General features: G+C 42.1%; 1 protein-coding gene across 4 annotated transcripts; it reads left to right on the top strand.

The window, feature by feature from the left end:
- Positions 1–21,629: 21,629 nt before the first annotated feature.
- On the top strand, positions 21,630–46,825 carry LOC147896995 (uncharacterized). Of its 4 annotated transcripts, none has more exons than XM_087381624.1 (10): positions 21,630–22,655; positions 23,578–23,723; positions 25,424–26,288; positions 39,281–40,230; positions 40,360–40,437; positions 40,629–40,809; positions 40,973–41,068; positions 41,190–41,256; positions 41,396–41,555; positions 45,392–46,825. In XM_087381624.1, exons 1-10 carry the CDS (start codon positions 22,608–22,610, stop codon positions 46,233–46,235), a joined length of 3,435 nt encoding a protein of 1,144 aa, XP_087237750.1. In that variant the 5' UTR covers positions 21,630–22,607; the 3' UTR covers positions 46,236–46,825. The 4 variants fall into 4 exon arrangements, with proteins under 4 accessions (XP_087237750.1, XP_087237749.1, XP_087237748.1 ...); XM_087381623.1 differs by having other exon boundaries at positions 40,357–40,437; XM_087381622.1 differs by having other exon boundaries at positions 25,424–26,300.
- The last annotated feature ends 25,264 nt before the right edge of the window (positions 46,826–72,089 follow it).

Genomic DNA, 72,089 nt, shown 5'->3' with positions numbered 1-72,089 from the left:
TTCATTGGTGTTGAAAGAATTTTTTATCAATTGATTTACACATAGGTAACAACATTGCCCTCGGAGTCATGGATAAGTTTTGTACCAATATACATTTCTAGAATACTTTTTGTAAATAGCATAAATTGAAAGTTGGTAAAATTGATGTTACTTTAATATCTAATTTCATTTGATGAAACAATTTTACATTGGGCTATGGCATTGTCTAAAAAAAGTAATTTTCTTTTTATACAAATTAGTTTATCAAATGGTTGAATTTCAACATATTTTGATATTAAGATGGGAAGGCATATATGGAGTCCATGACCATAAAAGAGGTCTATTCAAAGCAAACATGTCTCTAGATTTAGATAGAAACCCAACGATTAAAAAGATCAAACCGTAAACAATCATGATTACTACAATCTCACTACAATTTATCATTTTACTCTATTTCGTCATGTTGGTTTGATTGAGAGCTCCAGCCTTTTTGAAAATATAGATTTTAGTTTAAAAAGGCTAGATTTGGAAGCATGAATATGACAATAGTTGTCTTTTTGAAAAATTGATGAAAATTTGGATTTTGAAACACACTTTATTGACAAACATGAATAGAATAAAATTTTTGTTTAAAAAATGAAAAACTTTTATCAGCAAAATAAAATTTTCATCCAAAAAAAGATGAATTTTGATATGTTTAATGTTTAATGTTTACAATTAATGTTTAATGTTTACAATTACTTCACATGGCATTCTTTTTTAAATACCTTATGTATTAAACAAACTATAAACTGAGATAAACTGAGATAAACAAAGTGTGAAGAACATCATGAAAGTATGAAAATGCTCATACATCATAAAAGTGGGAACAATATCATGAAAGTACCAAAATGAATCTGTACATCATCATCATCATGCTGCAAAAGTGCATCCCTATACAAGAAACGTGTGAAGCCTAAACAATCAATCTGAATCCGAATCTGATAACTCTACATATGATCCTCTAGTGGAACACTGACGTGGCTCCTGTATGACCCGCTGCCCAACCATCCGCTATGTGTCCTCAGGCAAAGCCGACTCAGATGGGCCAGCCTCATCACCTGCATGAGATGGGCCAGCCTCATCCTGATGAAGAGGAGGGCATGCTGCACGTGCCACTGCTGCCATCTCTGCCTCCCTCGCCTCCTCTATGTACGCGCGTCTCAACTCCCATAGCCATGCATCTGCGAATACTCGTGCCTCAAATCCAGCGCGAGTAATCATCTCTACATGTGAAAGACGCTGGTCTCAGCCCCGCCCTAACTGCTGCTCTACCCACTGCTGCAATGATGTCTGCAGCTCTGCCTCTCGCTCAATCCGGCGTGCCTCCTCCGCTCGTGCCTCGTCACCTGGCATGAAATCACCGTACGAAAAGCATCGTGGAACACATGATGCAACCACCGGTGTATCTGCACCCTCCTGCATCAGCAACGCTCTCTGTGCCTCCTCCCTGTAGTGCTCTGTCAAGACTACACGGGCGAATGGATCAACAGCCTGACGATGACCAGGATATAGATCATCCATGCCCAGTCCTCTGTATGTCGCCACATCAATGTCAGCAAAGCATACAGGGCACACTGAACGTGCCACCATGTGGCGGGTCATGCAATGGAGATGTGCGATGTGGCCGCACCCTAGTCCAAACCACCCTACGGTGTCAAACTCCTCGTGGCAGAGGACACAAGTGGCAGTAGGAAGCCTCGCTATGACTGCTGCGTCTATGGGTGTCCTAGTCGGCACATCTACAGGAGGAGCAGGGTATAGGGCCACGCTGGGGTCGATCCTATGGCGCGATGGATCATGACTAATATGCCTCAACTGCAAAATATAGTGCTCTGCGCGATGGTATGCTATGCATGTCCAAATCCTCTGCTCCTCCAAATCTGTCTGCAACAGTCGGCAACAGTCGTACGTGAGACTCCATCTCCTGACGCAATAGATGTGCCTGCAATGCAAACATGTCGCGTACATGGTGAGAATTAACCAAAAAACTTCAGTTCAAAACACGCTACAAAAAAATAAACTAACATAATCAAAATAACTAACCTCGTCCCTAGACTCGGCCGACAATGCCTCCAACTCTGCAATCCGTGTGTCTCGAGCCTCCAACTCGTGTTGAGGTGCCGTAGATGTGGGAGGTGGTGTAGATGTGGGATGCTCCATCGATGATCGAGGTGGGGGAGGTGGAATCGCAATAGATCTCGATAGGGCAGAGACCATGTGCTGCAAGGATGATGCCACTGAATGAACATCCCCCCTAATCTGTCCTCCCACCGCTCGCAATGCCGGTGCAGGGATGGTGTGCAACTCTGGTGCCTCGTGTCGATGCCGAACACCTACAATCTGACGCTCCTGACACCCCATCCTACCACGTCTCGCTCCTGGACGGGTACTAAGGTAGTCCACCCGATGACCAAGGACAAACTCAGCGTAAAGCTGCATGGCAAACGACCTGGCTATCTGGCGGTTGTGAGGCAATTGACCACCATTCGCAGTGAGATATCTCGGATAAATGTGTGCTGCTATGATGGGGTGCCTACACCGTAAAATATGCAAGGGGAGCCCTGATCGTGGTCGCATCGCCTCGGTGTGACCATCCCAAAACATATCCTCCAAGGCCTCCCTGTGATGTGACTCACGCTCAAACAACTGTCGAATGGCTCTCCAATCCAAGCCACCACCAATGATCTCCGCCTCAGCCTGTGCCTGAAAGCTATCCACAATGTCCTCAACTGTGTCCAATCGACTCAGAGCCTCAATAACTGAATCCAGGCTCGCAACCAAGTGAGGGGGTGCCCTAGCATCCTGCAGTGCCCTCATCTCAGCTCTCAGCATCTCTATCTGCATACGAATAGTGGTGCTAGAACCTGTGCGCTGGCTGGCGCATGCACAAAAAAAACACATGGAAATTAATATTCTATTTGGGTAATGAAAATAATATTCTATTCAATATGACTTATAATCTATTTACGTAATGAAAACTATTTGTACGTACTCCTTGATGAGGTAGATCCTATGCACCTACCGGTAGATGGGCCAAATGTGTGGCTCAATATTAATCAATATTATTAATAATTCTTAATTTTGATTAGAATTTTTTCACTCTAGTTGTTGCATTTTTAAACTTAGATGTCTCAAATATTTTTTCCTTATATGTTTCCCTTTTTTTACTTTTTATCCAATATGAAACTTTTCCACATGTGGTGTAAGGACCACATTGTCCACTTATGGCCCCTATACTAAGGACAGATAGTGGAGAGGTTTGGTTAATAAGACCTTCTTTGAATGCTTTACTGCCTTGGGTTTGCAATAGATATGGAGGAGATAGAAGGATACCTAATACATTACTTTGAACGATAGACAAGCAAGGCGCATCTAGTATTTCTCGGACTACACATTAAAAAAGAGAGCGGGTTTACACTACAGACCTTTTAAAGCGAGAACTTTGAGAAAATAATTAAGCCTTTTCAATATTATCTATTTTGGTTGGGCAATCCACCTCAACTAGTGGCCATTCCTATAGATCATCACTTGGTTCCCATGCTTGGGGAGAGAGGAGACCTTTGGACAATCATAAATTACATATGTGTTTTCGATGCGCTGGTGCATTTACAAGATCCAATTAGCCATATGCTTATGCATCTAACCACTCTAGTGTTGGGGTCTTTGCCCATGTGGTGTGGTGTTTTAGGGATAATGCCCATGTGGTGTTTTATACAGCCTACTTACTCTACCTAAATTATGAAACAACTCTTAACCAACTATACAATCTATAATATTCCACATAAACGATGATTTTTTAAAAGATGGTTTTGAAGACTAAAAATAATTCCAAAAATAATTTAAAAAACTTTAAAATGCATTTCAGATTTAAAAATATTTTATAATTATTCCTATAAACTAAAATTTAAACGTTTCTTTATATTAATAAAAATAGCACTAATTTCATTTTCACATTTTAAATAAAAAATGTCGTAATTTATAAATTTCAAAAAAATATTAAAATGCATTATAAATTTAGAAATTTTTTATAATTTTCCTTATAAACTAAAATTTAATTAAATTCTACCAAAAAGAAAATGCTACATAAAAAAAACAGAAATATAGAACATTTTCACATTTTGAATAAAAAATGCCTCATTAAACGTTTTTTAAATTTAAAATTTTCACATTTTAAATTATAAATGTCGTAATTCAAAAATTTAAAAATAATTTACAAATGCATTTCAAATTTATAAATATTTTATAATTATTAATATGAACGTTTTTTTATTTACTAAAAATAGCTCTATTTTGAAAAAAAAATTTCATTTTCACATTTTAAATAAAAAATGTCGTAATTCATAAATTTCAAAAAAACATTATATTGCATTTGAAATTTAGAAATTTTTTATTATTTTTCTTTTAACCTAAAATTTAATTAAATTCTACCAAAAAGAAAATGCTACATAAAAAAAACACAAATATTGAACATTTTCACATTTTGAATAAAAAATGCCTCATTAAACGTTTTTTAAATTTAAAATTTTCACATTTTAAATTATAAATGTCGTAATTTAAAAATTAAAAAAAATTTACAAATGCATTTCAAATTTATAAATATTTTATAATTATTAATATGAACGTTTTTTTATTTACTAAAAAAAGCTCTATTTTTAAAAAAAATTAATTTTCACATTTTAAATAAAAAATCTCGTAATTCATAAATTTCAAAAAAACATTAAAATGCATTTTATAATTTTTCTTATAAACTAAAATTTAATCAAATTCTACCAAAAAGAAAATGCTACATAAAAAAAACAGAAATATTGAACATTTTCACATTTTGAATAAAAAATGCCTCATTAAACGTTTTTTAAATTTAAAATTTTCACATTTTAAATTATAAATGTCGTAATTTAAAAATTAAAAAAAAAATTTTACAAATGCATTTCAAATTTATAAATATTTTATAATTATTTATATGAACATTTTTTTATTTACTAAAAAAAGCATAATTTTCACATTTTAAATAAAAAATCTCGTAATTCATAAATTTCAAAAAAACATTAAAATGCATTTTATAATTTTTCTTATAAACTAAAATTTAATCAAATTCTACCAAAAAGAAAATGCTACATAAAAAAAAACCCTACCTGGACTCTCCCGCTCCGGCTCCGTCCATCTCTGTCGATGTCCGTTGGTGGCTCTCCGTCGCTCGCGCAATTCCGTCGAAGTCCGGCAAATCCGATATCGGTGGATGAGGAGGAGCTCGATCGAGGTATGCGGAATGAGGGCGGTCGCTCTCCTTTTATAAGAAAAATTAGGGTTTAGCTACCTCGATCGAGGTATTCTTGACATGCCCATACATCTCGGCACATCTACCTTGATCGAGGTATTGGCATGCCACAATACCTCGATCGAGGTATTCTTGACATGCCCATACATCTCGGTACATCTACCTCGATCGAGGTATTGCCATGCCACAATACCTTGATCGAGGTATTGTGACATGCCCATACATCTCGGTACATCCACGTCGATGGAGGTTTTGACATGCCACGATACCTCGATCGTGGTATGTTGGCAGAAGCGGGATGCCAAGTCATGTGTCCAGCATACCTCGATCAGCATACCTCGATCGAGGTATGTCATCCGCCCTGTTGGCTGCCCTGTCGGATGGCACATACCTCGATCGAGGTATGCTGGACATGCCACGTGACCTCGATCGAGGTTGAGCTGGATTGCCACGATACCTCGAACGAGGTAGATGTGGCATGTATAGCTGGCTTGCCAGCAAGCCTCGATCGAGGTAGAGGCTCGGTCCGGTGAAAAAGCGCAGTACCTCGATCGAGGTATTGGCTTGGCTCGGTTGTGCTCGTGTGTGATTTTCATTGGAGCTTATACCTCGATCGAGGTATTGGAGACCGAAGCAAAACCTTTGTATTTTCACTCGAGCGGGTGTCACACTCACCCGAAAGTGGTCCGGAAGTGGACACCCTTAGCTTGCTACCTCCCTTCAATGCTGAGATGAAGAAACAAAAGTTTCTGTGGGCAATGCAGTGATCATTGCATAGTCAAATAATAGAAAACGGCAATGAGCAAACAATCAAATCCATACAAAAGGTTAGTAAGAAGATCGCAGTGGAGCCCATGACTCATTTCCAAGACTTTAAGCATAAGTTAGATGATGCAATCACAAAGAATGTGCTCTGGCCATGGGCCATGCGGCTGCATGCATTTTACAATCTCCCCTGGTGGACCTAGGCTATGAACATGGGGGTGGAAGCCCAATTTTAGATTTTGAAGGATACAAAAGGCTACTTAATGCCTCAACTGCTAGTCACCATGGAACCGGTTTCTAGAGTATTTCAGTTACCCTTGGATTTCAAATTGAATACCCTCAAAGCATTATGCAAATACTCATTTGAGGTTATCGTGGAAGAATTTTTTCCTAGTGCTCATTCAAATGGATATTTTTTGTGAAGAAAGCTCTACCAAATCAAAGAAAGAAATAGTGTTATTGGTTCCTCAAAAGAGTTCTGCTTCTAACAAAGTATGACTATGTTTCTCAAGATAATTATGCATTAATGCATTGTGTAGAAACCAGGAATCCAATCAATTGGGCACAGTTTTTTGACAAAATTATAGAAGAGGTGACCAATAAGAATAAATGCAAGATATTGCTCCGTAGCAAGCTCAAAGTGATTCTATTTGCAATCTTTGTGCATATTATGAATGCATTAAGGCCTTGATAGTGTATTCAAAAGTCATTTGAGGAAGAGGCCATAGAGCAGAAGCAAAAGCACTCCAATGAGGTCCTGGGAAAGAAACAAAAAAGTCCTATAAGCAACTAGATACATAGTACAGGAGATTGCAAAGGATTTAGTAGATTAGAAAAAGTATTTAAACAAGCCATTAAGCTTACTGGACACACACACAAGAGAGATAAGGGAAAGAGTGCCAAGAAGAAAATGGGAATAACAATTACAGTGAAAACCAAAGCATATAGACAACATGTGGCTGAACTTTGCAAGGGAGCCATGCAACCTACATCTTGGTCAACATAGCCCATAGTTTTGGTGAATTCCAATATCCCACCATGGCTAACAATAAAGAAGGGACACCTCATGCTTGCCCTACTTGTGCCAGGGAAGTACAAGGCTAAGAATTGGATGTGTACATGGCAACTTTGATAAAGAAACTCCAGACCCTATGGAGAGGCATATGTGTCTTTGATATTTTTAGAGCTCCAAGGCATATCCATGACATTCTTATCAAGGAAATTTTGATGTGGACCATGCATGACTTTCCAGGATATGGGGAGTGCTATGCCTTATAACGACCTTTTTATGCATGCATGTAGGACTTGCTATAAGTGGGTACCATGCTTGTCCTATTTGTGGTGGCGGTCTTGATGAGCTTGCATGATGCTCCAAAATATGAGGAAAATGGTTTATGAAGGTCATGCTCGATACCTTCCACTTAACCATCCTGCGCATGGTCAACTTGACCATCCTGCGCATGAAGGTCAAATTGACCCACCACCACCCTCTTTGAAGGCAAGTGACTGGATTACCTCTTGGAGGGAGAATGGAGAGGAGCCTCCTTGTGGTATGAAGATGCTATCCATATTTCACGTGCTTCAATATTGGGGTCAGAATCATGTCTTAGATCCCATGCATATCTTCAAAGAATGTGGGGGCTTCGATTTGGGCACACTTGGTTGTTGGTGATAAAGACACAAGAGGAGTGCAAGAAGACTTGCAAGCCATGGATAGATGCCTGACTTGTGGCTCCGAATGCATGGTCTAAAAGTGGTTCTCATGAAAGCACCATGGATCCTCTCCAAGAGAGAGGAGGCAACGACCAAGGAAGACATTGCCTTCTTTTGAACACTGACGGGACACATGCATTGCTTGAAAGGAGCGTTTTTAAAGGACAATAAGCTTAGTGATCTCAAGTTCCATGATTGGCACAAGTTCTTACAGTTATTTTACATGCTTGAATGCTTACTAGAACTACGATTGTCCTCATGCTTAGTGTAGCTATGATTGTGATACATTGTTATCATTCCTTTGTTGCTTGGATAGTTTATCCTCCAAGTTACATTCAAAGGACGCTTGCCGGAAGATGTTAGAATAGCTATCTACAAGATCAATAGCATTGTGAGGTATGCTTACTATTATATTACCTTAACTATATTTCATTCAATTTTGAATGATTGGTAGAAAATTGTGAATCTTACATGGGCACATAGAATAGGTGGAGCTCTCTAAAAGAGATCTCTATGCCAAGCATTGAGAAGGCTAGGGTGAACTCCATCAAAGCTATGTGCTTGCTTGAGAATCACTTTCCCTCAATCATTATGACAACTCAGGTCCACATGCTTGTATGCATAGTTGATGAGGTCACCATTGTAGGAACCGTTCATAGTCATTGGATGTTTTTCCTTGAACGGTTTATGAAAACTTCGAAGGGATTTGTAAGACAAAGAGCAAAACCCAAAGCAAGCATGGCTATCAGGAAGTTTCTTGCATCCATGGATCCCGATATACCACACACCTGGCATAACCAAGACCATCATCTGTGGATCTTGATCTGCCACACACTTGGCATAACCAGGATGATCATCGTATCATTGTTGAGGTTCCCCAAGGAAAAGGGGTTGAATGAAAGATGATTGAAGAACAAAGGGAGAAATTCAACAAGTTTTTAATCCTTAGTAGCATGGAGATGCAAAAGTGGATTGAGAGATATGAAGAGGCCAAAGCATAAAGAGAAGATGTGAGGGCAAGATGTAGAGTCATGCACAGGCGAGTGCTACCATATCCATGGGATCTTCCTCTTCTCCCCAAAGACATGTCAATGGATTGGCCTCTCTGTAAAACCAAAAGATGATGGGGAGATAGTAATTGAGTGAGAGCAAGAGTTTGCACAAGGATATATGGTACATGTAATCTTATTACCTTTTGACTCAATTAATTTATTCATGGTCACTTGTATCACTTCAAAATGCATCCTCATTGTTTTAATGATGTTATTTTGTAATACAAAAATTACAATACATTGTGGTCATATGGATGGCATTTTCATGTGGAATGCATTGATTCAAATAGAGTCACATATGACTATGGAGTCATGGCCAACTTCATACAAGATAGCTGAGCATGTGCTTCCGATACAATACAACCATTGGCTCCATTTTCGATGCTTTATTCGATGCAAAGTACATTTATTTATTTTTTTCAAAAACTCCTAAGCATTGATATTAGCCTTCATATAAACATCGATATGAAAGTGTCGATATTATAGTCAAAACAAGTGTTGCTATAAATGTCAACAAATCAATTTTCGATTTTAATATGGATGGGAACATCGACTTTTTGTCGCTTATATGGACAGAGATTTCGATGCTGTCAAGGAAACCCGAAGCTATATCGACGACAGAAATATCACCGAAAATATTGATGCTGTAGGTTTGGGGCAAAAAAATTTTAGGGCTTATTTAGCCCTAATCTGGTCTTCTATAAAAGGTATGTATTACAATGTACTGGCCATTTTATATGTTTACATTCAGTTTGAGTATAAACATTTCTATATTCTCTTCCAAAATTGAGTACAAAATCTCATGTTTCTGTGAGTACAAAATTATATTCTCTTGCACTTTTTATATCTGAGTACTCTAGCCTAGTCATTGCTACTATGCTCATCATTGCTCCCACCCTCCTTGTCATCGTCCCCTCCTCCTCTTGCCTCTCTAGCTTTGGCATCCTCTTGGCAAGCTTGTTGCAAGAACTCATCTCCATCATCATGTTCAAGAAGCACATGTGTCAAAGGTTAGTATATCCAATAGTTGTTCAATTCCAGCATTTGAAGAAACATGGGTATGATAAGTGCTGACATTCAACAAGGGAACGAATTAGCAACTTGCCTCAATAAGTCGACCAAAGTTTGCGTACCGTTGTCATACGCATACGAGTACTCCTCCGTGCACTATCTGCCCATTTTAATTTCCTAACAATACAAGCATGCATGTTAATTTCATGATTTACCCAAGCATTCCCAAATTACATGCAGAAAGAAGTGAAAGAATAGGTACTTAGAAAAAAAATGATAAAATCGACCCTTCTCACTCGAGCGCAAGTGGGATTGGCTTTCTTTACTCTTCCTTGCAGCGGCCACCTCCTTTTGTTGATTGCACTTCCATGAAGTCTTGAGTTCTTTCTTTACAATCTTCCAATCATCTTCATGGACCCATGCAAGCTTCAACTCCCCTACCTTTGCTTTTCTGCAGATTTGGTCTTTTCGTGATTTCAACACGGCAACTACACATATCCAAGTACTTGTAGCAAAGTTATTATGATCTTAGAGAAAGTTGAAGGTACTATTTAGGAGACTATTTAAAAGACCCAATGAAATGTCACTATAAGAAATGTATGGAAATTGAGGTAATAGAAGCATCAGGAGCATACTTTAGTGCTCAAACTATGCCCTTCTCCTTAAGGGCTCCTTAAGTTAGAGAGGAACACACAAAGATTAGAGATCTCAAAACTTAGTTGTCAATCTATTTTCTTAAGAAGCCCTTGTGCATACCTTGATAATGACTTATTCAAATTGTGATAAATCATGATCCAATATAATAAGGCATCTTTTTTCAAATATACTCCATTTAATCAATCTCAAAATAGATATGAGCACACAACAAATCCTAAGTTTTCTTAATGTTGTATTGATTGAAATGATTCTAGGTGGGATATACAAAAGGTTTATATTCCCATTCCATCTATTTTAAAACATTTGTGGATTGGAAGGTTGTGTGTGGAGATAGGAAAGCTCATATGTCTACTTCCTTGAGCCACAACTTGTGCTTCAAAAAATAAGAGGTAAAACAGACTGTAGGTTGAAGTATCTATTCAAAGGTTGAAAGCTTCAATAGCTTATTTAAGATATGTTGCATCATTTTATAGAAAGAATACAATATTGCACCTACTTTCTTGGAATTCAAAAGAAATATTTACAAATAGTTCAAATAGAAACATTCTTAAAGCAATGGATTGAAAAAGCTAGGAGATGTAACCGAAAGAAAGGAAGCAACTTGTGAGCATCCAACTTGACTAATCCCTCTCATAGAATTTCACCATACGATGGTCATATGATCCAATTAGCATGGGTATATCATTGGTGTGTAAGGAAAGAGACCCTATCATGCCTAAATTATAAGAGCCTCTTTGACCCATCATGGTTGCATAAGATCGGTTTCATGAAAAGAGACCCCATTGTGTGTGTGTGTGTGTGTGTGTTATTCAAGCATTAGTTTTCCCTAAAGATTGCAATTAGGTTGCCACCCTTAGGGTCAATTTTGACAACAATGCAAATGTCATTCACATGTAAACACCAAGGCTTACCTAATTGGACTCTACACTAAGTTTATGAGAAGATGAAACGTGGAGTAACTTATCTTGTATACTCAAAAAAGTATGTAGTTAGGCAATCAATTCCTATGAGTTAGGAACCAAGCCCAACCATGTCGTTAAGCAATCACTTCTTATGAGCTAGTATGAGCATTGAGGAACAAAGCCCCATGCATCCCAATTGACGAGAGACATTAGTGAAAATATGCAAATCACTTCGAGGAATGGAACCCAACCAACTAGAAACAATACTTATTATATGTCTTGTTCCCGCTCTATTCAATCATATTCTGTTTCGAAGCATTGCCACACCCGACCGAGTATTATGATTTCCAGAACATTGCTCTTGTGAGGCTCCTTCGCTATTGGTTCTTTCGCTTGAAGAAGATCTATCCCGATATGTCGTCTTCTTAGGTTATCTTTCGGGCACACTCCCACAACCTACCGTGGAAAATCGACGTGAAAAGTGTATGAGATGGTACTTTGCGCAGATGGAAGCTCGTTAAACAAAGAGACACTTTTGGCGGGAGGATCCCCGATCGCCGAGTCAAAAGACCCAACGGGCTGGGAGGGTGGTGTGAACGGCTGGAAAGCAACCTGGGCGAGTTCACGATTCACGTCGTTCGAGGCGCACGCTCTCCGGGACACATGAGTTCTCATCGGCAATTCAATACAATGTGCATAAATTGCAGCATAATCCAACTGCTAACGACGGGAATTTATCCGTCAGCTAGAAAGTAGCGAAGTATCCTGACTAGTTCATACAATTATACTTCCAGTCTTCCACCGAAACTGTTTGGCGACTCAAATTGGCGAGTTTACAACGACAACTTACAAGCGTGACTTGAACTCTACAGCAGTACAGCTTCCATCTTTTATATCTTCACAAGTTAAAACCGCAGTGCGGAGCGGATCATGTAGAATCTCTAGTGCGGAGCGGATCAAGTCTCTAGCGGTGGAGTGAACACTAGACTCGTGATACTTTATAAGAAAGGCTCATGGCCCGAGTCATTAGAGAAACCCCAATTTCAGAACGGGGACAGCCGAAATGTCCTGCTGCTCCTGCAGCTGATATGAAAGGCGCAACGTACCGAGAGCTTTGATGTCTCTGCAGACCGGGGGTAAGAATTGTCAGCGACAAGCTGCACATGGTGCACGATGCAGGCGCCAACGCGTATAACTGATATGCACATCACGAGAAGTGAGGTGAATCATCACTCAAAGCGAACAGAATAGCCATCTTTGTGCCTGCTCAGCTATGGGAACTGCGGCAGCATGCGTAAATTGATCACTCCAAGCGAGCCGTATGAAGGGACAAGGCGGGAACCCAATGAAGGTGGTAACCACTGGAGTGACTGCGACTCTAGGAGACTGTTTGCAAGTACAAATAAGTGAGACCAGGCAGGAAAACACATCTCGGTGGTGGCATCATCCTTGGCTTTCGTGAACACAGCTGGGCCCTCGAGACGATACCTTTCAGTCACCCTAAGTGAGAAGTAGGGCTGAGATTACGTGGGTTTGCCGAACTTGGGTTGGTTTGATTTCCCAGTTTATTCTCAACTTCACACGTGTGAAGTTGAGAGGAGGAGAGGCTCCACACTCACCACTATGGGCGCCCAAGCCCGCCCAACCATCATTCATTGCATCTCCACCGTGGGCGAGCAATCTTGACCGTCCATGAACCTTGGGCATGCCCACGGTGAGCCAAGTGTGTAAACACCCTAAGTGGGGAGATGCAGGGCGCCCTAGTCTATTCTCAACTTCACACCTCTTAATTTCCCCTATCTTTACGGATATTCTCAACTTCACACGTTCACGACTATCTCTATGCAACCACAGTCACTTGCATTTGCCTGTGCCAAGCCTTCTTGCTGGGTTTGTTTGCCAACTTATCACATGCTCCTAGAGCCATGTTACATGAGTTGAGCTCATATGAGTCCATAGATGTGTTGCTCAAGTCCCCTACAAGTTTCGAAGGGTGCAAATTTGTTATTCATGCACATAAAGTGTGGTGTTTATGGAATGCATCCTAGATTATGCGACTCTCTAGAAAACATGCTATATAATGCCAATTGAACCTGTACAGAAGAGGCATCTTCAAAGCCCAAATAGCAAACCGTTACTACATTTATTGTACAAAAAACCATCACAACCACTCTTCTAGCCTAGAGGGCAGGTAGCTTCTCCATAAAATGGCATTAGGAATAGGGAAGCCTCTTTTGCCTAGTTATAAAGCCCAACCTCATGCTCTCACTCCTATTGAAGCAAGGAGGGTTAGAAGTGCTAAAAGTGTGGAAACTAGTGGGAAAGTAACCAGCCAAAGTCTCTGAGAATACCCTTTACCTGCATCACCATCTCAGCCACCTTTTTGTTGCCACCCGTTTGTCAGCAGAAATCTTCTTTTGATTGGTGTACCCCTAAAGATGAAATCCATTTACTACGTACAACATAGGTAGAGGGCGTGTGGCCCATTTTGGCTCTACCAATTTTTGTAACTGGTCTTCTTTTAGGGCTTGACCAGCCCCTTAATGTATCCGGCCTTTTTGTTGGGGAAAAAAAAAGGGATGGAAACTAGACACGGATGCTTGGGAATCATGTCAAAAAAGTGAGGTGGAAGTGTCTCTTGGTGGCAAGTGGAAACTACCGAGTGCCTCCTTTTTTTCATATTTTTTAACTTTAAAAGCTGGCCAACCATCTCCATCAATAACCCTCTTTGACAAAGGTATTGTTCGAATGTGCAATATTATGTGGGCAATCAAAATGGGAGCTTGCCAATGGACTATTTTTCATTATAAATGAGAACCTCAATATGTTTTGATCTAGACATGATTGTTAATTTTGTGAAGATGTGTTGGTTGAAACTAGATATCCCTCTAATTTGGGGAATGAACTTGTAGAAATAATTGAAATAATGAATGTGGTATGATTTAAAACCTTGTATGATTATTCTTGAAAGAGCTTGAATGTTTATCAACATCAATGAGTAATCCTAATAGTGTGGGACTCTGTGGTGCAAGACTTTACATGGGTGTACTTTATTGTGAGCCAAAATTGTGTGAGTGTGCGTGTGCCTACACATGCACACGCACATGGATGATATATATATATATATATATATAGAGAGAGAGAGAGAGAGAGAGAGAGAGAGAGAGAGAGAGAGAGCACCCGCACGTGCATGTGTGTGTGTGGGGTGGAGCGGGACGAGGGGGAGGGGGGGAGCAGAGGGCAAGTTGTTTAAGACTATGTGAAAAGAATTCAAAAGTACTTGGAAAATTATGCTAAGTTCATTTTAAGACTCGCCAAGTGGTGGTAATAATATAGTATGCATAAATTTGTCTGAATCTGTTTATTTTACAAAGAGGTGGTGGTGGTAATAATGTAGGATGCATAAATTTATTTGAGTGGTTTTACTAGCACTTCCTCCTTAGAGGAGTGTTATAGTGGAGGATTGAAACTCTTTTTTGAACTTCCTAGTGCAATTTTTAATTAAAAAACTAAGTTTTGTGTTTCAAATCATCCTACAAGATTATCTTTTAATAGCTCAACTCCCTTTAAAAAATTGTTTGTCTTCTCTTTTGTATCCAAAAATGCTTGCTTTATGACTATACTAGGAGGCAGTGCACACTTGGTTTACAAAGAGGTAAATTTAGTTGCAATGCCTTGTGCCTAATGAGCCATGAAACAAATGTTTGTGTCATTCTATCCAAAAAGACATATGGGCCTTGCCCCTCTAAGTTTGTCGGTTTCTGGCTAGGGGAAGTAAAATCATTAGAATGGCTTGCAATGCAACCTATAAGTGGTTGTACATATCAAAAGGCTATGTGTAGTATGAAAAAGTTTCATTATCGAGGAATGCTTAGTAGTGATTGTCATTTTTGCATGCATAATCACCTTGTATATTCATTTTATTTCTAGTTAAATTTGGAAACTTATGTACCACGCTTTTGATCTGGTTACAAAGTCTTTGTTTACATGAACTTGCATGAGTCTCATTCTTTGTAGGAGACAATTCTTATGGTTTTATGACCTCCTCGATCATGTCACATATATTTATGATGTTACATTAGAATTATATCGGCCTTTTAATCATAGGTATTGGCATTATAATTGGTTTGTTATTTTTTAAACTCCTCTTTTCGTCACAATTTTTCATGGTATTTCCTGACATGCCATGTTCATCCTCTTTAATGTTATAGATATGAATCTACTAGCTTGAACTATGCCATTTTTTTGAGTCATCATTACTTTTTGTGATTTAGGGCATGCTATGTTGTATTCCCAATTGAATTCATTCTTTGTTACACTAAGTATGGAAGCTTCTATACTTTAATTTTGAGTCCTACCTATCAAACTAGTATGGTAAATAGTAGCTAGTGCTTCAATGTTCTTTGGTCATTCAATATGAAATCCAAAAAAATAATAATTTGAAATCATTTTTTAATTCCCTCTCTGGTCTAGTATCCACCTATGCGTTGGCTTTTGTATACACAACTTGCATGGTAATATTTTCTCTAGAAAGGGTGCAAGAGTCGAATGCAAAGTATTTAATTCAAAGCTTCTCTTTACAAAAGTGCCTCCCCCTTCTTCTTCTTTTTTCACAAAAAGTGCCATATATATTTGGGGGCTGGTCAGGCCCTAAAAAGACCAACTACAAAAATTGGCAGACAAAATGGGCCACACGCCCTCTGCCAACATTGCAAGCAGCAATAATGGTAGACAAGTCACAGGAACACTTATTTCAATTAAGGGAATTCGATCGTAGATCCCCACAAGCTCGTGACTGGAAGGTCTAATTATGAACATAGGAATTCACCTTTTCTTACTATAGATCCCCACAAACTCATGACTGGAAGATATATTTATGAATGTAGGAATTCACCTTCTCTTACTATTGATGTTAGTGGGATTATTCTTTTTATAGCCTCTCTACAAAAGTTTCTCATGCTAGTATCCAAAAAGTGTGCAAAACAATGCGAATACTTCCATCAGTGTATTTCTAATTTTGTACAAGTCGTAGCCTTTAATGAATTTAGTACTTATGTGCATTTTCCTTTTGAAAGCCAAAATATTTGCATACCTTCATTGTTGTGAAATAATAGTTTTAGTAATGGATATGTTGCTTACATACATGAGATTGGATAGCCAAGCAACTTATCGTAATTTAGGTTTCCATGAAGCTAAATAGTATAACTCAAGATATGTTGTTTTCTCTGAGAGGAAATAAGATATGTTGGACTCTACGAGAGCACATATTTTTAGGAATGAATTCACAAATTTAAGATTAAGCAAAACTCATTGACCTTTGTAGATCTATCCTCCTCATGAAATTGTTCATCTATTTTGTAATATTAAGCATGTCCTTAGTCAATGTTGTAAAGGAGGAAAGGTTTGCATATGTAGATCGAGTTTTATTAGTAAGAGCATCACTGATCGACAAACGGTTATGCTACCTGAGAGCCTCTTTATGCTATGGAAACTACACACTAACACATGCACATGCATGTGTGTGCAGGCTTATGCATGCACAGACTTAGACACACACATGCATCCATGCAGATGCATGCGTGTATGTATTTTCCATTGCCAAATTGGTCTAAAGAAGGCCCTTTTTTGTTCACAAAAAAGGATAAGTTATATTAAAGGGTTGGTCAGACCCACAAAAGCAATGACCATTACAAAATTTGGCCTATCACATGGGCAAGCTGCCCTCGGCCTATGCTGTAAACACCATTCCTACTGGTATTGGATACAAGCCCTTAGTTCCAATAGGGCTCTACTAATGACCAGCTCCTTTTCATGGATGATCTAACTTATGCTTGTGAGATTCCCCTTCACCCGGACTAGGATGGATGACTCTCTAAACCCCACAAGTACTTGCTACCAGAATGCTATGGAGTTCCTTACTTCCCACACTACCATGATGGCGAATGCCCTAGCATAGGGCCATACTACAACCAAGGTTGACGACAACTCTCGGACCTCTCCTACTAGAGCCATCCACGCTAGTTTGAACCTTAAAAAAATTTTGACATTAAACATGTGCTGCGAACTCCCAATTCTAGCCTTCTCCACACCTCCCTTGTGACAAGGCACTCCCACATGAGATGGTGGACCTTTTTGATTCCCTTCCCACAAAGTGGGCATAGTGATGAAATTGGAATTATTTGGACAACTTCCCCTCGACTGGGATCCATTGATGCATTACCTTCCATAAGAGAAAGTAGGCTTTTCCTGCTTTATGGCTCCTCGATATATCCTAATTGCACAATAAGATCGTATTGGTAGGGACCCTCTCCATTGCTATTCTCATCAAGTCAAGCTCCCCCTAGTTGAAAGAGAATTATACGATGGGCTACTCCAGCAAAAGCCAATCGGTTGTCATCCTATCGCAAATGTCACTCTAGCTTCGGACCCCTTTCTTATAAAATCTTCTTGCTCGAAGGAGATCATGGAGGGCGACGAACATCTCTCCCGTCTCCCTGAAAGCTACGCTCCACCTGATACTTTTTGCTAGGCTTGCATCCCCTCTCTTTCCCTTGTGGCCTTTCTATTTTAACTAGCCAAGAAAACATTTCCATGCTCTCACTAGCCTTGAAATTTAATATGACTCAACAATCTTTAGAAGGCCCTATTTACTATAATAGGTCTCTTATGATGTATTGGCCTCCTTGATGATATACGAGTCTCCCTATTTCACCATCTGAATGGTTGAGACCTACCCATTCAAGCGTAGCATGTTTCTCCTTCACCTTTGTAATACCACATGTTTCTCCTTTGTAATACCATGTGTGTCCTTGCAAGAAATAGATGATTGCATTAATGATTTACGTAGAAGAGATCTTAATAAAGATATTTAGATATGATGGTTGTAAGAATTAGTACATACAAATAGAAACTACAGCATAGTGAGAGTATACCTGTCGAGTTAATGCTTGTTGCTTGCAGATAGGCTTTGGGCCCTAGCCCATTTTGAGCCAAATTTTGTAAAGTCTTCTCTCGAGGCTAACCACCCCTTTATTATCAATATATTCAGCTTGTTATTTTGAGAACTTCATGGATTGTCATGGCCTGAAAAAGGATCACTCGTTTGGAATACGACACGTGTGTCCTTGCAAGAAATAGAAGATTGAATTAATGATTTATAAGGGGAGAGATGTCAATAAAGATATTTATACAAGATGGTTGTAAGAAGTAGTACATAACAATAGCAACTATAACATAGTAAAGAACTTTCACGCCTGTATGGCCTCAAGAACGATATGCTAACGTTTGAGGGTTGACCTATCATTTATAAATGCAATGTAGGCTTTTACCTTACATGACAACTTATGACACATTCTTGTTGTTTCTTCCATTCTATTCCGTGGTCCCAGACCCTACACTTGGGTGGTCTTTTGTTAGAAGTTTCGAGCCTCAACGTGCTAGGTTGGGGCTCAAATTTTCTTCCATTCAAGTGAAAAACTAATTTGAAAAGTCAAAGGAGGTGGGTTGTAAAATGATAATTTGAAGGGTTTCTTTATCTTAAAAAATAAAATAAATTATATTGATACAATTTTGATTCTTGTTTGAAAAAAAAGAAAGTTTCTTTATCTTACCCATCTTTGCCCGTCTCTAATCAATAGAAAGCTATGCTCCAAAAGGATACACATTCATCACCAATCTCTACTACTAAGGTGGTATTTTGGCCCAATCATAAGCTCAATCACAATTCTAATGAATGTGAACTTTCTAATTGGGTGGGAAAAGTTTGGTCTGTATGCATGATAGCTCCCCCAAGTTAAGTTTTTAAGTGTCCAAACGTTATGCAAGATTAACTTTAAACATGTCATCAACAAAACACCAAGCACTTGCGAGTTAAGTTTATAGGCATGATCGACAAACACCAACCCCCTTTAAGTTAAATTTAGAGGTGTCCTCACCCACACCACTCCCTGATGCAGTGTCTTTCCCTTCTTTCCCCCACACCCACCATTCCTCACTTGTGCCCTCTTCCTTTTCACACATTGTCTATGTAATTTTTGAATAAAAGACATGCAATGTATATTAGATGGACTTGAAGATATCCTAGGAAGTTTGTTTAAAGAGGCTTTAAATATTGTAATCACTAGCCATGAAAGCCTCTTTAGGGTACAACCTTATGCGGACTTATAGTTATACTAGGATCATTTGGAGACATGATGTTGCAAATTGTAGTTTGGTGGTAGTCATTGACACTTTTGGGTCATAGAGGATGCACCCCTATGGGTTTCATACAATCAAATTTATTGATATAGGTCCTAGGAGTTCACATCAAATGTTTCTCACTCCTTTGACATGATCCTCCACACATGATACTAACCAAGGCAATAGTTGTATCCTTTTATGAGCAATTTGCATTATAATGGGATATTTTCCATAGCATCACGCTCTAATATGATATGCCTAATCCACTATTGAAATGTTGGGGTCTAAGTCAAGGAGAGAGAGATTGTTGTACCTTCGGATAGAGAAATACACACATTATGGATCTAGTAAGGTAGACTATGCAAGAGATACTATGGAGAGTCTTTTACAGTCATGTAGTCTACCTTACTACAGAGCTAGTAAGGTAGACTATGCAAGAGATACTATGGAGAGTCTTTTGAAAAGTCATGTAGGATTTGGCCTTGCGCTATATGACATGGACATATCTGCCAAGTCTTAGCTTTAACTTAAGCTAAGGACTTACCTTTGCTCTGCCTCCTATCTTTTCCCACTCAAGCTAAGGATGCACCATTGGCTTACCCACATGCTACATTGTTGGTTTTGGGGTTTGACCATGTTGATCTCCCAAATGATGCATGAAAAGTAATGTAGTTCAATTGTTTTGCATAAGAAGGAAAGAATAAAGGAATTTTTAGAGCAACTATTACAAGAAGTCTAATTTTTTGCTGAAATAATATCTTCTCAAATTGTTTAATTTTACATTGTTTAGCTTGTTGTGGACATAGAGAGTGCTTCATAACAAAGGTTGATGCAACATTAAGGTGAAAATCTAAGATGAAGTTTCCACATCCGTTCCTTTATATGGAACCCCTAAGGAGTAGCCATGTAAGCAAAATTGGAGGACTTTTTTGGAAGCTGTGACCAACCACTATGGTAGGGTTGTTCGAAATTTTCAAGTTTCCAACTCGAAAATTATATGCTCGGGTGGACGCATGGAGCCGAGTGACTTTCACGAGTGGAGAGGAGGAGGAGGAGGAACTATGAGAGTGACGACGCATAGTCTCTTAGTATCTCCTCATCGTCCCCTTCCGAGATATCATTCTAGGAGCTCTTGTTAACATCATAAAAACATAGAGAATAAGCGTGAAAATTGAGCCTCCTCCATTTCCGGGAGATTGCATCCAATGAAAACATTGAGTTTGACCTGAAATGTAGCTACACTTGTCAGAAATTTTTGAGAGTAGGAAAATTCCGTCATTCTCTTGTAATTTTTGATTTTGCATGTTAAAAATCGCCAACCTTGAGTGGGAATCATAGGAATGTGCCTAAGGGTTTTACAAGCATCTAGACGGCAAGTCCAAGATGCTTGTGCCCACCCGTTATTGATACAACCCTTTCACAAATAGGCGGATGGGCACCCCCCCTCTTTCCTATCTTGCATGCATAGTCATGGACAGGAATGCCTCCTTCCTAGGTGACCTTCTCAGGCAGGTTGGGGACCTGCTTTGAGAATCAGATTTTTCAAAATGCTCAACAACCCCACTTCATGGGGACTTGCTCTTAGACTGCTTCCCCATGATGGCTAGCACGGCTAGTCTAGCAGGCATGTTTGGGGGCCTTCTAGCCTAGCATTGCACTGCCCAAGCATTGGGATTGGTGTAAATGCTTTCACCTTGCACCTATTCATGAACCAGTGTGCAAAACCCCTGTCAAGCCTCATAAATGTGATCGTCAAGGGAACTAGTGAGTCCCATGGGGGTCGAGCATGGCAATGTCGAGATTCGAGAGTTGGGGGAGGTGTGGTACTCCTATGTGGAAGGAAGAAGCACCAGACAGAGCACCAGAGCACGAGTGAGAGAGAGAGACGGATGGAACAAGAATACAAGGACAAAGAGGGGATAAGACAAGGTCTTAACGTTAGATGCCAAATGGTGCGTTTTTCTCTTTCTCTGCACTCGTCTAAAAGCTTTAGCTTCCCGCGCCTTTTGCTTTGTATTATTGTAAGTATTTCATCTTCTCTTCTTCTATTTCTTCTTCTTCTTCTTCTTCATCATCATCTTCTTCTTCATCGCCATAGCCAACCTTCTCTACAAAGCTCGCACCCGCCATAGCCAAACCTTCCCCTCCCCTCCTTCCTTTTTCCTCCCCCCTCCCCTTCCTCCATCCTTCTTCCCTTCCTCTTCCCCTTCTTGATCGCCTCGTTTTCTTGCCTCTTCCCCCCTCGATTGCTTCCCTCCGCGAGCTTTTGCGGCCTTCCCCGTGAGATTCCTTGGGTCGCCTCCGTAGCCGCAGCAGCAGCTTCTTCGGCTTTGTGCAGTTTTTAACTGCCGGGCTCTCTCACAGAAATTGCATGCACATTTGAAGCCTTTGCAGGTGACGATCCTGACTTTGTAGCAAGACGCTACTCATAGCAACACGCCACTCATTAGTAAGCTGTAGAAATTCCAGGACCGCTCTTCGGTGTAGAATCTGGTTGTAGTGGCTCGTCACAGATCCACATGAGGCAGCCTCGCGCGTCCGTATTCCGTCCACAATTACTTTCATGCTGCGAAATGGTGTCCGAAACCGACGCCTTCTAGTTGCTTGCAGGCTATTTGCCCTTAAAACATTAACATTTGCGCTCAGACGTGCTCATTTTGTCAGTGTCACTCAACTCACTTATAAATAATCGGAGTAACGCGTTTCCACCCACGTCTACTCTATAATGGGCCCGAAAACAGTGGCAACACCGTGTACATTCGCAAAGATCTTCGCGTATCCTCTGGTGGCTAAACAAAGCAGGACGGTTGTCCAAACCAAAGTACTCTCACATTTGTAACGAATGATCTTTTCAGCAAGTGATCTGGCATTATGAGACTTGTCATCGCATGCACATCAACCAAGCAGTTCAACGGCTGTAAAGAGGCGTACTGCTCTCGAGAAAACATTTGGACGACTTTCGATCTTTGTAAAACATGAGAATTGTCCAACTCACTCTGCTCGGGATCTATTGCGTTCTGGCATACTAGAATCATGGATTCTCCCGAAAGAAGCTTGACGATCACAGCTGCCGAGGTTCAGGTGCTGTATCCAGATTATGTTTCTTGTTTGTTAAGTAGGTTGTGGTTTTCATAAAGCCCTTTTCAAACCAGTAGAGAGTAGATCGGTAGATCGGTTCATCGGAACTTATCAATGTAGTCTAAGCAATATCCAACGAAGGAAGTCAATATCAGTCTTCTATTCAGTCTTCTCAGGGCTGCTTCACAAAATCATTCCGCCTTTGAAATAGGAAACCGCACTGCCAGTCGTAGCGTTTGCTTGTTCAGCTCATCTGTTAGCATGATTATCTAATTATCGAGGCGCATAATGCTGTATTTTATTCCATTTATACTTTTATTTTGAGTTTGTGGCTGCTTCTATCCATCTTCTGACCGTGCCAATGGTGGCAACATTTTGGGTAATTTTCTGGTAATTAATTGTGTTTTAGATTGGGCCCTAGAAAGGGTTTCCTTCATTGCTTCGCAAATTTTCTTGGTGAAATTTCCTTTAGACTCGGAATAGTTTTAATCGCTTGAAATAGTCCTCGGGGGTATTATAATTACATCGATAATTGAGACTTAACTAAGCTTTACCAATAATCTGAGGGGTTACAACAGATATATGTGGATCACAAGCCCTTGAGTTCGTTAACAGAGATATTAGTGATTTTGACGTTTCAGGGTCCTTTTGGCCTCAATTGGCACACAAGTTGATGCTTTTGTTGTCTACTCCATTTCTTTTCTAATTTTATGCATGGTGCTTGACATCTTAGGAGCTTGAGCAAAGCAGATGTCTATTTGTTCTTTTACATCTACTTGGATGTACTTTTGAAGAATGATCTAGGAGCTGGGTAGTCCGAAAGTAAAGATAGCTCTTAGTTTGCTCTATGTGATTCAGATGGTGATGTTGAACATGGTTTGACAAAGCACACAGAAATCTAAGTTATTACTATTTCTTCCTGCAGGGATCCCCTCTTTTCAACTTCCTCTGCAGTCTGTCCCCTATCAAGCCAGTAAAATCAGTGCATGTGGCACAAACGTTTTCTGATCTCAGTTTTCCGCCTCCACCTGCTGTTTTTGTTTCCCCCAGAGGGGATGCACACCCTACAAGGTATAGAGATTGTTGGACGCAGAAATAGTGGGATTGTATTTTGTAAGCATTGGCTTCTGGAATGGCGATGGCAATCTTACAGCATCTGTTTTTCTATAGGCCAATGAGACAAGAAACAAAGGTTTTAAGTTTATAGTCTTCTTACAAGAGAGTTGTCAATACTGTCCATTTGCAAGCACTTATTGGCCTTATTTCCAAATGATGCGCTTTCGGCTGCTGACAGTAATAATTGAGTGCACGCTTCTGATCTTTATAGTTTGCTAAGTGTTTAGTACTATAATTGTGCATGGTTCTAAGGCTTGTCTGATAAGGGCTATGGGTGCCTTGTTACTGGACTCCTTATGATTTTATAAATATTTTGTTTTAGTTGTGATTTTTAATGGTGAATAGATGCACGCATATGTGTGGATGTGTATGTGTGAGAGCATATGTTTATACTATGGTCTACAGCCACCTTTGGATGTCGGTGGAGATGTCAAAGCAGCTAGTCCCTGCTATGCGTGATGGAGTTTATGATTTTCAAACTTGTGATTGTCATGAGGTTGAGACTGCACTATGCCGTGTTTTCAGAGGATGAGTTCGGGCATGTTCCTGGACTCATCTAATATATGTTATTTGTAGATTTGATTCTTAATGGCGTTACGGATTTTGATGATTGAATAGGAATAGCTCTTCTCTTCATGTCTAGCTTCAGCATTAGCAAGTCCGGCATTTGCCTCTGGATATGTGATAGAAACTCAGCATGTTCTGTGTTATAGTGTATGACAAATGGAATATTTTAATGGCTGAGTCTGCCCTTCACCTCCGGAGTGCCGACAGAAACTCAGTACGAAGACTTTGTATAAATGGATGCTCAAGTATGTGTGAGTGTGTGGATTTGTATGTGTGAGAGCATATTTTTATACTATGGTCTACACCCACTGTTGGGCGCTGATGAAGTCAGTGGGGATGTCATAGTAGCTAGTCCCTGCTATGCATGATGGAGTTTATGGTTTTCAACCTTGTGAGTGACTATCATGAGATTGAAACTGCACTATGTTGTGTTTTTAGAGGATGAGTTTGGGAATGTTCTTGGATTCATCCAGGTATATAAATATTTTAATGCAGGTGACCTGCATATACTTCTGGGTCCTGATGATGCAAGTAGGGATGTCCTAGCATGTAGTCTGCACTGTGATTGGCAAGTTCTGGGTTTGAGTTGTATGAGGCGATTGTTCGAGGTGTGGAACACATAAGTTTTGTCTGTGTTAACCATACTAAGTTAGAGGAGTATTCTAGTCCGTTCCAACTCAGTTGTAGCCACTGATTAGCACAAATTCTGTCCATTCTCTGTCTGAATAGCTTGTTTCTCTGAGATTATTGGTGAGCTTGCCTAAATAATAAACGTGTATATCTCAACTACACTCATTAGATGAGATTGTGAGGAGTGCATATTTTGTGCCAGGCTTGGTATGGCTGATAATGCTTCTCTCAGCATGCTGGTTATGTACATAGGTGTATGGAGATGCATATGCATGTGTGACACTGTCATGGCAGTTGAGGGAAAAAGCCTGTTGTATTTTCATGGTTGTTTTTCGAAATTCTTTGTGGACCTTGACATATTAAAGATGGCACATGCATGGTTTCTTTGAATGCTAAGTTTGGTAATAAATCTGGGCTGTTTAGTTGTGTGTTGTGCTAACCTTGACCTTTGGCTATAGGGGTCAATCTAAAAGGAGGGCTGAACTTGCACATGCTGGGTCAGTGAGCTCTGTGAATCGACAGGGTGAAGACAGGCAACCATGTTTGAATTCCGTTCAAAGAGGTCAAATCTCAGAAAATATAGAAAGTACCAAAGACAGGCAAGAGAAAGATCATTCGCCTGCTTCCCCCTGCAGTAGTCCCTCTAAACTCATTGAAGAGTATCTTGCCGAGCCTATAGAAGTGCAACTACACACAGCGGGCTCCTCTGGTTTCTGTACAGTTTCTAATGTGTGTGGTACGAAAGCCAGTAGTCTTAAGGACGTGGACGTTGTTGAGGAGGTGGAGGACTGCAAATTGGTCATCAAAGAGGAGGCTGTTGCTTCATCTGGTGGATCATGCGTGTTCTCAAAATATGATGTGACAGACATGGGAGGGGTTGCTAATTTGGGCCAGAAGAGGACATGTAGTTATGTTGCAGGATTAGTGGACAGTCAAAGCATGGTTTCTGCCAAAGAAACCACTTCAGTGATAGTCCATCCAAATTCTCAGGGGAGTGAAAATGATGAGGAAGGTCTGGAACTCGACCAAGAAGCCTCAGACTTCATATTTTTGTTGTCAGAAGGTGCAGACAAGCTTCCTTCACATATGAATCGCTGGCAAAATCATGCATCCTCTGAATTTTCCATGGAGCATATGACTGGTTATCTAGCTACAATGAGAGAGATTGTGAATGAGGGTGCTCATGAGACTGGAATTGGTTGCATGTCCGCACATGTTACCACTAACGTTGCTGGAGACAAGAGACCAGAAGTTTCTGGGACTTGTAAGCAGGAAATTGAGGCAGACACTGGAGTCGATCAACAAGGAGGAGCCAGTGGCAGGGTAACATTCAAAGTAGACCCTGTGATTTTTTGTCCAATGAACCAGAACCATTGCAATTTTAAGCGTTCAACTTATGCAAAATAATTTTTCATTCATCTGGAATGGAGTGTTGGCAGATTAAAAAAGAAATGGTCTGGCTTATCCTTGCTAGGAGCTTCCTTTTTAATACGCTTTAAGTCTTTGCTTTAGGGATGACCACTCTGGCTTTAGTTTCAGTAAGCTGGAGACCCCCCCCCCCCCCTCCCTTTGCGCGGCCCTCTGAAGGTCTTTATTGCAATAGAAAGCTCTACCAAAGGCGTTGGCAGATAGCATTCACCTCTTGGTTCGATGGTCAGGCTTGCTTTGTGCATTCAAAATAGGATCTTCATGTTCTTTTTCTAAATGCATTCCCTTAGTAAGTATGTCCCTTAAGTCTCCAGAAAATTGTTTACTTCTTTGATTAGTTGGAGGGGGGACTTAAAATAAATCTTCATGTTTCTTTTTCTAAATACATTCTCTTAGTAAGTATGTCCCTTAAGTCTCCAAAAAATTGTTTGCTTCATTGATTAGTTGGAGGGGTTAGTTAGCATAAGAGGGAAGCTAATAAAAAGTAAAAAATAAAGCCTCTTCGTACTCTCCCAGCTTCTCAGCTCTGTCCTGCTCTATCTCTCAGTTCTTCCTTCTACACTGCTTGTTTCCCTCTTGTCTTCGGTGGCCTCTAGTGTTCATTGTCTCTTCCCCTTTCATGCCTTAGTGTGCTAGGCAGTCCTTCGTTGCCTGACTCAGATTTTGTGTGTGTGTGAGAGAGAGAGAGAGAGAGAGAGAGAGAGAGAGAGAGAGAGAGAGAGAGAGAGAGAGAGAATCAATCTAATTACTTTCGTGTAAGTCTGGAACTACAGATTTTTCAGGAAGTGACCCAAAAATCTAAATGCTTGCGTGGGATTTGGAGTTTTCTAAGTGCCAATTATCGGTTTTTTGAGAGTCTAACAATCTACTACGGACAGTACAAAAGAAATAGCAAGACTCCTCCTTGCCTCTGTAGTTTATGTGGAGAGATACTACTAGAACCTCCTTGGTGCTCGATGTGCCACCCCTTTGTTGGAAAACACCTAAGCATGCGTCCTAGCTCAGACTCCATTTGTTGAAACTAAAGAGGAAGAGAGAAGATGAGCTAGAGACCACAAGATGAGACGAGGCTTATCCTTGCTAGGAGCTTCCTTTTTAATACGCTTTAAGTCTTTGCTTTAGGGATGACCACTCTGGCTTTAGTTTCAGTAAGCTGGAGACCCGCCCCCCCCCCCCCCCCCTCCCTTTGCGCGGCCCTCTGAAGGTCTTTATTGCAATAGAAAGCTCTACCAAAGGCGTTGGCAGATAGCATTCACCTCTTGGTTCGATGGTCAGGCTTGCTTTGTGCATTCAAAATAGGATCTTCATGTTTCTTTTTCTAAATGCATTCCCTTAGTAAGTATGTCCCTTAAGTCTCCAGAAAATTGTTTACTTCTTTGATTAGTTGGAGGGGGGACTTAAAATAAATCTTCATGTTTCTTTTTCTAAATACATTCTCTTAGTAAGTATGTCCCTTAAGTCTCCAAAAAATTGTTTGCTTCATTGATTAGTTGGAGGGGTTAGTTAGCATAAGAGGGAAGCTAATAAAAAATAAAAAATAAAGCCTCTTCGTACTCTCCCAGCTTCTCAGCTCTGTCCTGCTCTATCTCTCAGTTCTTCCTTCTACACTGCTTGTTTCCCTCTTGTCTTCGGTGGCCTCTAGTGTTCATTGTCTCTTCCCCTTTCATGCCTTAGTGTGCTAGGCAGTCCTTCGTTGCCTGACTCAGATTTTGTGTGTGTGTGTGTGAGAGAGAGAGAGAGAGAGAGAGAGAGAGAGAGAGAGAGAGAGAGAGAGAGAGAGAGAGAGAATCAATCTAATTACTTTCGTGTTAGTCTGGAACTACTACTGCAAGTTACAGATTTTTCAGGAAGTGACCCAAAAATCTAAATGCTTGCGTGGGATTTGGAGTTTTCTAAGTGCCAATTATCGGTTTTTTGAGAGTCTAACAATCTACTACGGACAGTACAAAAGAAATAGCAAGACTCCTCCTTGCCTCTGTAGTTTATGTGGAGAGATACTACTAGAACCTCCTTGGTGCTCGATGTGCCACCCCTTTGTTGGAAAACACCTAAGCATGCGTCCTAGCTCAGACTCCATTTGTTGAAACTAAAGAGGAAGAGAGAAGATGAGCTAGAGACCACAAGATGAGACGAGGCTTATCCTTGCTAGGAGCTTCCTTTTTAATACGCTTTAAGTCTTTGCTTTAGGGATGACCACTCTGGCTTTAGTTTCAGTAAGCTGGAGACCCGCCCCCCCCCCCCCCCCCCTCCCTTTGCGCGGCCCTCTGAAGGTCTTTATTGCAATAGAAAGCTCTACCAAAGGCGTTGGCAGATAGCATTCACCTCTTGGTTCGATGGTCAGGCTTGCTTTGTGCATTCAAAATAGGATCTTCATGTTTCTTTTTCTAAATGCATTCCCTTAGTAAGTATGTCCCTTAAGTCTCCAGAAAATTGTTTACTTCTTTGATTAGTTGGAGGGGGGACTTAAAATAAATCTTCATGTTTCTTTTTCTAAATACATTCTCTTAGTAAGTATGTCCCTTAAGTCTCCAAAAAATTGTTTGCTTCATTGATTAGTTGGAGGGGTTAGTTAGCATAAGAGGGAAGCTAATAAAAAATAAAAAATAAAGCCTCTTCGTACTCTCCCAGCTTCTCAGCTCTGTCCTGCTCTATCTCTCAGTTCTTCCTTCTACACTGCTTGTTTCCCTCTTGTCTTCGGTGGCCTCTAGTGTTCATTGTCTCTTCCCCTTTCATGCCTTAGTGTGCTAGGCAGTCCTTCGTTGCCTGACTCAGATTTTGTGTGTGTGTGTGTGAGAGAGAGAGAGAGAGAGAGAGAGAGAGAGAGAGAGAGAATCAATCTAATTACTTTCGTGTTAGTCTGGAACTACTACTGCAAGTTACAGATTTTTCAGGAAGTGACCCAAAAATCTAAATGCTTGCGTGGGATTTGGAGTTTTCTAAGTGCCAATTATCGGTTTTTTGAGAGTCTAACAATCTACTACGGACAGTACAAAAGAAATAGCAAGACTCCTCCTTGCCTCTGTAGTTTATGTGGAGAGATACTACTAGAACCTCCTTGGTGCTCGATGTGCCACCCCTTTGTTGGAAAACACCTAAGCATGCGTCCTAGCTCAGACTCCATTTGTTGAAACTAAAGAGGAAGAGAGAAGATGAGCTAGAGACCACAAGATGAGACGAGGAAGGAGAGGAATAGAGTAACTCAAACAAGGATTAGCCAAAGCCAAAAGGGATTGCATTAGCTATCAACCTTACAATGGTTAAGGCTCCTTGTGCTCCACACAAAGCACAAAACCACTTATCTTATGGGCTACCAACCCTCCAATCCAACTCCTATCCATGATCCACATCAACTTATCATGTTGGTGTAGGTTTACATCCCTTTAGTAAAGTTTCCCCATTTTATCCCACTTGAGCTTAGCCATTTTAAGCTCATCTATGTGGTTGATGAGGCTTTTATCAATGGTAAGCATTATGATTGCTTGCGTTTGCTCATTATCCTCGAGCTCATTAGCATTTGTAGGATTCAATTTTTTCTTCCCGTTTACGGAAGTCCACAAATATTTAAACATAAGCAAGTTTTTGACTTACATTTGCCAGGAATGAAATCCCATTAGAGTTCTCAATGGTTGAGATTTCCTTGGCCATTGTAGGAAAGAAGAGGACTTCTTAGCAATACCAAAGTTTGTAAAATTGATTATGAATAAAAACACCTTGTAAGGACTCTTCTTGGCTTAAAAAGATAGATGAATCATGGCCAATGTGTGACAAAAATGAATAAACCTTTGTAGAGTGGACAATAGGTCAATGATCGACTTGACCAAAATGGAAGACTTAAGAGACCTTGGTAAAAAATTCCACATGTAATCAACTCTCAACTTTAAAACCTTAGGTGAACCAAAGAAAATGTTTGCCAGAGACCATCAACAGGAATGCGTCATCATAGATTTGGACTCTTCTCGGCTTAAAATGGTAGATGAATTATGGCCAATGTGTGACAGAAATGAATAGACCTTTGTAGAGTGGAAAATAGGTCTTTAAAAAGAGATAAGTCAATGATAGAATTGACCAAAAAAGAAGCATTAGAGATCTTAGTAAAAAATGCCACATGTAAACTCTCAACTTTAGGAACCTTGGGCAAACCAAAGAAAAGGTTTGTGAGAGACCATCAACAGGATGCATCGTCACAAATTTGGGTGAATCACAAGCGAACAAGTCTTTCCAAGTCTTTTCGATCCAAGTCTTTGCTGCAGGAATGAAAGAATGCCTCAGCAATAGAATTAACATTCTTGAGATACTATCGTCTAGCAAACGACAAGAGGAATACAAAGAGGCTCTCTGGTGGATAAGAGGAGTTCTTAGAGAAAGTATCCTACAGAGCACTAGCTGTGAAATATCTCTGGCCGTTAGGAAGAAATGCAATGGAGCTGCTGAGATTCTCAGAAATAGAGTGTTGAAAAAGCCGTGGACAACAGATATATCAAAGATAATCTTCATAGACCTTTGGAACAAGGCTTCTTTCAAACATTTGACAACACCTTCTTCGTGGGAAAAAACGACACAAACCTTCAAACAAGTATGTCATGAATCAAGGACAGCTAGAAGGAAGAAGGGAGAAGATGTGCTGTCTTATAGGCTCCAAAGCCTCCGTCACCCAATCCAAATACTATCCATGATCTGATGCGGAAGATAATTGCTAGGATACTAGTTACCACCTACCTGGAAAGATGCCATAGTACAAAACCTGCCAAATAGTATGCCATCTCTTGCTGTAAGGGACAGCCAAGTATGGCATTACTATGTGCACTGTTTGCTGTACTTACTGTTGTAAACTCTCTCCAAGATAGCCACGGTCCTACAATGGCTTTAGTTGCTGTAAGACGGTGAGCTCTCCTGCTCTCTTCTATGTACACAAGTTGCTCTCCTACTGTATGTACGTCTGCACATTGTAATGCTCTAGATTTGGTGAAGAATGAACTAGTAAATGCCCCCCACAATGGGGCCTTTTTAGAGGGGATGTGATACGTGCAAATCTGTTGCGCCTCTGTTCTTTCTCCAATCACAATCATAGGCACATTGATTGTCCTCCCAGCCAACCTCGGTGGTTGCAAGCTCTCCAAAAAAATCAACTGTTACGTGAAGCTCCTACTTACAAAATTCCACCAAGCCCTAAAATTCTCTCTTGGGATATCATTGAAACCATTTGCCCCTAGGCACATTTAATGCATTTAGGTCCCTTTAGCCTTAGATCCACTTAGTCTAGTGCTATATCACCCTCACCTAGGACCTTGACCTTGATTCCTTTTTTGATCATTTACATGAAGCCCAAAGAAATATAATACAAACATTGATCCTTTAAAAGAAAATGTTCAACTGACCCTTCCGAGGTCATGTTACCTCAAATTGAGCGTAACATTCCTTCCCTCTTCAAGCATCAGCGTCCTCGATGATAAAGTCTTGGAACACTCTCCGTAACTGGTATATGGATCCCCAGGTAGCTTCTGATAGAGGTAGACCATGCCATGCAACCAACACCGTGGGTATCTTTCGATTGCGTACTTGCATTGTTCCTCGGTCTAGGATTCCTGTTGGTTTGCGTCTTGCATTATCCTCTATCCCCTGAAACAAAACAACACCCTCGATTAGTGAGTCACCTGTATGCAAAAATTTCTTTAAACGAGAAACATGAAACACTTGGTGTACCTTACAACCCTGTGGCAATTCTAATTTATAGGCTACCTTGCCTATTCTTTTTATAATTAACCATGGCTCACAATATCGATGTGATAACTTAGCATACTCTTCTGCAGAACTCTGAGAAAAACTTTTTTCTCCTTCGTAAATTCTCTAGCGGATCGGTTTTCATCTGCATACGCCTTAGCTTTATCCATAGCTTGGCAGATGTTAGGTCTCGCAAGTGCTAGCATCTCCCGCATCTGATCCACAAAGTTCACGGCACTAGGCACTTTCTAAGCTACTCCAACTATACTTGGATTCGTTGGTCTATAACCATAGTTCAGTTCAAACGGACTGAACCTTGTAGAGGAATGTTTTCTATCATTGTAGGCAAATTCTAACAGTGGCAAACACTTGTCCCATGTATGTTGCCTCAATGACACATATGCTCTAAAATTTGGTTGATTCTTTCCGTCTGACCATCCATTTCTGGATGATCCCCACTACTCATTCCCAACTCAGTCCTTAGTGTCTCAAATACCACTGTCCAAAAATGACCGGTAAATTTGACATCTCTGTCTGATACTATGGATTTGGGTAATCCATGCAAATGAAGTATATGTCTAATAAACAAATCCGCCACTTGCGGGGCACTAATAGACTCTCTAGTTGGAATTAAGTGAGCCATCTTGGCAAGATGATCAACCACCACAAGGACAAAATCGTATCCACCTTATGTCGTAGGCAGACCTACAATAAAGTCCATGGAAATGCTCTCCCACCTACCTAGTGGTATTTTCAATTGTTGTAAAAGTCCGAGTGGCTTCACCTACTCTGCCTTACTTACCTGACACGAAAAACAACGTGTCACATATTCATGAATATGCTTTTTCATCTTTGGCCAAAAGAAATCTCGTCTCATGAGATCATATGTCTTCTCGACTCTTGGATGTCCCGCACATGGGCTATCATGGCATTGTTGAATGACTCTTTGCCTGAGATCATTTTGATTAGGTACTACTACCTTGTCATTTCTTTTCAGCATACCATCCCTTATGGCATATCTTGCATAAGTTTGGCCTTTTCTGGATGCCAGGTCATCCTTTTCCCCGGGTTTGAATACATGAGTCTTAGGCCAAACGCTTTGGACGAACTTGTCCACCTTTTGAGTTTCTCTAATCTCAGTCATTAGAGCACTCGCTAATACCATGAAACTCATATTATGCATAATGCGTGACAACGCATCAGCAACTTTATTATCCTTCCCTCTTTGGTACCGAATCGTCAAGTTAAACTCCTGCATGAGTTCTGTCCACCTAGCTTGGCGGCCTCTGAAGTCAGGCTGTTTACAAAAATGTTTCAGAGTATCATGATCAACATCAACATAAAACTCTGACCCATACAAGTAATGTCTCCATGCTTTCAAAGCATGGACAACTGCATACAACCCTAATTTATGAGTTGGCCAATTTCGATGAGAGGGAGAAAGCTTCTTGCTTTCAAAGGCTACTGGCCTTCCCTCTTGAAGGAGAACTGCTCCTACCGCAATGCCACTTGCATCGGTTTCAAGCAAAAATGGTTTCTGGGGATCAACTATTTTTAATACTGGTCCTGAGACCACAACTTGTTTTATGGTGTTAAAACTTTCTGTCCCCATATAAAAGGTACTTTATCTGAGGTCAGATCAGTCAATGGCGATACTATCTCGAAATATCCTTTGATATGCCTTCGATAAAATTGAACAAATCCCAAGAACGATTGCAAAGCGGTCAAACTCTGAGGGATTGGCCAAGTTAGTATCGCAGCCACTTTCTTTGGATCCATTTCTACCTTCTCATGAGTAATTATGAATCCTAAATATTCAAGTCTTACCATACACAGTATAGCTTTCTTTTTATTTACATAAAGACTGGCTTTCCTCAAAGTACTGAACACTATTCTTAAGTATTCGTGATGCTCAGTAAGAATACCAGAATATCGTCAATAAAGTGTACTATAAACTTTTCGATATACGGACGTAGTAAATCGTTCATAAGCATGACGAATGTAGCTGGAGCATTGATAAGTCCAAAGGGCATTACCAAAAACTCATAATGTCCAAACTTGCTTCTAAAAGCAGTTTTATGCACATCCTCGGCTCTAATACGGATCTGATGGTAGCCACATTTAAGATCTATGTTCTGAAAATTACAGCCCCATGTAATGCATCTAGCAAATCATCGATGCGAGCCATCGGATACCTGTGCTTAATAGTGATATTATTCAATGCTCTGTAATCTATACAGAGGCGAAAAGTATTATCTTTCTTCTTCTTTAATATCACTGGCGAAGCAAAAGGTGAGAAACTTGGTTGAATTTTCTTCGAGTACCCATACTGTGTCCCAACCTGCACAAATCCACTTGGTCTGTTTTCTTTTGCATCCTCATAGTTCAGGGCTATGGCAATTGCTTCATCTAGCGTGTTCGCATACTTAGCCCGAACTTCCATCTTTATCCGATCATTCAATCCAAAGATAAAATCTTTTACTTGGATTGATTGAGGTAGGGTTCATCAACCTTCATTACACTTTCTCTGAACTTATCAGTGTATTCCGCCACTGATAAATTTCTCTGACGAAGGTTTCGATACTGATCCCAAGCTCGGGATCCTCTAACATTGCAATTCTGCCATGTAGTGTATGACCTACTGGGCGCGACAGTTGCGGGGTCGGCCGGACTCCCGACTCTACGGGTCCATCCTAGAAGCTTCTTCTTCTACTTCCATTTAGGTCAATGGGTTAAAAAAAAAACAATAAAACACCACTTGAAACTGTAATTACAATTCGAATTGCAAGCCCAAATTTTGCAAAGCAACCGTTACACTCCAGTTTTTAAAAAAAAATCAAAACTTCGCCAAATAGTTACTAGCAGGCTTGAAAATCGTCGAATCTGAATTGTGACTCCCTTTCGACAATATAGTCAACGCAATCAATGATGATCTTTTAAATAGACAAGACGTTGTTCTTTAATTACTGATCATAAACTGATAGAGAAGATCTGTCCACCTTCTAAATTATGATGATCGCTATGCTTTATCTTGCTTCAAGTTACCGTTTCAACGCTCACGATCACGACGAAGGCACAAGACCTGGGCTTAACTACTCTCCAAAATTGCTCCGCGATAAACGTAATTAAAAGTAATACCAGTGTGGTCAATCCGATGACGAAGAAGACTGATCTACGTAACTATTGTAACTCACGAACTTCGCACAGCAATTGACCCACGATTCGAACGCCCCCCACAACCTTCAGTACTAATCAAATTATTAACTTGCGACTGTACACAATGATCAATCCAGATATCATGGACAGATAACACAACGTTGTCCACCTCCTCCTTTTGCCAATCGCCTGCCTGGCTCTGATACCAAAATGATACGCGCAAATCTGTTGTGCCTCTGTTCTTTCTCCAATCACGGGCATAGGCACATTGATTGTCCTCCCAGCCAACCTCGGTGGTTGCAAGCTCTCCAAAAAAATCAACTGTTATGTGAAGCTCCTGCTTACAAAATTCCACCAAGCCCCAAAATTCCCTAGATGGATCTAGTATGCCACATGTCTTCATTCGGCAGGGCATGCAGGCCAAGTGGCAGGGCATGCAGGCCAAGTGTCTGGCCCCAAATCTGGTAGATTTGGGGCAGGTTGTGGACTGTCCTCTTTGGGACTGCAGCCCACCAAAAATCTGGGACAAGTGTCCACCTTCCACTCTAAGCTTGGGGGGGGGGCTGAGCCTATAAAAGAAGGCCTCTCCCCTTCATTCCCTACATGAAAAATTCGTCACTTTTCTTCTCTCTCCTTTTGGTTGATGCAACAAAACCTCTCCAGCTCCTTGGGTGCAGCCAGCTTCTCCCCAAGCCATTCTCTCACCTCAGCCGCACTTTCTCTCTCTACAGCAGCACATTCTCTCTCTACAGTTCCAGCCCCTCCTCTCTAGAAATCTGTCCCCTCTCAGCTCTTCTGGAACAGCAGCAGCATCCTCTCTCCTTCTCCTAGCCTGGAGCAGCCACAGCCCCCTTTCTCTCTCCTTCTGCAGTCTTTCTCTCTCTACTGCAGAATTTCTCTCTCTACTGTTCCAGCCCATTTCCCTTGCAGAAATCTGCCTTTCTGTTCACCTTTGGAACAGCAGCAGCTCCTCTCTTACATCCCCTCCCTTGGGATCAACATTGGCACTCTCTCTCTACAGCTATCACTCCATAAAGACTTTCTCTCTCTAGCCTACAGATCCAAGAGAAGGATGGCCACAGGTTGTGACTCCTCTCTGGTTCAATTCACTGCCTCCCAGAATGTGACAATGTTATCGAGGACGGTGCACTCCTGTCAGTCTATGTATCATGCATGATGTCGGTGAGATGAGGCCACAACCGCAAACTCAAGACCTTAGCTAGGATCTTGTATGCGGTGTCTAGCATGATCAGTCCCCACTACCGGATGTATGACGTATCTCCCCCTTTCGGGATCAAACAAATCCACCCCTTGGTCAGGGACTGGGGAAGGGAACCCGTGTTGAAAATCTCCTGGTAGGCTGAGCAGAAAGGGCTGGCAATGAGCTCCTAGAAGGTCCCAGCCCTCGCAGGGTACTGACTGTGGTTGTTCATTGGCCCTCTACTTGGAAGAAATTGATCAAGGTCTCTAAATGAGTCCATTGTCTGATACCTGAAGAAACTAATCCTTATAGAGTTTACATTTCTCAGAGAGCAAAAGAAAGAAAGAAAGAAAGAAAGCTCTATTAACATCCATGGAAGACCAAAAGGATCTATGGGACCAATAAGTAGCTCATCACATCAAATCCCCAAAATGTAATTGCATCCCCATTAGAATTGCATGAAGCATCATCAAACTTATTATAAAAATATAACTCTTTGTAATGGTAGCATGATATGGACATCATAACGTCAGTTTAAGATTGGGATGAGGTTTGAATTCCTTGAAACATCGCATTTTCCCTCCTTCCTTGCTATGAGCTCCATGGCTCTATATTTAAGCTGAGGTGCAGTTTGATATCCAAATCTTTGTGTCTTTTAATTTATGAGAGAGAGAGAGAGAGAGAGAGAGAGAGAGAGAGAGGTCCACAGGAGACCTCATGGGTCTACGGGACAAAATACACACCAAAATCATCAACATCAGTTAGAGACTGAGAGTCTATGGGGGAGTATAGCAGCTCAGCCCCAAATTATTATAGCATAACTACATTCAAGTACTATATTAAGAGTAGTTTGAATAACATCGGTTTAAGACTGAGAGTCTTTGGGGTTAGGTTTGAACCCTCTAATGAGTGCTTGCCCATCTTGATAGACTGCCCATTTACCTTCTTTCCTTGCTTGTTTCACTTTGATAAGCTCATTTGCCCTTTGTTTGAGTTGGGTCAGAGTGAGCTCTTCAGATATCCAAATTCAGCTTGTTGGTTTGTCTAAGGATCTTAGTTCTTAGAGTCATTTCTTTGAAAGAAATCTGTGCTTGGTTTCCCTTTCAAGTGATAAGACTTGTGTCATTCTCATCCCAATTGACTTGTGGCATTGCCTTCTTGAGTTAGATGATCTTTTCCTCATCAATGCATTCCTCTTCCTCTTCCATTTCAAAACAGCTAAGGCAACTGTCTTGCAATCCCCGATACGTGAAATCTTCTTGCTACTTGCTATGGCTTGCTGCCCTCTTACCTCTGTATAAACATCACATTTGTTGATCTTGTTATGTATTGTTGCTGTAATTTCCTGTCCCATGGATTTGAGCTGAGTGGTGACCATTTCTTGGACGTTGGCTACAAGATGTGGTGCAGGAATTGCAGTATTGCATTGCTGTAGGACTTCTTGGATTCCTCGTCTGCCTTCATTCTTTATTTCTGAAACTATCTTCCCTAGGGAAGCAATGCAGAGCTTTGCATATCTGAGTTCTTGTTGTAGGAAGTAGATCCGCTCATGTGGATCAACCTCGCTCTGAAATCTCTGAAAAGTCAAGGCATAGGGAGAAGGTGTCGACGCCATGGCAGCATAGGATGGCTTCTTGTTAGTTGGAGTCGATGGAAAAAGCTTCGTTTTTGAAAACTCCATGCTGGGAAAGATTTGTGCAATCCGAGACCCCTTTGTTGAAGCTAACACCTCAAACTGAGCCAGGGGCTCAGCTCAGCCTGAGGCTGGGTTGGACAATGACTCCCCTGCTGTTGCGAGGCCTGTTGCAGCGGGAGCTAGGCGGCGCTGCGGGCTAGTGGGAGCGGAAGAGGAGGGGTTGGGCGATGTGAGGGAGGGGATGAGCGACGGAGAGGGGGGGCCTTTAAGCAACGGATGGAGGGGGGGGGGCCTGACGGACGGACGGAGAGGGGGGGGGCAGAAAGAAAGAAAGAAAGAAAGAAAAAAGAAAGTCTATTAATGTCCACTGGAGACCAAAAGGCTATGGGACAGCGAGAAACCCTCTAGTACATCTGCTTTAGGGAGGGCAGCTCCTGAGAGAGAGAGAGAGAGAGAGAGAGAGAGAGAGAGAGAGAGAGAGAGAGAGAGGTGGCAGCTCCTGAGAGAGAGAGAGAGAGAGAGAGAGAGAGAGAGGTGGCAAGAAGAATAGGAAGGGCCGAGGAGGGAGGGAGACAAGAATGGTAGAAGGAGGGTGAGTTCGAGTGAGTAGCCCCTCAGAAGAATTAGAATGGAGGATTGTAAGCCAATAAATACTCCAATGAATTCTAGAGAGAGAGGGGGGTGGGTGGGTCAGCGACATTGTATATATTGTAAAGGTATGTGTATATATTGTAAAGGTATGTGTATATATGTGCATGTGCAACTTCTTCCCCTCTTCCTCCGTCCTCACCACACACACACATGCCCGCACCCAATATACATGTGTAGGTTTGTAACTTGTTTAGCAAGTTGGCCTTCAGGGATCTTGTCATTCAAATACTTACATTGAACATGACTCTGTGATTGTATCCACATAAAAGATAAAGATATATTCCTTGGTCAGCAGTGCTCCTTGTACGTTTAGTGTCCTTTTGGTGCTTGTCTTGTCACGTTCCTAAGAATCTCATGTGCAATGTTCCTCTTTTGCAGAATGTTTGTTTTTATAGAAGATTTTGAGCATAATCTGCACCTCATATAAAGCTGTGCATCAACTTCGCATCAGCTTATGCAGCAAAGTTTTACAAGCTAGCATTTTAATGTAAAGATTAATGAATTAGTCAATTCTTATGTACTCAGGGTAGTGCTCCACCTCAACGGGGAGTCCGAAGGCGTTGCCTAGATTTTGAGGCCTCAGAGGCTCAATGGAAAAGCAAGAATAGCATTTCTACATTGAAATCACTGGGGTCAAACTCAAGCACTAGTTCTGTCAGTGCCGCTTCATATGGCTCAGATGCAAATATTCCTGTATCAGTACTGAGGGCACGTGCTGCAGAAACATCTGGTGCCACAAATAGTGAATCTTCTGAGGTGATGGAAGCCTGTAAACAGGGTTGTTTAAAGACAGAGGAAAAGAATAGCACCAAGGTTGTTTGGGCAAATCCTAGGATGTTGCGGCTTTCACGATGTTCATCTATAAAAGATGCAGAGTGTACTCCAGCCAAACCTGAAAGCCAGCTTGCTTGTGCCACACGCCCCACTGGAACATCTCCTGTTCCTGTTGGCATGCCATCTGGTATTGGTTTACATCTTAACAGTCTCACAGGTAGCATGCCGTTTTTGCAGTCTTCAAAAGAAAATGAGGGGGTTGGTTGCTCATCCATATCTACAAAGTCTGTCGATCCTTTCCTAGGGGCAGCATCTTTGTCTGGCTTGCAAGAGAGTCCATCAGAGAACTATGAGAACTGTCTGCTGGCAACTAGCTCTGGCAATAATCTGCAGGTTGGATCCTCTGCCAGTTTCAGAAAAGGATTACTTGTTTCCCTTGTGGAGAAAACAAGAATGGATGAGCACGAGGTGCGGTCACAAGATTCTGATCAAGTTGTTAGTGCGATGAAAACAATGACTTGTTTTCGTTCAGTTACTTTAGGGATAAAACAGATAGAGGAGAACCTGCCTCCTAGCAGATTGGAAATAAAGCCAAGTCCCCTTGGTAGAAAGAGGGTGCTATTGCAGGATTTCCCTCGCCATCTTGACTTGGATTGCCCAGAAGACTCCAGCCAAAGCCCGCGTAGCCCAAAGAAGAAAAGGTACTCAATTATTTTCTGTGCCATTCTTCCCCTAGTATGTAGATGAGGCTTATATTTGTCATGATTTCCAAGGATGTAGTAATTACTTTTTCACTAATGGCATTTAGCTACTGCTGGCATGCATAGAAGGAAGTCAGCTGCAGCAGCAGAAAAATCTGGAGATGGTTGCAAACGCTGCAATTGTAAGAAGTCCAAATGTGTGAAGCTGTAAGTTTATAGGCCTCTTTGTCCTTGAAAACTTACCACTTGCAGACGTCAGTAGGTTGCATTGATGATACATTTACTGGAAGACATCCTTGCTTTTAGATTCACGAAGCGTAATTTCAGATCTCTTCCAATATATTTGCAAAGTTTGCAGTAACGCTTGTGACTAATTGTGTTCTTATGGCATTGTACAGATACTGTGAATGCTTTGCGGCAGGAGTTTACTGCGTGGATTCCTGTACCTGCCATGATTGTTTCAATAAGCCAGAATTTGAAGAGACAGTTTTGGAAACAAGGCAGCAGATTGAGTCTCGCAATCCGCTTGCGTTTGCACCTAAGATCATAAGAGCAGCTGAATCCTCTCCTACCAATGGGGTAAGGTCTGCACTGGATGTTGATGCAGCATTTGAATGATTTGATGTGTTCGGTAAATCTACAGCATAAATCTCTTAATGTGCTCAGTCTTGGGTGGCAGAGCATGTTTATAACTGTGTCTTATTGCTGGAATACTGACCTGCCATGCTAGCAATTGCTACAGGAAGAATGTGGTGATACTCCTGCTTCTGCAAGGCACAAGAGGGGCTGTAATTGCAAAAAGTCACAGTGCCTGAAGAAGTACTGCGAATGTTATCAGGTATTGACTCTGATTGTTCAAAGGAGGAAGTTCTGCTGTAGACAAATGCTTTAAAAAGGATATATAGCAAGACCTGACCTGATCTACAAATCTTCTCTCACTTAAAGCTGGCATTTTGCAGGCTGGTGTTGGCTGCTCGGATGGTTGTAGGTGTGAAAGTTGCAAGAATGTTTTTGGGAGGAAAGAAGGTATGGACCTGGATCCAGGCAGGGTGCTTTCATTGGACATGTCGCTAGACGAGTAGACATATGTGAGATCATAGATGCTTATATGGGGTTTTCTATTTAAAGCTCATCATTTTGTTGGGAAAAATTGCCCTTGTTGCAGGCTCTGAAGAGTCTGAAGATAAGGATCCTCCAGCTGAGATGGATAAAGAGATGGGAGAGGAGCATATTGATGCATCAGATTTTTACACTGGGGTAGCATCTGCATCTCAGCAACAAAATAGTGCTCTGTCCCCTATTACTCCCTCTTTCCAAAATACAGGGTATAATTTCTTCCAGTTTGTTGGACACAATAATTAATTTCGATAATTTCAGCTCATGATATATGGTTGCTTTAATTTTTGTGTTTAGCGTTTTGGCCATTGGTTCGGTGCATATCTCTTGGTTAGGCTAGCTGCTTATGGAAACATTTTATGCATTTGCAATCTCCGAAATGAAATTCCCCCCTCCCCCCCCCCAAAAAAAAAAAAACCCCTTAAAATAACATATTTTCTCCCCTGTGCCCAACACCCACCCACCCAGCCTTCCCCCAAACACCCACTTTCTCCCAGGGGATTACGACAGGCATGGAAATTGTGACCAAAGAACTGATACCTTGTTCTCACAAGTCACAATGGGGTGATGCTAAATCTGCACTGCAATGCCGGATGGAATCTTGGGATGTCGGAGCCCTTCGGAATGGAGGCTCTAATATTGGAAGAGTAGCTGAACTCCAATCCAGTATTGCAGTTATGCAGATTTAACAAAGCTGAGATAGAAATCCACATCAGGGTTTTCTTGAGTGCTAGCCTTCATCATGGCTGAGTCTGCCCTTCACCTCCGGAGTGCCGACAGAAACTCAGTACGAAGACTTTGTATAAATGGATGCTCAAGTATGTGTGGGTGTGTGGATTTGTATGTGTGAGAGCATATTTTTATACTATGGTCTACACCCACTGTTGGGCGCTGACGACATCAGTGGGGATGTCATAGTAGCTAGTCCCTGCTATGCATGATGGAGTTTATGGTTTTCAACCTTGTGAGTGACTATCATGAGATTGAAACTGCACTATGTTGTGTTTTTAGAGGATGAGTTTGGGAATGTTTCCTGGATTCATCTAGGTATATATTTTCTTGATGTGTGATGGAATTACTAGTGTGTGTGTGATTTTGGCATATTGGCGCATGTCGGTCTGCCAAAAGAAATGGATGGCTAAGCTTCTATAATGTTTGCCACTTGCCACTATTACTAGTTTTAAAAGGTTTGCCAAACTTACTATTACCATTTTTGTTTGCATCAAGATTTCCTTTGAAGAAAAGTTGGCCATTCCGAAACTTATAGTGACAAGAGCCTGCGAATTAATCAGGCAAGGATAGAAAAATTCAATTTAATTGTCTCTGTTTGCTCCTCAGACAAAAGAATCGTTGGAGAAGCTTCCCAAAGTTTGGTCATTGCCATTATTACCACGTGTAGGAAATTCTTAGTCTTTGCAAGTGTAACAAATATGAGAGCATGCACGAGACAAGAAGTGTGTCTCTAATGTATGTCTAGTATGAGCAAATGCCTCAGAAGCAACCAAGGTTTTTAGGACTCTTGATGAGATTAGGAAGGCAGGTTGCCTTTTCAGGGACCTCCAGAGGAGAGGAAGAAACCATGCACCAGAGCATTGGCCTTAGTTTAGGAGCAGTGTAAGCTAATGAAAAAATCCAAGGAGAAAAAATTGGAGTGGACTCGAGCAGGCCCAAGGGGTCAGTAGTCAGTTTTTTCACGACCACCTGGCCGCAGATGTGACTTTTAAGTAAGGGGATGCCTGTGTGCCTGAGCTCAGCCCAGCTGTGTGCGCAGCCTATAGGTGCAGTTAGGGCAGAGATAAAAGGGTATCCATAAGCAGATCTGATAGGCCACTAGTGCTCTCAATCCAAGGCTGCCACGTTTATAGCAGCAGCACATAGGCCCACACAAATTGTTGGAGCACCAGACAACTTATCTGGCTGCCTCACAGACACAAGGCACAAGTGGCCTCACAGATAAGGGGCACAACTTTCCTTGCCAAACAAGGACGGGGGCTTGAGCAGCAGTAGGCAGGTGGATAGCAGATGGCTGCTACAGTTAGCAGCGGTCTAGCCCTTTGCGTGTAGAGGACCAGGGAGAGGAGAGGAGGATTAGCCTGCCTCCTTTCCAACTCACCCACAGTAAGACCTTTGTCTTGAAAGAGCAGTCTCCCTTCTTAGTCTTGTAATCATTTCAGCCTTTTGGCTCAGCATATAACAAGGGAGGGCCAGGTGCCCCGCGTGATTGTGTTGGTCCCAAAAATGTATGAAAAGTGCCTGCATAGAGAAGGTATGTTGGGATAATGTAAAACATGCAATTACACACACACACACACACACACACACACACACACACACACACACATTTGCATGCATTCATGTAGGCAGGCAGGCAGGCAAGTATGTATGTATGTATGTATGTGGCCTCAAACAATACATGCAAGATCAAATTGCTCATAAAACAAACACCTTATTACCTCAACATGTAAGGTATCTGGAGATATTATGTGGCTACCACACAGACACAAGCAAGCGCGAGTGGCCTTGCATATACAGATCACAACCTGGCTCACCAACAAGGATAGGCTTGAGCAGCAGTAGCCAGGTGGACAGTAGATGGCTGCTTTAGTTGGCAGCAGTCTTTGTTCTCAGTCTGCCAGCTAGAGGAAAGGTCAGCAGCTATATAAAGGTGTCTTCCTTCACTCATAGGCATCAAGCTTACTAGTAGCAACTCAGTGGTGTCAAAGGGCCCTCTGCCTGTAGATGAGCATGGAAAGGAGAGAAGGAACGGCCTGCATCCCTCCAAATCACCACAGGAAGACCCTCGTCTTTCACCCAATTGAAGAAACAGTCTCCCTACATAGTCTTGTAATCATTTCGGCTTTTTGGCTCAGCATATAGGATAGAGGGAATGGCTGCCTGGTTGTGTACTTCGAAGTACTCACTTGCACATGAGAAACATAGTTACTGGAGTCTGGAAATGTTCTATCTTTTTGGGAAGTTTCAATTGTATATTTTGGTAAAATATCTGAAAAATGCTCTGCATAGAAAAGGTAAATAGGATAATGTAAAGCAATAAAATAGGCTCAAACAAGACATGTAAGATCAAGCATATATCTATTGTCTATAAACCTTTTAAAACAACCATCTTATTATCTCAACATACATGTAGGGTATGTAGAGATAATGTAGTCTGTAGAACATGCAGACTATATGAAACAGCCTCAAACAATGCATAAAAGTGTCGGTATATATATAATGGTTATAGAGCCTATACCTAAAACCAAAGGTATTCGTAACTACCTTGTTTAAAAAGACAATAGTGAAGAAATGCTGGCTATAGTCACTGCCTTATCCAAATTGACAAAGGCCACCGAGGGCCTCTCTATGGCCATGGATGTGATTTTCGCTGGAACTGTATCGAGTGTGGAGTCCTTTAAGTGCAGGTATGCTGTGCGAGCAGGCAATAAAAGCAATGCCACTCCTAATAATGCTTCTGTCAGGTCTCGGCGAGGTCTTTTTTGGGGCATTATTCCTATTCTTGCCTCTTGCCTGTGAGGGAGAGCTTGGCTTTTGCTAGGAACTGGCTCTAGGGCCTTGTCCTTTGTGCATGAGCTCGAAGTTCTGCACAAGCGTGAACCCACGGTTGTTTTGAAACGGACATACCACTGAATCCCTGATTTGAGCCCATGCTGAAATTTATTGAGTTTGTCATTGTTGTCCACTATGAGTTGAATGGCTATCTGCGTGAATCCATTACTATAATTGCCCTCAAACATCAGCTTCATCATAGACTTACAGTGGAGGCGACATCAAGCATGAGATCCTGGGATCGAATCTTAATGAAAATAGTTTATCCATATTCATTTGCCTTTTTCAGCTCGGTTATATATTTTGATGTTTGAAGGTGGCATACGTGGATCCTTTCACTCTCAGGGATTCAAAGGTTTGGCTATATGGTTTACTGTTTGACATAAAGAAAAGTTTTAACGAGATTGATCTTGTTTTAAAGTTATACGCCTTGAATACTTTGATGATGCGGTCTGACTGTTAAAGTTATGGCATGCAGGCAGAATAGGTCTGCAATAAAGCTCAGATCTGCTAGCAAAAAGAGCTCTCTTTCTGAGGAGCTTCACTCACCCACTTTTTCACTGTCATCTGCAAGGCTTCCGAAATCACCTTCTCGGCTCCTGAGATCATCAAGGGGAACTCAAAATGGCCCTATGACTGCTTCAACTGGAATTCATTTTACAAAAACAGCAAGTTCTCCTATCTCCACACCAAAAATGCTAAGGATTGGACAGTTTTCACCTCGCTGGGATGGATTGGGTGATATCTGTACTCTTACTCCTCTGCCTCAAGCTCCTCTTCGACCTACCCCAGCATCAACATCCATCAATGAAGGACCTGATTCATCTCCACCCTTTAACGGGAAGCAATCAAGGACTGGTTCTAAATTTCCCAGAGGCTCATCACCAATTCCTGTGCATCCAGTTTCTCGGTCTTTGGTGAGCAGTCACCATTTTCAGACCCCGGGGAATATCCAGAGAACCCCAACAACACCTATTTTTTCTTCACCAACGTGTATTACAGGAAGTAAATCTGGTTATGAAGATTCAGATGTTTTTGATCCTCAGTTTGAGGGGTCTATGGAAGATGATAACACACCAGAATTTTTGAAAGATTCAGAAACCGCTCGCTCGCCAGTACATATCCTCAAAACAAGCTCACCAAAGCAGAAGAGAGTTTCTCCTCCTAAGCATCAAGGTTCAAGAGAAGCATCAAACCGAGGAATACATACTCCGGGCTTGAGAAGTAGTCGGAAATTTATTCTGCAGTCAATCCCATCTGTGCCACCTACTCCTTTTATGGCAATCCGTGAGCAAGCCAGTGCAAATAGACATGAAGGTTGAAAGATATTCTCAAGAACTTCCAATAGAAGGCAGAGAACAGTTTGGAACTGGATGTCGGATACGATTCTAAACGACTTCCTACGGAAGGGAGAGGATAGTTTGAATCGGATATCATGATTTTGCGTGATCACTAAGTGGATTCTCTGTCACAATTCTTGTACTTTTTGCTTGCTAGGCATCAATGTGCAGGTTTGGCAACACTCAGCAGCCAACGTGAAGTCTTCAGATCAGCCAATGCACTGCCCTTGTTTTTGTCTGAGATGTGAATATCGTGACCTGTAATGGAAAAATCCCCATGTTCCAGACAGGAATCATTCATCCTAAATTAGTAAGCACTTGAGGCTGAGATCCACCTGAACTTGTGGAAAGGTACTACTAGCCATATGAGATGCCAAAAAAAGGGGGATTACACCAAAACCTCATCATTCTTCTCAAACAGCTGATTGTGTATTTACTAGCCATACTAACTCTTGAACCCTTAGAGACAGCAATGCTGATCATATTGCCTTTGATCCTTGTCTTCTCTTTCTTGTAGCATAGTACATTGTGAATCTGAGTTGAAGTATCGAAATCAAGTAAAATGCCACACATTGATGGGGGTGAGTTTTTTCATCCTAGTTTCATTATGAAATAGTGTTACACAGTTATGTAGTACAGGGCTTTTGAAGCTGTTGAAGTTAAAAGTATCAAATCAGTAAGGCTTTCCACTTTTTTCTTTTGCAGGGCTAGATGTTACTTTTCTTCCGAGTAAGTGTAGTTGACTGTACATTGCTAAATTGGCAGGTTATACTCCAAGCTGTATGAATTTTGCACAAACGTTTATGGACTGCAATGGTCTTTTTAGGGTTGCACTCGTCACACAACAATGTTGAGTAAAGGGATTTTTTGAATGCTTGATTGTGATTACAAATGAAAAATGGAATTGAAAGTGGAAATGGCAGGAGAAGGGCATTGGTGAGAGTTTTATAGGAAAACTTGGGAAATTAGGTGTTCTATGAGATTTCTTAAGGAAAATTTGAGAAATTAGGTAGTCTATAAGCGGTAGAAGCAAGATGCATTAGTTGAACTATGGAGGGTTATTTCAGAAACAAAGGCTTGTGAGTATATTGCCCTTGCTTCCTATGGCATGCGGCATATATATTCCATGTACAGAGAAAACCACATGGCATTTTTGAGACAACCAAAACTATTAAACATGTCATGCTACAAAAATATCACTAATCTGGCAGGAATATTAATTGTCTTGGATAGAGTTACAAGATCGCTGGCCATTGGCAGCTTATCAAACAAGACTATTGAATAGCTGTTACAAAGGTGTTTGATATGGAGACCACCCAACCTGTTTATCCACAAGATCCTCATCCAACTCTCCCACAAAAACATGGGATGTACATAGGCCAAGCTCTCTCTTTTTTAATTGAGATCTTTTATAGATATGACTTTGGTGACTAGGAATTATATACCAAAACCAAATCTTTGGAGATTGCAACAATGAAGTTGAAATTATCATCTTATAATAGAGATAATACTCTGAGAGAGGACTGGAAGAGAAAGAGCAAGGTTGTCAATTAAAGTACATACATGTACATCTCTCCAATATCAAGCACACTTGCTTGTAACATTCTTTCATACTTCGAGAGAGGACAGGAAGAGAAGGAGCAAGGTTGTCAATTAAAGTACATACAAGTACATCTCTCCAATATCAAGCACACTTGCTTGTAACATTCTTTCATCCCACCCACGGTCTTAAATGCCATTTAGGAGCTCCTTTCAATCAAATCTTGAATGATAAACTCTAGATATTAATGTTGAGCTTGATCTTGAAAGTATCTAGGGATGTTGACATTGATGGTCAATATATCCATCATTTATGAGGCAAGGTTAAATGGACATCATTTATGAACACACATGATGTTGAAATCTTCTTTATTCTCCATTTTGTCCTGGTGTGCATGCAAAGATGGTTTAGGGTTTTACAAAAGCATTACTCCATATGCTTTAGGGGAAAATAATTTTTATTTTAGCTAATACATTGATGCTTTGTATTTGTATTATTGCCTATGAGAACCTTAAAAGAGACACAAAAAGGAGAAGACAGTTAAACAAGAAACCTTTTATAAGGCCATACTCTCACATTGTAATCTTCACATCAAGCTTACACTTGTATTGCTTATTTGGACAACATGTATAGCAACTCTCCCTCTCTCTCTCTCTCTCTCTCTCTCTCTCTCTCTCTCTCTCTCTCTCTCTCTCTCTCTCTCTCTCTCTCTCTCTCTCAGCTCGTCGCCTTAGTCGTCACTGTCATCATCGCTCAACCTGCAGTCTTTTGCCTTAGCCGTGGCTTGCCTTGCCTACCTACCTAGCTCACTTACCTACCTAGCTAAGCACCCAGCTAACCAACTAGTAGGGCTGTCGCCAGTAGCCAGCAACCTTCAATAGCCATTAGCCGTTAGCCGCCAGCCGCCAATCCCATTGTCAACACCCCTCAACCCCCCCCCGCACACCCCTTCTTCCCCTCTCCCCCCTCCCCTCCCCAATTTTCTTCAAACAACAACCTAACCCCAACCCTAACCTTGAGTTGGGCTAAACCCCTAACCCAACCTGAGGGTTAGGTTTAGCTAGGGAGTTCTACAGACAACCAATTATGGACTGGTTTACCCTCTCCTCCAAGTCCCGCTCAACTCCTTCAACCTTCATCAGGACTTAGTACTCTACAGTTGCAGCCATGACACCCTCTCCGTATGCACGCAATTATCAACAAGAAGACTCAAAATGACCCATCCTTGGGCAACAAGATCAGATTTTTGATCTACAGCAAGCGGTGAGAGAGCTACAATTGGAACTGGTAGAAGTAAAGGTTCGACTTCACGTTTTAGAAGGGCCTGGTAAGCAGGCAGTAATTGATGAGGCTGTAAAATCTTGTAAGGATTTCCCCCCTACCCCACAGCTAGTCTCTACAGTCAAAGATCTTGTTCACATTGAAGTACAAACTGCTAAGAAGGAAGTGATTGTGGAATTGGACACCAAAGCAAGTGAATCTGATATTCAAGCACAAATTAAAGACGAAGCTAGATGTGATAATGTGCTGAATATTAGAATAGGGGGACTCCCACAAGATTGGTACAAAGAGGACACTTATAGTGAAATATTGACAAAGATCAAAGCATGCTTGTCCAACATTGAATGGACGGATGATGATGAACATGATGATAACTATTATGCACTACAAAGGTCATGCAATCCTTACAATGATCAAAAGATATGCGAGGACACTTATAGTGAAATATTGACAAAGATCAAAGCATGCTTGCCCAACATTGAATGGACGGATGATGATGAACAAGATGATGACTGTTATGCACTACAAGGTTCATGCAATCCTTACACTGAAGTCAAAAGATGTGCGAATCAAGCTTCTTCGACAATCTTACAAGCTGAAGGTTACCAAATTATGGATAGTTGAGGAGCTTACACAAGCTTAAATCAAGAATAAGGCAACTGAATTAGCTAAATTCAGGGCTAATAGAATGGATGGAAATCTATTAGCTAAATTTAGCTAATAGAATTAGCTGAATTCAGGGCAGTTAACCATGAAGGCGTAGCCCTAATCAGAGAGTTTAAATCAAAACCAAAAGACTCTCAGTCTTAAACTAATGTATGGCTAATTACTCTTTCATACTATTATGTAGGTACTCTAAATAAATTGGGGTTGCTTTTGCACTCCTTGGGAGCTGCCATGCGCCCTCCCTAAAGCAAATGTACTAGAGGGTTTCTTGCTCTCCCATAGACCTTTTGGTCTCCTATGGACGTTCATAGACTCTCTCTCTCTCTCTCTCTCTCTCTCTCTCTCTCTCTCTCTCTCTCTGTTGACGGCCTAATTTGCTCACTCCCCATTGGTTAACTTATGGGTGCTCAGTGCTCGGTTCTCGTGAACCCTTAACCCAATTTGTGCAGTGCTCGGATGAAGATGCTTGCTCTTGTAGTCCTTAGCTATGTGTACAAATGTGCATGGGTGTGATGCAAATAGTTGTCAATAGAAATAATGCAGAGTTCATGGTTGATATTGAAAGGGAAACCGTATGATGATCGGCGATTTAACCCGTGCAACCAAATAAACAAATAACAAAGAACAACATAGACAAAGTTGGAAGCAAACCATACTTGTATTAAGAGAAGAATCTATTCCAATGAAGCCGCATGGGCTTGAATTGAGCACTCAACTATGTAAGCTCCTATCCTAGTAGCAAGCTAAGCTACAGAGACGTCGGGAATCACAATAAATGTCGCTCGTCTCCTCTTTGTTACAACGCTTCTTTACTAAGTAGACTAAGTACAAAATCAACTTCTATTACTGACACTCACGGTTCGCTGGACCGCTGCTCGCCATTGGTTAGTTGCCCTTATCTTTAGGATGACTCTTCCTCGGACTTGGAGTTACTTCCATCGCTGTTGTACGCTCACTGCTCGGTGGAGTTAGCCAAAGATGTGCTTTCATGTCACCAACCACAAGGTGCCACCTAGTCTCTCATGTGTTCGGGTTCCATTTGTGTGTTAGCCTGACCCAAGGGCCAATAGTTCGCCTTAGCTCTACTCCTCCAAAATACTCTGGGTGGAGAGCAATGCATGCAAATGTCGTCCACTAGTGTCACTCTACCGACTCCCGACTTGTTGCGATCGTGAATCCATACAAAGAAGAAGGAGAGGGGAGGGGAGAGGAGAAGGGAGAGGAGGAGAAGAAGAAGAAGGAAAGAGGAGAAGAGAACATGTGTCATGAAAGGTACTATGAGGGAACAAGAGACAACTCCAATGAGGAGGAGGAAATCTTGTATTCCAATGTGTGCAACCAACAAGTGAAGACCAAAGTCAATCATTTGACCTTTTATACATGGCACCTTTTGAAGGGAGGACCAACCCTAATATCTTTACACCACTCTCTTTACTCATTCTTTACAATCATCTTGGGCCTATTTGGCTCCAAGGCACAATCCTAGCTCTAGAGACTTGCCACTATCCATCAAATGACATCACTAACTGTCGGGAGTGGCATATTGTTAACCAATGCCCCCCTTCCTGTTCTCGATCCAGCCCCCTAGATTGTGCAAAGGTCATGGTTGTTAGAGCATTGTCGACGATGAAGATCATTCCTACTGTGTACCCGTGTGAATTTTTGCCATTTGCAATGCTTCATAGGTCTTCACTGGATCCTCTGTGTGGCGGAATAGTTGTTGGGAAGACAAATATTGCATCTGGTAGCATTGGACTCCACTATAATTGGCATGGCATGTCGGGTGATTGCAATGTTTAGACGTTGGGTGGATTGAATACTGGTGATCTTTCAAAGCAAGAGGAAGAAAAAGAAAAGCATTGGACTCCACTATAATTGGCATGGCATGTCTTCGGTGATTGCAATGGTTAGACGTTGGGTGGATTGAATACTGGTGATCTTTCAAAGCAAGAGGAAGAAAAAGAAAAATCTAAGATGGAAGTGAGTAGGAAGACGGTGTTAGTAGGGGTCGATGTAAGATCATAGTGGTGTTAGGGTTAGCAGATTAAGTATAATGTATTCTCGTTCTCCTTCTTAAGTCCCATATTTACTGTGAGTGGGACTTTTATTGGTCTTTGACATGCCATGTTTGTAAGTCCAAAGTTTTGGATGACATTTTGGCCTGCATCTCTGTTAGAGCTTCCGTCAAAATCCATTTGATGGATTTCATTACATTGAGGGATTTTCTTGGTAGTTTCTTTGAGCCCAATAAGGTTGTGGTGAGCTCGATATTTATTTTTTTGAGTCATCAAATTGAGAGGAGTCTGATAATACACCATACAAAGTCCTAAAAAGAGGAATATGGCTAAAGAGGTTTATTGCATTTTGGGTTCTAGGAAAGTCCTCTAAATTAAAACTGATATTTCATTGGAAGGCTCAAATGGTTAAGCATAAAAAAGAAGAAGAAGAAGAAAAAGTAAAAAGAGGAGAGAGAGATACAATTAGCTAATGACGGGTGGGGTTAGTAAATGAAGAATTTGAAGATCACAAGATACTCATCTAGTTCCATTTTGATGTCAGCACATTCACCCTGCAATCATACTCATCTTGTAGAGCTATTGGTGTAGGATCACTTGTTCTGTATGTGGATGAGTGCCTTGGGAGGTTGATGTGTCTTTGACTAGCCCTAGACCCTTATTGGTGAGGAACTTTTTCCATGGTAGCAACATGTTGTGAAGGGCTTCAGTATCTTTTGTCACAATGGGTTCTGGAGGATCTACTCCATTTTTTATGAGTAGTTCCTTGTGGGTTTACTCCTATGGAGTTGGGCTGAATCCGGTACTGAAGGAGTGGTTTTAAAGCTGATGAAGGCCTTGAATGATCATTTCTGCACCCTTTGTGGACCTTGCAATAGGTTCTTGTGTTACTACTCCGTCTTTTAGGAGCAGGTTCTTGTGTAACTACTGCCGGTGTATCCTTGGTCGTTGGTGTTGTAGACTCCAACCTGATGGTTTGACAGGTTCTTGTGGATGGAAGAAATGTCTTATGACAAGGATGTAGAATCAGACATGCTCTAGGAATTTGGGCAGCCCCAATGATAGCAGATAACTATTTCCCATTCATGCTTGAAGATCCTTGTGTTTTTCCCTTGTCCTTGTGAGCAAGTTCTTGTGGTTCTACCTTTTTCAAGATAGGTTCTTGTGGTTTTTCTCTCCAATATTCGCCTTGATTTTTGATAGTTGGTGGGATTGCATTTGATGTTTGCCTCTCTTTTGTTGTCGATTACAATTTTAAAGGCCTTGGCATCCCATCTTTCTTCTGCTCTTTATTGAGCACCTTGTCATTGCTGCTGGAAGATGATGGAGGTACTCTTGTTGCACTAAGTACCTTGGGTACCCAAATATAAGTGTTTCCAAGGTAATGTCCTTGGGCCTCTAGTAGTCTTGTGGGAACCGAGCATATTGTGCCTTCCTTTTTGGATGGCATCGTTTGATTCTTCAATTCGAGGTTTGTTGTTTATATATTGGGGTGGCTTTTGATGTTAAGGTTTTGTTGGAACCCAAATGTATGATTCACCTTCAAAGTACCCTTGGGCCTCTAGTAGATTTTTTTGGACCCACACTTGCTTGGTTGCTCGGCTTCTTTGTTGTCTTTGTTGGTGAGGCTATTGTGGAGGTTGAGAGATGGAAGTAGACATTAATGATGATGCTTGAATGTTGGGCTGGTTAGTAGTGAGCAGTACATCTTGATGGGTTGATTCATCACCGAACAACCCTCTATCAAGTGTACTGCATCCAACTTTTACCAAGAATTGTGGCTCTTGTTAAGGTGTTTGCAGGAGTTACTAAAAACTTGAAAGGCACAACATTATTGTCCATGGAAACATTCAGCATTCAATAACCAATAACCTTAATTGAGGTACCTCCTATGGATTGAATTTCAAAATCAGAAACTTGAAGGAGTTGGGTTGCAGTGGATGCTTTACAGGCCATTTGGATGCATTGCGATCCTTGTTGGAGGCATTGATAGGCCCAAATTGCCTTGTGGGATGCTTTATTGATGGACATTTAGCACACAAATGCTAATTTATGTTGAGGGAAAGCTTTGACACATTGTAGTTGATGCACTCATAGTGCTATGCTCTCTTGGATGAGACATTATTGATGCTTATGCCCATGGAAGGTGTTTATGCTTGAGGCATTTGGCTCTTATTGGCATTGGGTTTGCCATTATTTTGTCAATAAAAGTCCTTTTGTTGTGGCTTAGTAGTCCGTTGGCATACATCAAGTCTTTTAACATATTCATAGGCATCTGCCCAAAGTGTTGGCCACCAGTAATGTGTGAGGTGGACCTTTCTTGCTATTGCTTCTCCTTGGAAGTGTCCTCTTGCAATGCCTTCATGGACTTCAATGAGGATTGGCATGATCTCATGAGGCATTGAATATCTTCTTAAAACTTGGTCCTTGCCCATCTTGTATAGTTGTCTTGCAATGAGTTGATAGGGTGCAGCTTTTAAAATTAGTTTTGTGGCATCCACTGCTTTCGTTTCAGTGGGTGGTCTTCCTACCATTAAGTACCCGATGATATTTGCACACCATTCTGTAATAGCATCTATTTGAAATAGTGTGGCATTTGGCAACTCATCTTCTACTCTAGTGGCTTCTTCTCCTGACTTGACATGAGATATGTGATCGGCACTGTAGCGTTGGGCACCTTTGTGGACCAGTATTTTGAAATTGAATTCTTAAAACAAGAGGAGCCATCTAGTTATTGTTCTTGTTGTACACTGACGTTTCATAAGATAAAGCAATGCTTGATGGGTTGGTGTAGAAGACAAAATTATTTGCCAATAAATAGTGTCGAAATTTGAACACTATACACCATTGCTAGGGCTTCTCTTTTAGTGGTGGTATATTTGATCTCTACATCATTGAGTTGTCAACTGGCAAAGTAGAATGAGTAGTCTTTCTTATGTTCACCAGGTTGGCAAAGCACACTCCCAATTGCATACTTGGATCTATTAGTATAAACATGAAAATCAATATCCCAATTGGGAGATATAAGGATGGGTGCTATGATTAGGTGCCACTTTAAAAGCTCAAAGGCTTGGTCACACTCTTCTGTCCATGAGAGTTCCCTAAAAATTTGTAAAGTGGTTTGGCTATCATGGCGGCCTGTACACCTTTGGAATTTGTAGGAGGAGGCAATTCCATGATGATATTGATTTTGTCCATGTCAGTTGAATCCCATGTTGAGAAACAATGTGTTCCAAAACAACTCTATGGGTGACCATGAATTGGAATTTTGTTGGAGTTAGGGAGATGCCATATTCCTTGCATTTGATTAGAACTACTTCCTGTTAGGAATTTTTAACATTTGAATTGGAATTTTGTTGGAGTTAGGGAGATGCCATACTCCCTGCATTTGATTAGAACTACTTCAAGATATTTTAAGTGGTCTTTCTTGTTTGAGTGGATGCACAAATCTTCCAAGAATACCTATATGAACTTGTTCAGAAATGACTTGAAAGTGGTGAACATGACTCTTTGGAATGTGGCCGGGGCATTACATAGGCCAAAGGGCATGGATCTATATGTAAAGATAATCCATTCTGTAGCAAATGCTATTTTTGATTGGTCAGTAGGAGCAATTTGCACTTGGTTATAGCCACTAAAGCCATCCAAGAAGTTGTATATCTCCAATCCAACCATCTTTTCCAATACTATTTCTATTAAGGGTAGGGGATAGTGATCCTTGATTGTGGTGGCATTCACATTCTTTAAGTTAACATATATCCTTAGCTTCTTGTTGCATTTAGGCACGATAACAATGCATGAAACCCAATCAGTGTGCTCTATCTGATAAATGAATCCTGCATCTAAGAGATTTTCCAATTCGTTCATAGACCATAGTGCCATATTTTGGATTTGTTCTATATGGTCCACATACCTTAAGGTGGGCACCTTCCCTAATAGGTATCATGTGTATTGCCACTTCTGGTGAAATCTCAGTGAAATTCCCTTCATTTTCTTGTATGACAATGCTAGGCAGTCTCAATATTCTATTAGGAGTGCTTTTAGCATTGTTTCCTCTTCTTGTGTGAGTTGTTTCCCAATGAATACCAATTTCTCTTCCTCCCCTTCAAGGGCTAGGTCTATTGTGCGAGTTTTGGCCAATCCCTCATAGATTGGAGTCTCTCCAATGTTATCGATTTCATGCACTTCATATTCTCTTACTGGTCTTGGCATTGCTATGGGGACACTACCACTTGTGTAATTGTTGAAGTACTCTAGCACTTCTCAAAGGTCAGCCTTTGATGGTGTTGAACTAGCCTAACATGGGCTATGGGCACTCGGTGGCATAGGATCTTTAACCAATTTTTGAGCTCTTGTGGAATTTCTTTTTATGAAGTCTCATCATCAAGCTTCATCTGCACATGTGGCTTAAACTTTTGAAACTTCTTACGTTGGGAATTGTGGGGTAAGTTTTCTAGTGGCAAAGTTTGCCGAAGTAATGGTTCATTTGTTGTGCATACTCCTTCAAGTCCATTAGGGAACCATTCAAGAAGAGGTGGCTTAGATTTTGGGGGAGCTAGCTTGGTAAGATACAACTTGATGATCCTAGTTTGGACTCGTTCGAACTCATTGAAGTAGTCGGCCTTGGCTTTGTAGCGGCGATGTCCTCCTTCAGCTTTCATGTGGGATCTTCTACTATTATTCAACTTTGGAAGTTCAACCGCCATTAGGGCATGGAGAATGGCTAAATTGTTGTCAAAGACATGGTCTTCAAAAATGAGCATTTTCAGCCTCTGTTTTAAGGTCCCAAGGAAAATCTGAGTCTTATTGGAATGGATAGCTTCTTGAGGTTCACTATTCCATTCAAGGTCAACCATAAAGAATGGCACTTCTAGATCAATTGGTTCTTCATGTGTGAGTGGAGGTTTGACCTATATGACCTTAGCATCAATTTGTGAGAAGATGGGATCTAGTGTATGGCAGTTGTCAATGGTCACCAATGCTTGGATCTAATTATTGACATTGCTTTATGTATTGTCCGCTAAGGCATGCTGTTGCAGGGGGGCTGATTTGCTTGAAATCATCATTGAAGAGTTTTCATCCAACGCTCTAGGCACAATTGGTTTGATTGCTCCTATCCCCACATTGACTCTTACTGAGGAGGTGTCACGGTTTTGGATTGTTAATCTATCAGTTCACCAATCATGGAGGACTGATGCTTCATGCAACCAAGGACGTCCAAGAAAGATTTGATAAGATTTCTTGGGGAGATCCAAGATTGTGAATTGAAGGACTTGAAATTATTGTATTGGAATTGTCAGAAAAGCTGGATTTAGTGCTCTTGGATATGGTCGTTGATTTGGATTCCTAAGTAATTGCAGGATTTGGGTCCAAACGGGAACATAATTCAATCTTGGAGCTGGGGGTGCTTGTGCAAGTGCCGGTTGCTTGTACACTAGGATATGTGCCGATTGGTGTTGTTGAGGTCAGGGTGGGTTGTTGCGCATGTTGAAGATGAAACTATTTTTGTTATGCCCACCAATTGTGCATATGGCACCAAAAGCTTGGCGGTGGATTTGCTTGTGCATTGATCTTGGCTCTTAGGATGAGGCATTCATTTGCTGTGTGATTGGCCATGCAATGTGGACATCATACATTTGTTGTGTGATTGACCATGCAATGTGGACATCATACATTTTCTTGCCGCCTGTGGATAAGTCTGAGGTGGTGGCTGAGACATGTGAAGCTTTTGTTCCATGGCTTGCATCATTTCTTCTCTTAGCTTCATGGCGATGGTCTCTAGGTGATCTTCATTAGATGTTTCTGTAGTGGAATTGGATTTTCCCTTTTTAGAGCGCTTATCTCATGCACTGGCTCTTCCATCATCAGCTAGTGTCGGAGTCTGTCATGCCATCCTCGATGTCGATGGTTACTGCATGAGCAACACTGAATGCTTCATAACTACTAATCTTTTTCATGTCTTTGCGGATTTTCTTCCTTAGGCCTGCAATGAACCAAGCCGTGAGGTACTTATCATTGGGGCATGGGTCACATTTGGTAATTAAGCGTTTCATCTTGCCCAGGTGCATGCATACATCTTCTCGTTGACCTTGTTCGAGCTTGTTTAGTTGGAGAGCGGGATCATCTTGTAGTCTCTTTGTTTGATAGTGCCTCTTGAATTCAGTTTGCAGTAGCTTCCATAAGGCTCTTTCTTCCACTAGGAGGTCTAGGTACCATTTTGATGCTTCATCGCGATGATGAAGACCATGGGGAACCATACGACCTTGGTTTCATTTTGATTGATCTCCTCCAGCTCAGCATATGGCATCAAAATGCGGGAGGAATCTTGTTGAATTGCCCTGGCCATTGTATTTGGGAAGTTTGAGTTTGGCTAGGAGTTGTTGGCCAGGGGTTTGCTTGCCTTGATTATTGTTGGATCGGCCATAATTATTGCGAGCATTAAAGAAATTATCTGCATCTCCCTCCCGGTCAATGTCACCATCATCGTGATGATGATGTGCCATGTTTGGACTTGGAGGAGTCAAAGGGATTGGTTGAATTTCAAGGGGGGAATTCGGGGTAGAGGGTTGTCGAAGGCGTTGGATGGAGCGTAGTTGCATGCAACATTGTCGAGATGTGGATCAGGTACCTCCTCTACAAGTCAAGGTGGTGATGTATGTGTGTTAGGGGAGTTAGAGATGCATTAGTTTATTAGGGACCGTCATGTTAAGAATGTGCCTAGGATTGTCCCATGTGAGTGTGAATGTGCCAGTGCAGACAGATTGATAATTAGAGGTCACGATGGAAATTTATGAGCGAATTAGTGTAGAAAGGGTCCCACACAAGGGCACAAATTAACGAGTCCTAGGGATGAAAAAATGGTGTGAAATGGGATGAAAAAATACCCCATAGTGTGCTATTTTGGTTTGTGAAATGACAGTTCAAACGGGGTCCAATTTGGGTCCCAAATGGGTGACTTATGGTCCCTGAAAGTTAGGGTGACTTGTAGGGTCCCTTTGTCTTTAATTTTGTGTGTGAAGAGTCTTAGACCTCAAAGGTTAAGTGTGAATGGGACTTGGGATTAGTTAACCAAACTATTAGTTGAGCTAGCTATTGTTGGATCCTGTTAGCCTAACTAACTCAGTTTAGTCAATCTAAGTCTACTCACTTAGTTTAACTAGGCTAATTTAGTTAGTGTGACTAACATGGTTAGTAGACCTAACTAAACCTAGGTTAATCTAACCTAGGATAAACCTAACCTAACCAAGGTGAATACTAACCTAACATGAGTTAATATTAACTTAACCTAACTAGGGTTAGAAAGGGGTTAGGTTAGGGTTAGAGACTCTTTTTTTTTAAATAAAATAAAGTTTAAGGGTTTTGGGGGGGGGGGTTGCCACCGCCATAGGCGATCGAGTGGGTGGAGGAGGGGAAAGGGGGTTTTGAGGAGGGAGAATTGTGAGGGGAGAAGGAGGGGTGTGAGGGCCTATAGAGGCCACTGGTGGGAGTAGGGCATGTGGTAGAGGGAGGCTGGAGGAGGGCCGCTTAGCAGGCGGGTGGACACCACCGCCACTAGTGGTTGGGGGGAAAGGGGGGGTTTGGAGGGAGAGGGGGGGTGGAGGGAGGGGGGTTTGGGGTGGGGGGGTGGTGGGGGTGGTGGGGGGGGGGGTGGAGGTGGAGGTGGTGGTGGAGGGGGTGGGGGGGTGGTGGGGGTTGTGGAAGGGGGGGGTGGAGGGAAGCGGGGGGGAGGTAGGGAGGAAGGTGGGGGGAGAGGACGGGTGGGGAGAAAAATGGGGGGGGCGTGGAGGTGGTGGTGGAGAGGGGGGGTGGGTAGGTGTGGAGGGGGATTGGGGGGGGGTGGAAACTTGACGGATATAACTCTTGATGGAAATTAAAAGGGAGGAGGAGATGATCACCTTCAATGCTCTCTAAATTCTTTCTCGACGTAACAGGATTGTTGAGGGAAAATGGACACTAGGTGGATGGCTAGGTTATTGTTGCTGCTGTGAGAAGGGCTCGAAGCAACTCAACAATGAGGATAGGAGTAGGATGGTGGTCGATGGTGGAGAGGGAGGAGGGTCTTGTGTAGGGATTAGAATGGGGAAGAGGATGGAGGCTAGATGTGGAAGAAGAAGAATGAGGGGATGGAGTGGGTTTAGGGTTAAGGTTAAACCCTAAACTCTTCTCAAGCCATAATGTTTCATGGTTAGCTCAGATCGCTCTTCGGTAAAAAGGTGAAATGTTTGAAATTGTGAGCTCTACACATTGGTGTCCATTAGATAGCCTAATTTGTTCTTCAAGTGGCTTATTTTTAAGAAATAAAGAAAAAACCTTAAGGTAGTAACCCAAGGCTGATGCTTGGGGTTGATATTTTTGGCTAGTAGACTTGGGATTTTTTAAAACTCTCCTTGCCCTTGAGTGCAATGTTCATGATAATTCGTGGTGGTTTTGTTCCTCACACATACTATTGACTCTGTGCCAACATGAACTTATGAAGAAAGAGAAGGTGTTACAACTTTGTGTTACAACTTCTAGACACAACTTTATGTTATGACTTTGTGTAACAACTTTGTGTTGCAAGTTTGTGTTACAAGTTTATGTTACGACTTTGTGTAACAACTTTGTGTAACAACTTTGTGTTACATCTTCTACATGAAGAGAGAGAATGTGTTACGACTTTGTGACACAACTTTGTGTTACAACTTTGTGATACGACTTTGTGTTACATGCAGAGAGGGAAGCTCTCAAATGTTGGCTCTATCCTACCGCTTCCGTAGGAAGAGCTGGGTATTCTATGTTGCAGGGTTCCGAGGCTTTTTGTCACCTACAGATATATTGGAATTGTCGTTGTAGTATATATGTAGCTTAGGACCTCGAGTCGTGTTCCGGTGAGAGACGTAGGCTTAAGTGTGGTGAGTAAACATAATGCAAGCATGTGTAAAAGGCACGTAAACCATTGTTGTTGGGGTAATGAAGGCTTTCGCCTTCATTGGGGGTTGTAGGGTTTAGGAGGAGTTTAAGGGTTCAGAAGGAGGTTCCAGGGTTTAGGAAGAGTCCAAGGGTTCAGAAGGAGGTTCCAGGGTTTAGAAAGAGTTCAGGGTTAGGAGGAGGATCCAAGGTTCAGAGTATAGTACATGGTGGAGAACTCGTCTCCCTCGTAGATCATTGAGTTTAAGGGTTTAGGAAAGCATAGGAGTGGGAGAGGAAGAAGGTGTAAGAGCATGGGTGAAGTAAGAGAGAGAGGAGGAAGGAGGAGGAGGGAAGAGGAGGTGGGAGAGGGAGGAGAGAGGAGGAAGGAGCAGAGTACCCAGTGTACTATGTAGAAGGTGCAGAGGGTCTAATACCAGTCTATGCAAATCAAGTGCGACCCAACACATTTCGAGCACCAATCAAGTGTTACGGTTGTGGAGAAAATCATAGAATCGCAGAGTGCCCTCATCGCGGTAGCCCAGCTACTTTCCAACCACTTTGCAGAGATTGTGGCATAGGACATGCCTGTATGGATTGTCCCATGAAAAATAAGGTCCCAGAACAAACAGAGGTTAAGCCTGACGTCCCCATCGGCATCATTGGGGTGGACCATCAAAGTCTGGGTCCGGCAAGTCTAAGGTCACAACCTATCAATGTAATTACACGCCAACAGAAAGAGGCCATGAAGGACCCTATCATTCCAATCCAACCGAAGCGACTTCTGAGAAAGAAAGCACAAGTGCCTCCACCTCCGCCAAGCAATGAGCAGCCGAGCTCATCCACATCCACTCCCGAGCCTCGAATACAAGAAGCTCCATTCCCGAATGCAGAGGTGGAGAAGGCTCGTTTTCAGGTACTTCAGCAATGGGTTCAAAATGAACAAGCTCAATTTGAGGCTCAGAAACAAGCTCAAGACCCAATCCATAACTTGGCCCCACAAAGTATTGATACTGTACTTGAGCCTTTGTTCCAACAACAGACTCCGCAACAGAATGTACCACCCCGTCAACTTGAAGGAGCTGCACTCTCTAGCATCCTGAGTTGCCCTGTGTCCATTCCCATCGGAATCCTCTTACGAAATTGTCCCAATCTCTGGGAGAGTTTCAAAGGATGGATTGAACTCGCAAATCCCTCTCCACCTATGAACGACATTGATGATATCCCTGTGCGGACGGGTGAGAAAGATGACATACGCAACATCACTGTGCCTTTGATCCACAAGGCATATAATGAAATCCAAGCCATAGTGGATGGTGGCGCAGGTGTCAATGTCCTATCAAAGGAGCTTTACGAAGAATGGGGTCTCCCACCAATGCAAAAGGCTAATTTCAACATACGCCTTGCCGATGATTCACGGGCTAAACCCTTGGGAGTAGTGAATGGCGTGTCCACAAAGATCGCAGGAGTCCGCTTTTCCCTTCAATTCACAATCCTGGATCTCCCCAAAAAATCCTATCAAATCTTACTGGGACGTCCTTGGTTACGGGAAGCATCAGTCCTCCATGACTAGGGAACGGATAGATTGACAATCCAAAATCGAGACACTGCAGTCAGGGTGAATGTGGGGACAGGAGCTATTAAACCCATTGTTCCTAGAGCATTGGATGACACATCTTCCACGACAATTTCGAGCAAATCAGATCCCTTGCAACAGCATGCCATAGCAGGTGACTCACAAAGCAATGTCAATAACTGGATACAAACATTGGCAACCATTGACAACTGCCATTCATTAGACCCCATCTTCTCACAAATAGATGTTAACGCACTAGAGGTCGATCCTCCACCGACACATGAAGAACAAATCGATCTAGAGATGCCATTCTTTATGGCTGATCTCGAATGGGATAATGAACTTGAAGAAGGTACCCATACCAATGATGACTCAGATTTTCCTTGGGACCTTGAAACAGAGGCTGCGAATGCTGAGATTGAAGATCAAATCTTTGATAATGACCTAGCCATTCTGCATGCCCTAATGGCAGTTGAGCTCCCAAAAGTTGAACCTCCACAGTTGCATAACAGCAGACGATCCCGCAAGAAAGCTGCAGGAGGAAATCGCAGAAGAGCCAAGGCCGAGCACTTCAATGAATACGAACGAGTCCAAACACGGATTGTGGAATTGTATCTTGCAAAGGCAGTCCCCTCAAAGTCAAAACCACCACCTCTTGAATGGTCCCCTGAAGGACTGGAAGGAGTATGTGCAACACATGAACCCTTACTTGGAAACACCTTGCCAGTGGAAAAGTTACCCCACAGTTCCCAACGTAAGAAGTTTCGGAAATATAAGCCACATGTGCGGGTGAAGCTTGATCCAGAGACTTCAGAAAAAGAAAGGAAAGAAGAGCCTAACAAATTACTTAATGCAACTATGCCACCCAGTACTCATGACACATCTCAGGCTAGTTCAACCCCATCAGAGACCGATCTTCGAGTAGTGCCGGAATACTTTAAGAATTATACAAGTGGAAGTGCACCAATAGCAATGCCAAGACCAATCAGGGAATCTGAAGTTCAAGAAACCGATAGCATTGGAGAAACTCCAATCTATGAGGGACCGGCAAAAACACGCACAATAAACCTCGCCCTTGAAGGGGAGGAAGAAAAGTTAGTTTTCATTGGGAAACAGCTCCGTCAAGAAGATGAAAGCAAACTCAAAGAACTCCTAATGGAATACCGTGACTGCCTAGCATGGTCATACAAAGAGATGAAAGGAATTTCACCAGAAGTGGCAGTTCACACGATCCCTATAAGGGAAGGTGCTCGCCCTAAGGTATGTGGACCTTATCGCACAAATCCTAAATATGGCACCATGGTTTATGACGAGCTGGAAAAACTCCTAGATGCCGGATTCATCTACGAGATAGAGCACACTGATTGGGTTTCACCCATTGTCATTGTGCCTAAACGCAACAAGAAGCTCAGAATATGGGTAAACTTGAAAAATGTGAATGCCGCCACAATTAGGGATCACTACCCCCTACCCTTAACAGAAACAGTGTTGGAAAAGGTGGCAGGATCCGAAATTTATAGCTTCTTGGATGGCTTCAGTGGCTATAACCAAGTACAAATTGCTCCTCAAGACCAATCAAAAACAGCATTTGCTACAGAATGGGGTATTTTTGCATATAGAGTCATGCCATTCGGCCTTTGTAATGCCCCGGCCACATTCCAGCGAGTCATGTTCACAGCTTTCAAGTCATTTTTGAATAAGTTTCTACAGGTGTTCTTGGATGATTTGTGCATCCATTCAACCAAACAGGACCACTTCAAATGTCTGGAAGAAGTATTAATCAAATGCAGGGAGTATGGCATCTCCCTAAATCCAACAAAATGCCAGTTCATGGTCACCCACGGAGTTGTTTTGGGACACATCGTCTCTCAACATGGGATTGCAACTGACATGGACAAAATCAAAATCATCATGGAATTGCCTCCTCCTACAAATTCCAAAGGTGTACAGGTCTTTATGGGACATGCCGGCTATTATAGACGATTTATATTGCGGTATGCCATGATAGCTAGACCACTTTACAAATTATTAGTGGAGTTCTTGTGGACCGAAGAGTGTGACCAAGCCTTTGAGCTTTTAAAGTGGCGCCTAATCACAGCACCCATCCTTCTATCTCCCAATTGGGATATTGATTTTCATGTTCATACTGATGGATCCAAGTATGCAATTGGGAGTGTGCTTTGTCAACCTGGTGAACATAAGAAAGACTACCCCGTCTACTTCGCCAGTCGACAACTCAATGATGCAGAGATCAACTATACAACCACAGAAAGAGAAGCCCTAGCAATGGTGTACAGTGTAAAGAAATTTCGGCACTATCTTCTCGCAAATGATTTTGTCTTCTACACCGATCATCAAGCATTGCTATATCTTGTGAACCGTCCGTGTACCACCGGAAGAATAACCAGATGGCTCCTCTTGCTGCAAGAATTCAACTTCAAAATTGTGGTCCGCAAAGGTGCCCAACACTACATTGCCGATCACATGTCTCGAGTAAAGACAGGAGAAGAAGCCACTGGAGTAGAAGATGACTTACCAGATGCCACACTATTTCAAATAGATGCTGTTCCAGAATGGTGTGGAGATATCATTGGGTACTTGATGGCAGGAAGACCACCCCCTGACATGAAAGCAGTAGATGCCAGAAAATTGATTCTAAAGGCTGCACCATATCAACTCATTGCAGGACAACTATACAAGATGGGCAAGGACCAGATATTAAGAAGATGTGTAATGCCTCATGAGATCCTGCCAATCCTGAGTGAAGTTCATGAAGGCATTGCAGGAGGACACTTCCAAGGGGAAGCCACAGCAAGAAAAGTTCTCCTCGCAGGCTACTGGTGGCCAACACTGTGGGCAGATGCCTATGAATATGTAAAAGGCTGTGATGTATGCCAACGAACTATTAAACCACAACACAAAGACTTCAATCCCCTAACAACAATTGTTGCACAACAGCCATTTGAAAAATGGGGGATTGATTATGTGGGTCCCATACATCCAGTAGCAAAAGGAACACAGGCACGCTACATCATTGTGGCCACTGATTACTTTACAAAATGGGCTGAAGCTAAAGCAGTCAGAAAGGCAGATGCCAAAAGCACAGCAAGATTCTTGTACGAACATGTGATCACCCGATTCGGATGCCCCCTTGAAATTGTGTCGGATAGAGGCACACATTTTGTCAATGAGGTAATCCAAGCACTCTTGTCTGGCTTCATGGTCATTCATAGAAAAAGCACACCCTACTACCCCCAAGGGAATGGATTAGCAGAATCCACAAACAAAATCATATGCAATATCCTCACCAAGGTAATAGAACCGCAGCGCTCTGATTGGGCAGAGAAACTGAATGCAGCCTTATGGGCATACAGAACCACATTCAAGGTCAGTACAGGGAACACACCTTTTCAATTGGTGTACGGTCTTGAAGCCATGGTCCCACTCGAATTTGTAATACCAAGTCTGCGCATCGCAATACAGGAACGCATGGGTGATCATGAGTCCTTGAAAGAAAGGCTCTGTCAGTTGGAAAAGCATACAGAGACAAGACTAGTCGCTTATCATGCCATGACAACAGAAAAACGTCGAAGAAAGGCATGGTTTGACAGGAATCTGAAAGCTAAAAACATCAAGGAAGGCGACTTAGTCCTGTTATACAATGCCAAAGTACACAAGGGCAAATTGAAGTATCTGGGTCAAGGACCCTACCGAGTATGAAAGATGAATCCCATTGGAGCTGTGCTACTTGAAACACTCGATGGAGTCCAATTCAACACAACAATAAACGGGAGCCGACTGAAGCGCTACTACATCAACACGCGAGCCATCCCCGACAAAAACGAAGATTTGGGAAACCAAGTCTTCCTTAGTTAGGATTAGATTGTATCACGAGCACTCACTTGCATATGTACGTCTTCGCACATATAGGTAGCCTCAATCGATTTTACCTAGAGCTCAGGATTGGTGAATGAGTTCTAGCTGCCCTATGAAAATCCCAGCAAAAAAAGCATATAGTTAGTCCCTACTTAGCTACTAGGTCACGTGCACTCACACGCTTTCGCTTAGACACATAGATGATTGCATGAATAATTGTACAACACACTTTCATTCCACCCTCTCAAAAGATGTATTTTTTTTATTTTTAAAAAAAAAAAAAAAAAAAAAAAAGATCTCTCTCCCACACCCACACAGAAAGGTCATACAGGCATGCCAATCAATGTAATGATCAATGGTACACTACATGTCCATGGATGCAGGTTCAGAAAAGATGCCGCCACTAAAGAGGATGCGCAGAAAGAGCCCACCACCTCAACCACGAGACCCCCTCCCGAGTTCGCAGCCATCTACATCCTCTCAACCACGGAGACCACAGACGTTCGTGGTCCAAAGCGATAGCTCCGGAGAAGATTCAGTGCATGCCCAAGCAGAACAAATGCCACCCCAGTCACAGCCGGCATGCACAACTGTTAACAAGGCCCAATCATTGGAACTTGTCTGGCCACCCACCTCGACTTATGCTCTTTTCCAGGAAGCAACATCTTACTTAGAGCAACGGGGTTTAGGCAATTTGCATGAGAGCCTCAAATCCTTGGAGGATAGTCCTATCATGACCACCTACATCAAGGACTTTCTCCACTCTTACTACTCCAGCAATGCAACAGATGGCAAGTACAGTACAATCACTGTGTACAGCAGAGCCCACTGAACATTATCCTCGACAGTACAGTCATTCAACGGGCTTTCTCTTTGCCAAGGCAAGGTGGCGAATACCCTAAAAGGTCTGCGGATGCAAAGTTTATTGAAGTACAGACTCTCCTCACCAAGGGTACCCTGATCCATAGAGATGGCATCTTGCTTCGCACAATCCTTGACCCTCATCTCAAGGAAGCAGCACAATTTCTATCCACCATCCTGGGAATAAAGAACGGCAAGGAACGCTCCCTTCCCCTCCGCACATTTGTTTTGCTGAGTAGGAAGCTCAAACAAGACTGGGTCCAACACTTTGTCATTTTCTTTACCAAAAAACTCGATGGTTCTTCAGGCCAGAAATGTAAAATTCCGCACTTATTGGCTATCATCATCAAAAAGGCACTACAACAAAGAGAAATGACTCTGCCCCAGTCTCCAAAGCCAATTGAGGAGTTGGACATACCCTTCTCACCAGTATGGGAGCCATCATCAACTGCTATCACATTGATAAGTACAGATGCCTTAACAGAAGTACCTATTTTGGAAAGCAGGATTGCAGAATTGCCTCAGGAAATGCTTCAGCTCGGTGCACAATTGCAACCACTAAGTCTCCCCCAACAGCATCCACCCGAGCTCGAGACAAGGTTGGCACCCGAACCTGAGGAACGATCAGCACCAGAGCTTGAGACCACATCGGCACTCGAACCGCCCATCGACGTCATGCCAGTCGATGAGCCTCAAGGAGAGCTCGTGCCAGATCAGCAGTATGACTATTGTCCACAAGGGAGTGAAATGCCATTGGAACAACCTCCCCCAAGTACTACAGAACCCTCGGGATGGCTACATGGGCACCACTTGTATCAGCAATATCGCCAGACCTCATCACCATCTGTCATTCTCCAGCATCAAGCTAGCCAAATGATCCAAATGTCCGAACTCTTCACTAGCTTGGCTAAGGAAGCATATGCAAGAGAATTGGAAAGGCAGACGGCATCAGAAATCGAAGACCAATTCCAGGCAATCGCCATCGAGGTCAAGGCTCTTCGGGCACAGATAGATGAGAAGGAGGTAGAAGAAGTGCGCATGAACCAGGCTCTCCAAGCTCAAGAGAAGGCCGTAAGGGATGTGACCTCCAACCTCCATCAAAGTCAAACACAGCTGACTGCGGCAGTCGAAGCAATGGCAATCCTACAGACCTCCTATAACTCCCTGACAACTGCACATGCGCAACAAACAGAGGAAGTGGCACAAGCTCGACTCACTCTCATTCACAAAGAAGACGAGCTCCAGGAATGCAAGGACAAGCTAGAAGACATGCAACAATCTTTGGCAGTACGTGCCTTTAGCATTGATGAGCTTACAAGGGAATGCCGACTCTTAAAAGACCAACTTGCTACTGTTCAAGAGGCCAGCACTTTACAAGCCCAGTTCTTGGACCAATGGTCCAATACCACTGAAGACATCCCTCAACAGGCAAAGGTCACCTTGCAAATGAAAAAGCTTAAAGAGGCATACACCAGCATCTACCATCAGTACAAAGAAAAGATGAATGAGATGCACTCCCAAAAAATAGCCATCTCCAAGCTTGAACTCCAATTGCTGGTGCATAACAATGAGGCATTGCAAGACAATGACGACCCACTACAATGCACAACTGTGGTGTATGAAGAGCTTGTGACTGCTCTCCAAATGGAAGATCACCTCCACGCACGCGTGCTGATCCAATGGAAGCAACTCCAACTCAAGATCATAGCTGCTCATCCAACAATCGACTGGAAACGATCCATCGGGATTAAAACCCTGCGCATCATTTGCCAAGACTTGTCTGAAGATGAGAAGAATATCTTCTGCCTGTCTACACATGCCGGGTTTATACCTCTCAGGACAGATGCTTTCATTGCATATGCCTGCCTCATGGGTAGTCCTCCCCTCAGGGTTATTGCAGGTTTGTTGCCGTTGCTGCAAAGGCCATCCCTATTATTTGCACGGCATGACATAACGGGCATCCAACCCATGCAGCTGATCATCCCATCGCACCAGCAAAAAGAAGTGTCGGACGATGACAAGGCCTATCTCACATCCAACTTCCCATATCTAACCACTCTTTCTGCCAACATCATAACCTCACTTCCCCTTGCTGCTGCTACCCTCTTAACCTTCCCCGAGCTTCATCCTAACATCTATTCCCTCCATCGTCTCTTTGCTCATGCCTCTCACCATTTTCAACTTACCCAACAGTCCCAAACTTACGAGCCCCTCACACCTAGCTTTTTCCCCTCCCTTGCTAATCCTACCCTTGAGGATTACCAAGCTGCTCAAACCATTTGCCCATTTCTTCCCCCCCTCCCCTCTGCTCCCCCTTCCGCCACTATCACTCAGCCATATTTCTCCCCCATGTCCCCTGCTTCTCTCCCGGCCCCGTCATCACCTCCGACACTTCTAGTGCTGCCATCAGCAGAAAATGATGCAGTATTTGATTTTGAATATCAGGATCCGGATAATCCAATTCGTACACCCATGCCAAGTTCCAATGATGAGTATGATTTTGATGAGATACCACTTCCCAGTAACCCCATCAAGGAATTTTGGAGCAAATATCCTGATATGAAAACTCGCGGTGGATGGACCCTGGGTAACTTCCCTACCAATCTTCGTCAGCACCAAATAAGTGAAGCTTGGATTAGCAAATTGGATCCACAACCTGATTGGCGCCGTCCCAAGCTCTTTGATGTAAGCTTCTTAAAGGAGTACTTACGGGCACCTCCATGTCTCAGAACCCATCCCAAGTTCTATGCAGTTCCACGGCGTAAAAGATGGGAAGCCAACATACACACTTTGGCTGAAGATCGAGTCATTAATTGGCCAATGATCGAATCCTACTCTGGTGTAGAATGGACTATCCAAGGCGCCATGATCCGAGCACTTCAGCAGCATGAACAAACAATGCGCGGCAACATTGATCGCTTCCTTCGCCAAAGTGCCATATTCTGCAAAACATTAGCATTAATTCTGGAGGTCCCTTGTTACCTTGATTCCCATTTGCCTCCACTCAGCTTTAATCCCAATGAACGGATTGATGCTCAGATTACAAGCCGACTATACCAAAGAGTGATCTTCTTGGAGGCACGCCACATATCTGTGTTCGAGCAAATGGTGGATACAGGCTACCTGGAAACTGCGCAAAAATTGTATGGTGCTAAGGCTCTACAGCAGGACCGTCTGGCACGACACAAGTTCCACAGCCACTGGACTAAAAACATGGCAACCCAGGTACGTGATCGCAATAAGCCATAACCCGAGGACGGGTAATAAAATAGATCCGGGGGTATGTTGACTCTGTGCCAACATGAACTTATGAAGAAAGAGAAGGTGTTACAACTTTGTGTTACAACTTCTAGACACAACTTTATGTTACGACTTTGTGTAACAACTTTGTGTTGTAAGTTTGTGTTACAAGTTTATGTTACGACTTTGTGTAACAACTTTGTGTAACAACTTTGTGTAACAACTTTGTGTTACATCTTCTACATGAAGAGAGAGAATGTGTTACGACTTTGTGACACAACTTTGTGTTACAACTTTGTGATACGACTTTGTGTTACATGCAGAGAGGGAAGCTCTCCAACTTGTATAAATACCCCATAATGGAATGAAGCCCACACTCTTGGGGCATTGTGTTGAGTCTACATTGGTATTCCAAGCATTTGTCTCAAGTGTCCATGCTTCCTTGCACTGCACGTCCAAAAGCATGTCCTAACCTTGCAACCCATCTCCCCTCTCCTCCAACCCTGCAACCCATCCTCTCCCTCTCCTCCTCCCTTTTCCCTCCTCCTCCTCCTCCTCCTCCTCCCTCCTCCTCCCTCCTCCTCCTCCTCCTCCTCCTTCCTCCTCCTCCTCCTCCTCTCTCCTCCCTCTCCCACCTCCTCTTCCCTCCTCCTCCTTCCTCCTCTCTCTCTTACTTCACCCATGCTCTTACACCTTCTTCCTCTCCCACTCCTATGCTTTCCTAAACCCTTAAACTCAATGATCTACGAGGGAGACGAGTTCTCCACCATGTACTATACTCTGAACCTTGGATCCTCCTCCTAACCCTGAACTCTTTCTAAACCCTGGAACCTCCTTCTGAACCCTTGGACTCTTCCTAAACCCTGGAACCTCCTTCTGAACCCTTAAACTCCTCCTAAACCCTACAACCCCCAATGAAGGCGAAAGCCTTCATTACCCCAACAACAATGGTTTACGTGCCTTTTACACATGCTTGCATTATGTTTACTCACCACACTTAAGCCTACGTCTCTCACCGGAACACGACTCGAGGTCCTAAGCTACATATATACTACAACGACAATTCCAATATATCTGTAGGTGACAAAAAGCCTCGGAACCCTGCAACATAGAATACCCAGCTCTTCCTACGGAAGCGGTAGGATAGAGCCAACACATACTTGAGTATGTTTACTCATTACTTGAGATGCTAGTCTCCCCAACAATGGCCGTGCTAAATGTTGGCTCTTTCCCATGGCTTCCGCTGGAAGAGCAGGGTATTCTTAGTATGCAGGGTTTTGAGGCTTTTTGTTACCTACAGATATATAAATGTCATCATTTGTAGTATAATTGTAGCTTAGGACCTTGGGTCATATTCCACTGAGAGACATGGGCTTAAGTGTGGTAAGCAAACATAGAGTATGCATGTGTGAAAGGAACGTGCATCCTCATGATTGGGTTAATGAAGGCTTTCGTCTTCATTGGGGGTTGAAGGGTTTAGGAGGAGTTTAAAGGGATAGAGGGAGGTTTAGGGTTCAAAAGGAGGTTCCAAGGTTTAGAAGAAGTTCCAGGGTTCAGAAAGGGTTTTAATTGTAGCCCTTGTGGTGATGTTGTGACTTTTCCCTATGATAGAAATTTAGTATTTTAAGATATAAACTTTGTGTCACATATGTGTAGTGTAAAGATGCTTTTACGAAATGTGACTTACAATGCAACCCATTAGGCTCATGTTATTTACTAAATCAATCTTGCCAAACTTATTTTTAAACAAACTTTTGTCACTCTTAGGTGTTTGATATACTTATAAACACTTTGTAAAAAGGACTAGCTCATTGAAATCATTTTTATTTTCAAGCATGTTAGACAAATTTTTAAATTTGAATACTGCTCGGGTAAAAAGTTTTATATCCATACAT

The sequence above is a fragment of the Dipteris shenzhenensis genome, chromosome 11 (assembly GCF_047967505.1).
Source record: "Dipteris shenzhenensis isolate YYH24624 ecotype China chromosome 11, Dip_SZ_1.0, whole genome shotgun sequence".
Lineage (NCBI taxonomy): Eukaryota > Viridiplantae > Streptophyta > Polypodiopsida > Gleicheniales > Dipteridaceae > Dipteris > Dipteris shenzhenensis.
The sequence above is the reverse complement of the archived record's forward strand: the minus strand, read 5'-3'. Positions and strand labels throughout refer to the sequence as shown.

Excerpts from the sequence above, each read along its gene's own strand:
- LOC147896995 (XM_087381621.1), top strand. The coding sequence starts at position 22,608 with ATGGATTCTCCCGAAAGAAGCTTGACGATCACAGCTGCCGAGGTTCAG. Across the intron at positions 40,810-40,972 it reads AATCCTCTCCTACCAATGGG|GAAGAATGTGGTGATACTCC; the intron begins GTAAGGTCTGCA and ends CAATTGCTACAG. Across the intron at positions 41,257-41,395 it reads TGTTTTTGGGAGGAAAGAAG|GCTCTGAAGAGTCTGAAGAT; the intron begins GTATGGACCTGG and ends CCCTTGTTGCAG.